At 35.8% G+C, this 72,089-nt stretch overlaps 1 protein-coding gene and 4 pseudogenes across 1 annotated transcript; all 5 read left to right on the top strand.

Moving 5' to 3' along the window:
- The first annotated feature begins 864 nt into the window (after positions 1–864).
- LOC145035513 (kirola pseudogene) lies at positions 865–1,474 on the top strand (annotated as a pseudogene).
- A 43,225-nt stretch (positions 1,475–44,699) lies between these two features.
- On the top strand, positions 44,700–45,330 carry LOC145035512 (kirola pseudogene; annotated as a pseudogene).
- A 5,069-nt stretch (positions 45,331–50,399) lies between these two features.
- On the top strand, positions 50,400–52,825 carry LOC145035511 (uncharacterized). Its single transcript, XM_078984044.1, has 5 exons — positions 50,400–50,825; positions 50,933–51,492; positions 51,589–52,006; positions 52,085–52,558; positions 52,607–52,825. Exons 1-5 carry the CDS (start codon positions 50,400–50,402, stop codon positions 52,823–52,825), a joined length of 2,097 nt encoding a protein of 698 aa, XP_078840170.1.
- Positions 52,826–61,094: 8,269 nt separating this feature from the next.
- Positions 61,095–61,702, top strand: LOC145035510 (kirola pseudogene; annotated as a pseudogene).
- Positions 61,703–69,739: 8,037 nt separating this feature from the next.
- On the top strand, positions 69,740–70,347 carry LOC145035509 (kirola pseudogene; annotated as a pseudogene).
- The last annotated feature ends 1,742 nt before the right edge of the window (positions 70,348–72,089 follow it).

Genomic DNA, 72,089 nt, shown 5'->3' with positions numbered 1-72,089 from the left:
GATAATTACTTACTTAATGGATTTAAATCAAGGCCGATCCGCTCCAAATATGCTCCATTGCCTGGTCTATAAATAGGACAAAACCTAGGTAGATTATAAAAATGGACAAAATAGTGCAGAGCATAATGAGCGAAGAAAAAACACTACACAAAAACTAATGCTAAGGGACAATCCCCAAAGCAACAATCTAGACAACTAGGAAGAGAAAAGAAATAAGAAATTCCTACAACTAAAGCCTAGCTAAAAAATTGCAATAGCATCAACCCTCGCCAGGGGCAAATTTGTCTTTTCTGTGGAGGATTACGAATGAGTCGAGTTCATTAAAGAACCTAGCAGAACATGTTGCCCCAAAATATCCTCCATTTTCCTGTCATCCTCTACTCTCTTCCGTTTCTCTTTGTTTGCTGTTCCTGTAGGTAGAAGCACAAGGTTCCTGACATACACTTTTGGACTAATAGACGATATAAATTCATTCATTTACATACATGTTTGAAGTGTTTAATAGAAACTAAAGATGCGAAAGCCATACCAATTAACATAGTTTTCTTTGTGATTATCTTAATAATAAAAGAATATGACGATTAACATGTGCATGTTCAATTAGTCGTTAATTACATAATTAAACCTTGTAATTTTCTTAACAAAAATGTGAGTGTTAACATGTTCATGTTCAGATAGACATGAATCACATGATTACACTGGAGTTTTGAAATCTTTCGAGTATATAATATTTTATAAACACAATCTAGATGGTGATTAAATTACTGGTGGTGGGGAAGGGGAGGACATCTATAAATTGGTAAATGTACGACCAAAGTAATTATCATCTTTGAATTGTTCAAGTTTCACACACACACACACAGAATGGAACAAGGAGGGAAGTCACTTAGTGGTAAAAGGATTGCTAAGGTGAAGATCAAGTCTGATGGTGATGTTTTTCATGAGTTATGGAAGTCACTCCAACTCCAAATTCCCAGCTTGACCCCGACAACCTTCAAAAATTGTCAAACTTTGGGAGGTCAAGTTGGAATCGTTGGCTGTGTTCTCGTATGGAGCTATTTCCTTGGTAATGAAAACATATATTTACTAATATATCTCTACCTTTTATTATGAGCTGTTAACAAGAAAACATGAAGAAAAATATTTGGATATATACCAATCTCTACTTGAAATCAATGTTTTGGATGATTTCGTTGCTGTAGATGGAAAAGACTGTTTAGCGAAGACGCAAATCGTTGACATTGACTCAGAAAAGAAGTCTATCACCTATAAGTTACTTGATGGGGATCTGGCGAACCTATATGAGACGTTGATTGTGAATATTCGTGTAGAGGCTGATGGCTTAGAAAACCTTGTAACATGGACAGCCGAGTATGAGAAGCTAAGCCCTGATGTTCCAGACCCGGATACACTTATGGACTTCTACAGAAAGGCTACCAAAGAAATAGAGACACGCCTGCTTCAAACTAAGTAAATCTGTTTCAAAGTCATGATATACCGTAAGAATACTTCGGAACTAAATAATTGATTGAATATGCATGTTTTGCTACCATATTGTAAAAAAACTTTTTTTTTTTTTTTTTTTTTTTTTTGCTGCCGCTGCTGCATGTTATATGTAAAATAGAAGGCAATATAATTGACATTTTTAACGTAACAGACTAATTGGCGCTTAATGTTGGTGATTTAATCACCAAATATATTTTAGTGTAATGGATTTAACAAGTGTTTCAAGAACAATGTTTTAGTTATAATACAAGTTAGGAGGTGTGAGAGTGCACACTTATATTTACTAAATATTGTTAGTACTGAATCTTGATCTACTGTGTCAAGTCGGGGTTCGGGGACTAATTTGCTATTCTTTAAAGATGCAAATACAAGGACTAATTTGTTATTATTTAAAGATGCAAATACAAGGTATAATTTGTATTTTCTGAAAGTTGAAAACTGTTCTCGTTTTATCCGTTGTGTGGATAAGTCCGGGAAATACAACGACTTCTTTGAAACACAGAAAAACGGATATCGATTTCTTCTTCATTCTCTCTCAAAATTGATTCTGGTTTTGTGCCTAAAATCAGAATTGTTCTTCAGGAATTATCTTAGTTTGGATTTCGAGATACCCAAGGCAATTAGGATCGAAATATCAAACAAGGAAAGTGTATAACACGATTCCTGTTTGTGATCCAGATTTTCTATAACCCAAATTTTCAAAATTCCCTAACACTTAAGACCTTTTCGAGAACATAATAATTAATGTAATTGTGTTTAATTTGGGGTAAAACATAGTTGCATCGTTGTACAAACAACTTGGTTGCATATTTAAAAAGTTATATCTAGGAGTGTTTAATATTACAAGTAGTTGGTGTGCAAAAAAAAACTGAAAAACCGAGCCTAACTGGCCGATCGAAAACTGAAAAAACCGAAACCGAAACTGAAAAGACCAAATCAATGGGTCTGTTTTGGTTTGGATATTTAGGTATCTGCGGATAACCAAACCAAACCAAACCAAACCATTTTATCTGTTAGGCCAGTATCACAAACAAAAATCAAGATAGGCATTTCCAGTTTGGTAGTTCTACATGTCGTCAGGTTTTCTTGTATTTTTATTATACAAATTATAACGTATGTTATTTGAACTTCATTTTTTTTTTTTTTTGGAGTTACTAATTTTCAAAATGAAATCCTTGAAATGGACTTTGTAGTAGTGATTGGATTTGATTTTTTTTTATATTCAATAGTACCCGTAAACGGAACCATCACAACAAAAAATGCAGCCTTTTGCGATGAAAAAAGTCGTCGCAATTGATTACACTTGTCGTCGCTAATATCTTTAGCGACGACATATGGTCGCTAAAGGGTCGTCGCAATTACCTCATAGCTCATACTCATTTGTCGTCGCAAATATTGTCGTCTCTAATATGCGTCGTCTCTAATACTCCAATGTCATCGCTATGGACGTCGTCTCAATTGATATTCCGACCACCAGGAGTTTTTCCGGCAAAGCTTCCCGGAGTTATGTGACGTCGCAATTAGTCCACGTCGTCCCTAAAGGTGTCGCTGCCAATATATATATATATATATATATATATATATATATATATATATATATATATATATATATATATATATATTGAGAAAAAACATATTTTTTATGATATTAGTTTATATATGTTATAAAATGCAGATTTGATAAAAATACATAAATAACTAAATACCACATTACATAAAACATCAAATTTACCATATTACATATCTAATAAATCCCAAAGAAACATCTAATATATAATCCATAAATTATCTAATAAATCCAAAATAACATTATCCATAACATAATACAGGAAATACTATGTGTGTTCGTCTTCCTCATCATAGTTTTCCTCGTTGTTGATTTGGTTCTTAAAGGAGCAGATAATGTCTCCAATAGCCATCACTGTAATGACAAAATTTTTCAACCAAAATTTTCATTTTTAATTCCATAAAACATCTGTCTCAACATTAATCCTCAAAATCAAACAACAAGTTTTCAAAACAATTATTCGAATCCACAGGATCCACAAACATAGCTCCATATAAAAAATGTGTGTGTACAATCACGCCAGTGCCTTCCCGTGATCCTTTGGGGTACTTGAAACACATAACACATAACACGGTAAGCACGAATGCTTAGTGAGTTCCCTAAAATACCACATACAACAATTCGTCACTCGAGGCTATACTCTGTACGACCCTCTGGTCAATGTGTCTCAGCAGGACCCTCCAGTCCCGTAGCTCGTTGGACCCTCTGGTCCGGTCTAGCTCGTTGGACCCTCCGATTCGGTCTGGTTGTGGACCCTCTAGCCTCGTAAATCGTTGGACCCTACGGTCCGGTTAGAATAGAACATAGCATACATAATCACAAAAAACATAATCTCAAGCAAACACGTATGACCTTCTGGTCCACACATAGATACCACCCTAGGTAATATATAGTGAGAAGACTCACCTCAGGTAAACTCGAATGATCTCGAACTCAAAACACTAATCTAGCCTCCGACTAATCACATACATAAATTATGTCTAATTAATAATGGCTCTCAAAGGCTAGACTAATCCCTTCCTATGCTCTCTCAGAAGGGTAAAAGACCATTCTACCCCTCCAATGGTCCAAAAGTCCACTTGTTAACTAAACCCTAAAAGTCAACCCTAAGGAGTACGCGGCGCGTAACAACTTTGTACGCTGGACGTACTCGGATGCTGTACAGAATCAGGGACACTCGACCCCTACGCTGCGCGTACTGGGATTACGCATATCGTACGCCCAGTTTTCACAATCTTCATGATTTTGTTCTTAATCGATTAAGACACAAGCTCATATCCCAGATCTGGTCACTCTAATGCCTCTTAATCCATAAAGTCAGCGACTTTACGCCTTTGCATGGCTGTAAAGGTCATCATCATCCAAATCACACCACTTCCTTCACTAAGGACCTCATATCTCATGCATGGCTCACTCCTAATGTCCAAGATTGGATTTTTATGGATCTAAATCACATTATACACTGAATATGGGCAGATCAATGTCTATGGAGCTCCTTTACTCATAAAGTCTCCACTTTCGGGACAAAAACCTTAGAAATGGTCCATAATGCACAAATAAAAAAGGTTGAGAAAGCTCTGAGCTTTTTACCTCCAATTGATGCTCCAACCTCAGAAAGCTCATATCCAAAGCTTTCCCTCCAACTCTAGCTCCTTCAAAAGCACCTCCTTATCTTCAAAAGCACGCAAGAACACTTTCAAGTTTAACCACACTCACACAAGCTCTAGAATGAGGGTTAGGGAACGTTCCTTATATAGGGCTCACCCCTACAGTTAGGGTTTCAATCTGAACCTAGTACGCCCAACAAACACTATGATACGCCCTGCGTACTAGGTAGCCTCCGCGTCAAGAACACACTAATGAGTACGCGCAACGTACTCTCCCTTACGCCCAACGTATTCAAAAACCATACATTCTTTTCAAGGACTTATTTTGACAACTTGAGGAAAGAAAAGGATCAAAGAGATATACATGGGCTTCGGGATGTTACAATTCTCCCGCCACTAGAACTAGACTTCGCCCCCGAAGTCATGCTCCAAAAATAACTCTGGATACTACTCCCGCATCTCTGACTCTGATTCCCAGGTCATCTCGGACCCTCTACGATGTTGCCACTGGACTTGAACCAAGGGTATTTATTTGTTCCTCAAAGTCTTCTCCTTGCAATCCACAATCGTGGTCGGTCTCTCAATATAATTCAGGCCCGTATCCACCTGAATGTCCTCTAGTGGAACCACCCCCGTTTCATTAGCCACACACTTCCTTAATTGTGACACATGAAAGTTGTCATGAATCTGACTCAACTCTTTAGGTAGCTCTAAACGATAACCTACCTTACCCACTCTAGTGGTCACTTTGAAAGGACCAATGTATTAGGGTCCTAGCTTTCACCTCTTGCTGAACCGGATCACCTCCTTCCACGGGGATCCTTTCAGGAGAACGAAATCCCCAACCTGGAACTCAAGCTCGGATCGGCGTCTATCCGCGTAACTCTTCTGATGACTCTGGGCTATTTGCAACCTCTGCCTGACCTGATGAATCTGCTCGGTCGTCTTCAGCACTATCTCAGTTCCGTCCATAAATCTCTGCCCCACCTCTCCCCAACAGATGGGAGTACGACACCTCCTCCCATAAAGGAGCTCAAAGGGAGGCATACCGATGCTCAAGTGATGGCTGTTGTTATAGGAAGACTCGGCCAAGGGTAGGTATGAGTCCTAATTCCCACTGAAATCCATAACGCATGCTCGAAGCATGTCCTCAAGCGTCTAAATTGTCCACTCACTCTGTCCGTCTGTCTGCGGATGGTACGCGATGCTGAAATGCAAACGCGTGCCCAACTTCTCATGAAATTTCCTCAAAAACTAGGAAGTAGAACACACGTCTCGATCTGACACAATCGAGATCGGCACTCCATGCCGTGAAACCACCTTTCTTACATAAATCTCAGCCAGCTTCTCTGCAGAAGAGCCCTCACTAATAGCAAGGAAGTGAGCACTCTTCGTCAACCGATCCACAATTACCCAGATTGCATCAACTCCACGCGCGGTTCTCAGTAATTTGGTGATAAAGTGCATCGAGATCTGCTCCCACTTCCACTGGGGAATCTCCAAGGGTTGCATTGGACCATGTGGACGTTGGTGCTCTGCCTTGACCCGACGGCATGTCAAGCACCTCTCTACTACCCACATGACATACCTCTTCATATAGGGCCACCAATAGTCTTTCTTCAGATCTAAATACATCTTAGTGGCCTCGGGATGGATCGAAAGTCTCGAACTATATGCTTCCTCCATCAGTTTGCTACGAGCTCCGCCCATATAAGGCACCTAAATTCGACCTCGAAAGGTCATAAGTCCCCGACTATTTGTCACAAACTCGGATACCTATCCGTCACCCGTTCCTTCTTGTGGTTCTCCGGTCTCACGGCCTCTGCATGGGCCTCTCGAATGGTATCTAATACCAGAGTCATCACTGTCATCCTCATGCATACATCCCAAATCGTGGTACTCTCCGCCTTGCGGCTCAGGGCATTGGCTACCAAGTTAGCCTTGCCCGAGTGATACAGAATCTCACAGACTCAGTTCCCTGCTTGAGGGACAAGAACTCATGGGCCAACCGTTCCCTCTCCACTAGGGGAACATACTCTCTCGGAAAATATCGGTGAACCTCTTCCAAGTTATTGCGGACTCTGCAGTAGTAAAGTCAGCCGTCACAAACTTCCACCAGTCCTTCACCCCAAGCGAAGTTGGTTCAGCGCGAACCGTACCCTCATATGCTTCGGAAAAGGACATGTGTAGAAGCATCCCTCAATGTTAGAGATCCATCTCATTGCGGCTATCGGATCCCGAGTCCCATCAAACTCTGGTGGCTTCGTGTTGCTGAACTCCCAGTACAACAACGAGTCACCCCCTGTAGCCTAGCAGTGGCGACGACTGTGGTGGTCGCAACAACAACAGCATCGGTAAGAGCATCTTATCGCTCGTTAAAGGTCTCAATTAGTGTAGTCTCGATAGACCCAAACATCTCTGGTATCTCAGCTCGAATGGCTGTAGCCACCTCATCATGAATCATCTTGCGAATATCATAATCGCTAACACCGCTGCTCTCTGGGTTGTGGCGCTTACTCACCATGATGTCTCTGAAACACAACATCTCTGGTATTTCAGCTCGAATGGCTGTAGCCACCTCATCATGAATCATCTTGCGAATATCATAATCGCTAACACCGCTGCTCTCTGGGTTGTGGCGCTTACCCACCATGATGTCTCTGAAACACAACACAAAATAAATCAGAGCGTCGCTCGAGTGTTCCCGCACTCGATCACTCAACCCTAATTGTTCCTTAGTACCCTAAGGATTCTTACATGGACTGCTCAGTGACCCGATGTTTCCAGTAGTATGGGCCTTATACTACCTTCCACACTACATCAGTATTCACCCCAAGTCCTCCTCCTAGGATCCCAGATCAAAAGTACTCTATATCTTGCTAAATGTAGGCTACCCTCCAGTAGAACTCTCATAAGCTCCTCTCCGCTACCTTCTCACACTCAAAGTAATTCACAGTGGCAGTAACTCCTAGGCTAATGCATCACAAATCAGGCCACTCTAGTCCTAAATATGAATACCTAGCCTACTCTAGCATGCATAACACATCTCATAATATCTCATAACACATAACATAAGGGTATATTGGGAAATCACCATTCGGGTGCTGGCTGATTGTACACACTGCTCTTTTTTGCTCTTTTGGAATCTTTTACTCTTTTTAGAAAAATTGTTTCTTTTTGAAAACTTTTCTCAAATCCACAGATTGAGTTTAGATATGCCTGAAGGTGTATCTAAATCACTCAAACCAAGGCTCTGATACCAACTTGTAATGACAAAATTTTTCAACCAAAATTTTCATTTTTAATTCCATAAAACATATGTCTCAACATTAATCCTCAAAATCAAACAACAAGTTTTCAAAACAATTATTCAAATCTAGGATCCACAAACATAGCTCCACATCAAAAGTTTGTGTGTACAATCACGCCGGTGCCTTCCCGCGATCCTCTGGAGTACATGAAACACATAACACATAACACAGCAAGCACGAATGCTTAGTGAGTTCCCCAAAATTCCACATACAACAATTCGCCACTCAAGGCTATACTCTGTACGACTCTCTGGTCAATGTGTCTCACCAGGACCCTCCAATCGCGTAGCTCGTTGGACCCTCTGGTCCGATCTAGCCTGTAGGACCCTCCGGTCCGGTCTAGTTGAGGACCCTCTGGCCTTGTAAATCGTTGGACCCTCCGGTCCGGTCAGAATAGCACATAGCATACATAATCACAAAACACATAATCTCAAGCAAACACGTATGACCTTCTGGTCCACACATAGATACCACCCTAGGTAATGTATAGTGAGAAGACTCACCTCGGGTAAACTCGAATGATCTTGATCTCGAAACACTAATCTAGCCTCCGCCTAGTCACATACATAAATTATATTTAATTTATAATGGCTCTCAAAGGCTAGACTAATCCATTCCTATGCTCTCTCAGAAGGGTAAAATACCATTCTACCCTTCCAATGGTCCTAAAGTCCACTTGTTGACTAAACCCTAAAAGTCAACGAAAGTCAACCCTAAGGAGTACGCGGCGCGTAACAACTCTGTACGCTGGACGTACTCAGATGCTGTACAGAATCGAGGACACTCGACCCCTACACTACGCGTACTGGGATTACGCCCAACGTACGCCCAGTTTTCACAATCTTCATGATTTTGTTCTTAATCAATCAAGACACAAGCTCATATCCCAGATCTGGTCACTCTAATGCCTCTTAATCCATAAAGTCAGTGACTTTATGCCTTTGCATGGCTGTAAAGGTCATTATCATCCAAATCACACCACTTCCTTCACTAAGAAGCTCATATCTCATGCATGGCTCACTCCTAACGTCCAAGATTGGATTTTTATGGATCTATATCACATTATACACTGAATATGGGCAGATCAAGGTCTATGGAGCTCCTTTACTCATAAAGTCTCCACCTTGGGGACAAAAACCCTAGAAATGGTCCATTATGCACAAATCAAAAAGGTTGAGAAAGCTCTGAGCTTTTTGTTGGATTAGTGTCTAAGTCCATAACTGTTTTGGTATGTACTTGACCCGATTATGAGCATGGTCCTTTTGGGTTGCCTTCACCATAGCAATATGTAGGATGATTTAAGGAGAGAAAGGTTTAAATATGATTTATTAATATATTATGAGAATAATATATTAAAGGAGAAATCATATTGTTTAATTAATATTGGTTAAGAATTAATTAAGAATTAATTTTGTGGTTAAAAGAGATTAATTAAACTTAGGGGACTGAAGTTGTAATTATAGGATAATTATAATTGGGCTATGGATCACCTAATAATATATAGGTTGAACGAATTCTATGGGAAGCCCATTAGAAATCGTCCAAGGGATATGTTTAAGGAGTCCATGGGCTGCTTAGGGCCTAAGCAGTCAAATTAGGGTTTCCTAGTTGTAAACCCTAATAGCCTACATGTATAAAAGGGACCCTTAAGCCCCAAAAACGTGGACAACACTCCTATTAGGGTTTCCAGCCGTTTTTGGTGCCTCCTTTTCTTCTCCTCTTCATCCAAGTTGCATATGGTGTTTGTGACTCCATTAGAGGTACTACACTTGTGGTACTTGCTTTCAAGAGCTAAGGAAATTCAAGGAACTAGTTGTTATTGCTATATAACAACAAAAGGTATGTATTATAGTTTTATATATGAATTTCAAAAATTATAGTAGCATGCCAGGTTTCTTTTGGTGTTCATAAAGCTGTATAACTAATAGTGAAAACATAGATCCAATACTAGGGTTGCATGCACACATATGATTGTTTGTATTAAACCCATCAGTGGTATCAGAGCCATTGGTTTTTGTTTTCAATTAGCTTTTATTCAAATTTGTGAACTTGACATATTAGGTTTTATGGCTAATAAACCCTAAAGGCTAGGTAATTTTCGCAATTTGGGTTGCAAAACCCTTGATGGCGATTTTTGCTAGGGTTTCCCAAATCCTTTCCTTAGCCTCCAAGATTTTGAAATCTAGGGTTATCCAACCCTTGGATTTCGAAATTACCTCCTTCCCCAAGGTTAGATCCTAAATTTTAGGGATTTGGATAATCCCATATCTTGTAATTATCTTTTAATTGTTAAATATGGTAATTAAAGATCTTGAATTATCTCATCCCTTATTTTCGAGATTTAGAGAGGGATTCAAGGGATTAGGATATCTTAGATGTATAATTGGTAATTATCCTCATGATCTAGATAATCCCTTGTGATTTAATAATTTAAATTAATTGTTTAATTTATGGTAATTATTAAATCAAGAGTTTTAATATTTAAAATTTTAATTTAAATGTCTTAAATTCGAAAATTTTAAGTGAAATTAAAACCTAATTGTTTTGAAGAGTTTCAAAACTTTCCCTCAAGTTTTGGAATTTAAATTGTTGATTAAAAGTTAATTTTGAAAGTCTAAATTCCAAAACCCTGATTTTGAAAAGTTCAAATTAAACCCTTATGGTTTTATTAAATTAATTAAGTGTATAATTAAAAGAGATTTAATAAATCCATAATGATTTTGGTTAATTAAAAGTATAATTTAAACCACCCAGTATTTTAAAAGTGTAAAATACACCCTTATACTATATATAACATTAAAAGTTTAATATTATATATGTATAACTAAAAATTCAGTCTTACCGTTAGTAGGCCTCATTCACGAAGCTAGTCTATAAGGGGTGTTTAAGGAAATTGCCTATAAAATGGCGATTGAATGGGTATCCACTCTTACCCACCGCACTCTTGACTAGTGGAGGGTCGTTAGCCGAACGGGTAGGATAGGACATAAACCTTCATTATAAGTATAATGAAGTACAAAGTAACTAAATGCTTTTTCAAATTCCCAAACCATAGTTACTTTAGGCAAAATGTGAAATTGTATGCTAACCCATGGAATTACACTTCGCACCCTTGTCAAACGTTAGTGGAGCGTGTGTGGTTAACCGGCACACTAATTTGGGGATGACATTGGTGGCAAAGGGTGGCTCGATGCTTCTCATAGATCAATGGAGCGTGTGTGGCTAACCGGCACATTGATTAGGTGATAGTAGCATTGGGTGCATCACGTGATTCGTATGGTTATTCACACCTTGTTTGTGATCCTCGGCATCCCAGTCACGAATAGTAGGGCATAATCGAGATTAAACATGCCATTGAAGAGTTCAATGAGTCTCAAAAGATCTAGGAGTTTCAATTCATTTAAAACTTAAACTTCTTTTTCGTTTTTCATGGTGGAAATTGGTAAATCGTCATTTACCTACCTTCAAATATTCTGCAACTAGATTACGGCATCCCTCTTCTAGGTTGTAGAGTATTGTGTTGGATCCTAGCTTGATGTTTCATTTGGGTGTTACATCAAGAATTCTAATCAACTTAACTTGAATTTTCTCCCGTTTTGTAGATGTCTGAATCTTACAATGGTCTTCCCAAATCCTTTGGAACAAGCTTTCCAAATGAAGATGACGTTCCGAGATACGATCAAGGAAATGAGAGTCATGCTTCACTTCCTCTACCTCCTCCAATTATTCTCCCTGACCCACAAGTTCAAAGGCTTGAAAAGTTCAAGCTCACTCAAGCCCTTTTGGCAAGTAAACACGAAGATGGGAAACCTGTGTGTGCGCACGTCTTAGAGATGAAGTCATACATTGATAGGTTAAACATGTTGGGTGTCGAGATTTCAAGTGAGTTGGCTGTTGACTGGGTTCTTCAGTCACTTCCTGAATCATATAGTGAGTTCGTTAGAGAGTACTATATGATGGACCACGACGTGACCCTAATTGATCTCACCTATTTGCTTATAGCTGCTGAATCAGCAATGATTTGGTGTGCTGGTCAAGCAAATTTGTCTAGTGAATCAAACTCCCAAACTTCAATGGACACTGGCAACATTGGAAGTCCAGAAAGAACTAAGTCTGTGATTGTCCGATGTGTTGTGCCAAAGGAGTCTATTTGCTTTTATTGCCAAGAGAAGGGGCATTGGAGACGAAGCTGCCCTAATTACCTGAGAGATCTAAGAGATGGGAGAGTCAAGACATATGGCTCTGCTTCAGGTAAAATCCATTAACTAACTCTTTTAAGTTCCTATTCTAGATTCTTAATACATGATGTGATAAGATTACATTTTGATGTTTTGTAGGATCGAAGAAAAGAAAGGAAGCTTGAGAAAAGAAGTGAGCTGAATCTGATCATGAAGAAATGGATTTCGATCGCATTACTTGAAGAATGGATTCTTGAGCTGCAACTTGGAGTTAGAATAGATTGTTAACATAGTTTTTTAGTTGAATTGCATTGTAAGGACAAGTTTTTTTCCGCAATAAAATAAATTTTGATTTTGTCTTATTTATTTATCCTTACAATGAAATATATGAAAAATTGATGTTCATGTACTTCTATTATTAGCAAAATGGATTTGATTCTTAGTTATGGAAATGTCAAAAGTGTACCAAATAGGGAGACTTTCTCATCGCCCAAGTTTCAATTGGACAGAAACTTGGAATCATGCAATGTGTATTGTATGATGAATGGAAAACTTTCACATTTGGGAAACTTAGACTAATTCTTTGGCAAAGTGTCAGTTGAAAGACTAGGAGATCAAGTACACTAGGTTGTGCGTTGATCAAGTCCACCACAAGAGTGACAAAGATATTCGTCATGATTTACTAAAGTTTAGTAAATGTGATTATACTTATAAGATGAAGTGTAATTCTAAGATTGATTGAAAGAGTTTCAATGAATAGTAGAACGAATAAAGAAGAATCAAGTAGGCAGAAAGATAAAAGTTTCACTCTTCTAGAAAGAAGGGAGAGTACCTTTTATTGTGTTTTATGATAAGTCTTAAAGATTAAGAACCATGTCTCAATAGATCCTCTAAGTGAGTCTTCGTGCAATTGCATGTCTAAGAAGAGGAATCAAGTATTGTAGAAATGGTTAAATCAAGAAGTCAATCATACTTCGTTCCAATATCAAGTCTTAAAGTCAAGATTGTGACATTGAGTGAAAAGTCTTAAGTAGGTTTATAACACTCATCAAATGTGGAATTTGGAAAAGTTTTCTTATTCTTGCACATTTGAAATTGGTAAGTTGTGCTGTCTTGGATAAGACAAAGACCAACTAGGACCAATTGTGTGAAGTGTTTTGTCTTGATAAATGCTTCACTAACTCTTGAATATTTGTTTGTCAAGAAATGTTTCTTGACAAGAGAATCTTATATGTCAAGAAGTCAGTGGGAGTCTTAATGGTCTTGAAAAGTTTCAAGAACTAATCAAGAATAAACCTTATCGATCATCACTAGCACACGACTTGAGGTTTACAATCTATCGTGCTGACATTATTTTGTTTCTGTGCCATTCCAATTGAGTTAATTGTGTATATGAGTTCTATGAGTTCTCATTTGAATACATACTAAAGCCTTAGTCGATGGAAAGTACATTGATATGTAAGGACAAGTTACTTGGAAGACATGGTGGGCACTCGTGTTACCATAGGGCATGAAATCAAGATTAAGAAAGTTCAATCCATATGAGTTTGGATTTGTCGCGAACCTTGTTTTTGGCAAATTAACATGGATAGGAACTCATACACCATAAAATCTAAGTGTTATAAGATTCCCTCCTTCATGAAAATGACTGTGAGGAAATGCTTTCACTAAGAGAGATTTTAAGAAGATAGCGATTGTGAAAATTGTATTCTCAAATTCGATTATGGTTACGGCATCCCTTTCCATAGTTCGAATTGTGAGATTTGGCAATTAGTTTCAACATTTGGAACTTAGTAACATAAGTTATGAATTGTTTAAACACACATATGAGCTATCTAAGGCAAAGGTGTATAAGGTTAAGAAGCTTAGATAAAGGCTTATCGAAGCATCTGGTATTAGAAATATGAATTTCAGAAATTCAATAGGCATTGTTTTCTGGAAGTTCATTTGTTTTCTGAATACATGTCAAAGCTAGTGGGAGCATAAATGTTATGCTTATATGATAATCATCATGATAGTGGGAGCATAAGTGTTATGCTTGTATGATTGTTATGGCGAGCATTGCAAGTTAGCAATATTAATTATAGAAAAACAAAGATTCCATTTGCAAAGTTGCATGGGTTGAAAAGTTGTTTTGCTATAATTAAGGGAGAGAATATTATACTCCGTTTCAAAATCTAAAGCTTAGATTAAGAAATTTTAATATTTTCAGTCAAAGGATACATTGTGTGTTCTTAAAATTCGATTATGATTACGGCATCCCTCTTCATAGTTCGAATTGTGAGAACATGACACATAAAATATTATGGCAAAAGATTGGTAAAGTATCATATCTTTATGTAAGTTCATTATGCATCGTGTCCCATACGCTTCGGGTATAGGATCGATTGTAAATGCTATAGTATTTTACCATTCTAAAATTTTCCAAATGTCTAGCGCATTAAGAGGGAAAAAGGAATAGAATTGGTTTTGACTGAAAGAATTTAACAACTATCAAAGGACGATCCAAAGTTCGCTGAGGATTGATCGCTTGTAAGTAGTTGGAAGTATGGTATTGGATGGACCATATCGACATTATTATGAATAGATAAGATTCTATTAAGAATGAGTTGTCATATGGCAAATGTGGAAATGTTTCCATATTAGGAGTTGGATATTGAGAGTCTATGCCTAGATTAGAAACTTTTATGCAAGAAGGATGTTCAAAGGAATGTACTTTGAATGTGAGACTTCACATCTATGGAATTGTCTTGTAACAATTTCTAAGAAAGTACTTTGTAATTTCATTAGCTACGTCTTGGTGACTTTTGTGCTATGATTTTGCAAAGGGATCGTTGCATAAAATGTTAAAATCTAGCATATTCTAGTAGTGGCAAGAACCTTGTGTTCTTACACTAATAATTAGGATTAAGGAATTATGAAATGAGCATCATTGGAAAAGTTTTCAGGTGATCTATTTCACAAAGCATGGACCATAGGAAACAAAGTGTGCATGTTTAGAGCATGGGACAATTGTTGGTATAATTCAAGTAATGAGTTGATTATCCGAAACACTAAATGATAAATAATGAGTAATCAATATGGTGGATAAATAGAAGGGTTTTATTTACTCTCACAAGTTTGGGGCCATATAGGATTAAGTATTGTTGTTATGTTTCAATTTGCATGTTTTGACTTCCAGAATAACTAGGTTATTCAAACATCCACAGTTGGTCATACGTTGGGAGTAGGTATGAATAAAGACTGTCATGAATCTGTCTGTAGATTGTCTGAAGTGTTTAGACATGGCACAAGTTTGCTGCAGAGTTCGTGAGTGCTTTGATAAGATTAAAGTATTGGATTAAACCCACGATCACTTGGATCACTTCACGGTTTTATCACGAATGATTAGTGAGACGATAATATTGTATATTCTTGAAACTGAGACGTGTGAGTTGTTATTTGTTGGTCAGTTACACATTGATAATAAGTAAACGCACCAGTAACTTGGTGTTATAAAACTTATTGTTGTGTGTGATTCGATCAGTAAATGCAAGCGAGCATTTGAGTCGAAGTTTATCCATTCCTTTTACCCAAAGTGGGATAAAAGCGATATATGTGGGCCTCTCGATGATTTAGTGATGACACCTAAGCGCTTGGCCAAGCCGGGACTAAGTTGATGTGTTCAATTGTAGTCTGTTATCAGTCGTCATGAATCGGAAGTCGGGAAACAGTATAGAGAGAATGATTGAAATTCATGTCTTTTGTCTATACGATATCTTGAGAATGGAGGAATATATAATCCCTTATCTAGAGGACACGCTATCTGATAAGATCAGAGTTGACAACGGCTTTTGAAAGCTACGATTGCTGATCAGGTTCTGAAGTCATACGGAAAATAGTTATTAGACTTATCCAAGTGGGAGACTGTTGGATTAGTGTCTAAGTCCATAACTGTTTTGGTATGTACTTGACCCGATTATGAGCATGGTCCTTTTGGGTTGCCTTCACCATAGCAATATGTAGGATGATTTAAGGAGAGAAAGGTTTAAATATGATTTATTAATATATTATGAGAATAATATATTAAAGGAGAAATCATATTGTTTAATTAATATTGGTCAAGAATTAATTAAGAATTAATTTTGTGGTTAAAAGAGATTAATTAAACTTAGGGGACTGAAGTTGTAATTATAAGATAATTATAATTGGGCTATGGATCACCTAATAATATATAGGTTGAACGAATTCTATGGGAAGCCCATTAGAAATCGTCCAAGGGATATGTTTAAGGAGTCCATGGGCTGCTTAGGGCCTAAGCAGTCAAATTAGGGTTTCCTAGTTGTAAACCCTAATAGCCTACATGTATAAAAGGGACCCTTAAGCCCCAAAAACGTGGACAACACTTCTATTAGGGTTTCCAGCCGTTTTTGTTGCCTCCTTTTCTTCTCCTCTTCATCCAAGTTGCATATGGTGTTTGTGACTCCATTAGAGGTACTACACTTGTGGTACTTGCTTTCAAGAGCTAAGGAAATTCAAGGAACTAGTTGTTATTGCTATATAACAACAAAAGGTATGTATTATAGTTTTATATATGAATTTCGAAAATTATAGTAGCATGCCAGGTTTCTTTTGGTGTTCATAAAGCTGTATAACTAATAGTGAAAACATAGATCCAATACTAGGGTTGCATGCACACATAGGATTGTTTGTATTAAACCCATCACTTTTTACCTCCAGTTGATGCTCCAACCTCAGAAAGCTCAGATCCAAAGCTTGACCTCCAATTCTAGCTCCTTCAAAAGCACCTCCTTATCTTCAAGAGCACCTCCTTATCTTCAAAAGCACATAAGAACACTTTCAAGCTCAACCATACTCACACAAGCTCTAGAACGAGGGTTAGGGCACACTTAGGGTTTTGCTCTCTGGAAATGGTGGCTAGAAGTGAGGCCATAACGTTCCTTATATAGGGCTCACCCCCACAATTAGGGTTTCAGTCTGAACCTAGTACGCCCAACATACACTATGGTACCCGCCACATACTGGGTAGCCTCCGCATCAAGAACACGCTAATGAGTACGCACAACATACTCTCCCTTACGCCCATCGTACTAAAACCATACATTCTTTTCACGGACTGAGTTTGACAACTTAAGGAAAGAAAAGGATCAAAGAGATGTACGTGGGTTCTGGGATGTTACAATCACAAATGTCGGGTTATGAAAAAAAAACAATCACATCGACTTCCTACAATTAAGTCACAAGCACATTAAGTCATTAACAATTCAGTAAACAATCAAAGTATCAAAGCATCAAATGATTAAGTCGTTAACAATTTAACAAACTATTAAACGAAAAATTCTTTAAGAATTTAACAAGTACCTGTGTTGGTTGCGGTGCTTGTGACTGTGACTGCCATTGGGATGGAGCACTTGTACCCGCAGCTGAAGAAGCTTTATGCCAAATGCTTGTCACGTGCCCCCTTTGTGTACCCAACACCTTCTCAAATATTGCGATCCAATCAATTGTATTTGGATCACCACCAAAGTCGGCTATGTGATGAGTCTGTAGAGCAACCTCAGCAACTAAACATTCTGTATTTCACAAAGATTGCTAATGTACGTTAAACTAACACAAAAAAACAATAATCTACTTCATTTTTAAGTAATAATAACTTACATATTGCTCTTCAACCAAAGTATTAACAAATTCCCATTTTTTTTCACATGCGCACGATAAAATACTTCAAGTCTATTCAAATTCTATTTAACATTACAAAATATGTTATATTTGAATAAACTTTTAAAACTATGTTATAACTGAATAAGCATTATTGTAACTTACTTTCTTGAAACAAGCACTACCGTAGTTGCACGTCCCTCCACGATTCTTCACTACTTGCTTCTTCCGGCATTCTTTGATTCCAGCAGATCATTTTTGATGTTTTTCTATTAAGAAATGGTCAATAGCAGCATTCCAACGCTGCTGATCCATACTCATAGGGGCTTGAGCCTTTGCTGCCTCCACATTCAATACAAAATTAGTTAAATGGTCTTTTGCAATATTTTGCGGCTCCTATACCGTGCACATATCCGATTGTTTAGCGATGCCCAGTAAGTTGGAGCCATGGGATGATTTTTAATCACTCCAAAATCAAACCATCACTACAAAAAATAGAGAAATTAAAAATAAATCAATATTAAAAAATATTAAATATATAACTTTATAAATAATTTACCGAAAGATACTGCAACATTCGAACCCTTTCAGCTTCAGAAACATTTGTCCATGTGTCTTTATCAAAACCGATGTCCCGCCACATATAGCTCCCAACCTCTGAATGAAACATTCATATACCTCCCCAATCAGCATGCTAGTATTTATGTCGAATACTATCTTAAGAGGCCGGTTGCCGTTAGTTGCAAATAGTTTGTGCATTTTTATTTGCTGCCATGCCTCTTCGTTTCGGAGGCACCACTGCATAAAAAAATATTAGTCAAAATAATTTTTTATATAGATACAATATGAAATACAACGAATTAGAATAAATCTTAATTACCATCGTTCTGGTGATCACCGAAACCTCCACCGAATGGATGTGGTGGCTCATCACCACCGTCACCTCCATGGCCTATCACAGCAAAACCGATGTCCCGCCACATATAGCTCCCAACCTCTGAATGAAACATTCGTATACCTCCCCAATCGGCATGCTAGTATTTACGTCAAATACTATCTTAAGAGGCCGGTTGCCATTAGTTGCAAATAGTTTGTGCATTTTTTATTTACTGCCATGCCTCTTCGTTTCGGAGGTACCACTACATAAAAAAATATTAGTCAAAATAATTTTTTATATAGATACAATATGAAATACAACGAATTAGAATAAATCTTAATTACCATCGTTCTAGTGATCACCGAAACCTCCACCGAACGGATGTGGTGGCTCGTCTCCACCGTCACCTCCATGGCCTATCACAGCAACAACAAGATGGAGCAATGCAATAAAAAAAGGAAATCCTAAAAAATATAACACATTAATATATATATATATATATACACACACACACACATAACATGATATGATTACAACAAAGGCAAACCTTATTTTACTAGTCAAATGTAAATATTTTTTTAATCATTCTTGACCCCCGACACTTCAGTGTCTGCTGACACATCACTATCATGATCAAAATCTTTCTCATCATAACTAGTCTCGCAATCATACACATTATTGATGATACTCATTGGTGGGTCAACTTCAGTATCATCTTCAACCGATTGAGAATTTTGGAAGTACTGGCTAAAGTTGATTGAAAGAGTGAAATTAGAAAGAACATTACTAAGAATGACATCGGTTGAATCATTGTCGACATTTTCAATGGGATCATGGTCGACATTGATCATCGGTAGATCCTAAATTCTTCTATGATTAAAATTTTCAACAACCCACCATTGGTTGTCATTTTCATCACTTCGAGAAGGTTCTTGGATGTAAAATACTTGCTTCGCCAGTGTAGCAAATATGATTTGATCTTCGCTGCTCACTTCGCGTTGTGGGTTGTTACTAGTGAAATTATTATTAGATTTAAAACCTGAAGTATCGAACCACTTGTAACAAAAAAGTACCATGGAATATTTATGAGGATAATGCAACTCGATAATATTTTCTAGCTGACCATAGTATTTATGCTTATTATCTCCCTCAGTTAGAACCCTTGAGTTTTGTGTTGATCATTAGGCATCACACATAAGTACCATAAACCTAACACCATTGACTATGCAAGCGGTGTAAGAAAAGGCATTCGCATGCACACCGATTAAAAGAGTCGATAACTCCTTGTTAAACTCTAGAGATTTTTGTTTTTGCATATCATAGACTTTATGAAGGAACCATTAAGGGAATTCAGTTTTTTCATTACTTTCAGGATGTAATGATTTGAATTCACTACATTGATGAAAAAAATATTTAGTAAAACTATCAAGCACAAACCAATGTAGACGTTTTCTCTCCTCTAGAGTGAGATTTTTCATTTTCTTTGTGCTAGTCGGTCGATACTTAGACTGAAACACCCATAACTTTGTTTCTTCTATGACAACATCCTCGTTTCTTTCGTGGTGATTGAATCGAGTCTCGACATTTTCAAGGTACATCGAACAAAATGATAATGCCTCTTCAGCGACATAACCCTCAGTTATAGAATCTTCCGGCCTCGCCTTGTTTCTAACATAGTTTTTTAGTTTTTTCATATACCTTTCGAAGGGATACATCCATCTCATACATATCAGGCCTCTGCAAATAGCTTCATTAGGTAAATGAAAAACTAAACGAACCATAATGTCAAAAAACGCAGGAGGATAGATCACTTCTAATTTGCACAATATTTTAATAATGGCTGGTTTCGCTTCTTTCATATCTTTCACCGATAGTGTTCTTGAGCAAAGTTGCTTAAAAAAATATACAAAGTTCTACTATTTGTGTATAAACACATTTGCTCAAAATACCTTTAACTCAAATAGGTATCAAACGTTGCATAAGAATGTGATAATCATGCGATTTTAGCCAAATAATGTTAGTATTGGTTTCATTCACTTTCTTACCGATGTTAGATCCAAACCCATCCGACAGTTTCATATCTCTTATAAACTTACAAAAATGAATGCGGTCAGGTTTCGTGAATGAGTAAGGTGGATGGGGTTTAAGGAACTTGTTGCCACTCTTTTTCAACGATTTACTTTTCCGAACGTTCAGTTTTCTTAAGTCCGCCCGAGCATTTGATGTGTCTTTAGACTTATCATTCATCGGAGAAGTACCTAAAAGACTCACCCACATTTTTTCAATATGCATAAGAACGAAGTTGTGCTTTAGCTCCAGAGAAGACCAATACTCAAGTTCAAAAAATATTCTCTTTTTAGACCAATTCAACTCGAAATCCTCACAATCTCTCTTAATATCAGCTCATTGAGTAGCTACTTTACCCGGTGGACGAAACAATAGACGAGTGTGTTGCGCTTGTATTTCTTCATCACTAAATTGTCTTGGATGGCCTTTTATCTCATGTTCACCATTATAGTACAAATTTTTTTTCCATGGATGGTCAGCATCTAAGAACCGGTGATGACCAACATATACGATTTTAATTGGTACTCGGTATCACGGAGTGTCTTCGTTTCAAGTCGGAAAAGCTTTGTAACCTTGTCCGCTCCAACCAGATAAACTACTACGAGCTGGAAAGTCATTTATTGTCCATAAAAATCATTGCTTTCATATTGAAGAATGTATTTGTTTTTGCGTCTTTAGTACGTACTCCAAAACTGATTTAACTTATCCACCAACGGCCTAAGGAACACATCCAAGTCCTTCCCGGGTGCTTTGGGGCCGGGAATCAACAGGGTCAACATGAAAGATGACTCTTTCATGCATAGCCATGGTGGATGATTGTAAGTGGTGAGTATGAAGGGCCACGCGCTATGTGGATTACACATGTTACCAAACAGATTAAAACCATCAATAACAAGCCCTAAGCGTACGTTTCGAGGTTCCGTCGAGAAGTCAGGATACTTCATATCAAATTTTTTCCATGAAGTACCATCAATAGGATGAAGCATCGTACCATCTTTGGATCGTCCAATACTATGCAAAATCATTTTTTTTGTTATGTGTCTAGAACAGTACAAACGTTGTAGTCTGGGGGTCACGAGAAAGTATCATAAAACCTTATGAGCCACCTTCTTACCCTTTGTGTGACATCCCCAAAATCACGGCCAGAAAAGACCGATTTTGTTTATGCTGTATAAAAATCAGAGTACTTCATTTTATAAAAAGGTTGCGGAATTTGTTCCCAGAAAAACATGGTAAATACGTTATTAGAACATTTTCGAAGAAACGTATTTATTTCATTTTAAAACGTTTGGGATGTCATCGTTAATACATGAACATAAGCATAAACAGAACTTACAATTATTCACACTAGTGGTCTACATCTCTTTAAATCTCTCAGTGTAATGTCACTTCATATCAACACCTGTGATATAAATAAACTGAGTGGGTCAGGTTGGGAAACCTGGTGAGCACATAGGGATTTCAATCCCACAATGTTATACCATATATATATAGTTTAAAATTCACAAAATATACAATTTCACCATACATATATATAAACAACTCTTATCCCACCCCGTCGATCCTCGCAACGAGGCTATACATACTCTCGGACCTAAGATTAGTCGTTTTACCTACTCCATACTCTCGGATCAGAAATGAACGAATTTACCAAATCCATACTCTCGGACTAGGGATGAATGACTAATCCATACTCTCGGATTAAAGATGAATGATTATGCCTAATCCATACTCTCGGACTAGGGACAATAGCTAATCCATACTCTCGGATTAACGACGAATGATTATGCCTAATCCATATTCTCGGACTAGGGACAATGACTATGTCTAATCCATACTCCCGGATAAGTGACATATACTAACTTCTATTCTCTGAGTTTAACTCACTTGTACTCGTAAGAATATACTACCCAATATTCCTCATATTTAATTTAGGTCTACTCTTTATCCTAAATTATCAAATATAATCAGGTATGTTCTTTAACACGAATTTCAAGCAACATCAATTAACTCGCACATAAACATATAATTAATACTTCAATCAATACTTGTATTAAAATCATGTTCATGAAAGGGACTATGCACTCACCTGAGAAGGTGGTGACTCGGTACTCGGACAGCGCTTCGTTTACTTTAAAATAATTTCCTTCGACGAAACCTAGTATTATCACCAATAGATTTTAGTCTATTATTCGCCGAGACTAATTAATAGTCTAGCTATTATTACTATTATATAAGCGTTAAAAAAATACTTATATAACCCATAATAATAGCCCAAGTATTTATTATATGTTCTTAATAACATTCATATAATTAAATAAAAACTATATTAAAAATAGCGTAGACGTAGCTCACTTACAGCGGGTTTTATAGAAAACCAGACTTTGCTTGGAGCAGCGTTTCCGAGCCGAAAAGCTCTTCTTCTCGGAGCCATCGAGCACTCCGGGGCTTCCGCCTCGTGCTAGGGAGGTTCCCTAGGCTTTTCGGGGGATTTCGGGGCTAGAGAGAGGTTCTAGAGAGAGAGAGTAAAGAGAAGAAAGAATGGGAAAGGTGTGAAGAAAATGAGGGTGGGAGAGGTGGTATTTATAGGGTGAAAATGGCTGAACTTGGTGCCACATGTCACCATCTAGTGGCAAGACTTGGGGAGAAAGCAATGGCCAAGATTGTGCCACATCACCCATTTTCGCACAACACACTTCCGACTTCTAAAATCCGTAACTTTCACATACGACCTCCGTTTTTGACGTTCTTTATATCCACGCGTAGGTAAAAATAATATCTACAACTTTCATTTTGACTCCGTTGGCTAATTCTCGACCGATCTTAAATTTAACAGTACGAGGCGTTTAGACTGTTAAATGACCGCGAAGAATTCGTAACTCCTTCATACGGACTCCGTTTTCGTCTATCTTTTTACCGTTGAGTTCCTATTAATGAGATCTTCAACTCTCATTTATTTCACGTAAGCCAAAAACCGCTCGAACTAAAATTCGAGTTTCGGGCTGTACACTGCTAAGCCGAATCTTAGAAAAATCATAACTTCCTCATACGAAGTCAGATTTGGGCGTTCTTTTTATCGACGCTCTTAGTTTAACATATTCTACGACTTTTGTTTAGATTCCTAAGGATAAAAAGTCTTCTATCGTAAATTCACTATTTACGTCTTCCGGTGCCGTGCCGGTTTTGCCGTAAAACTTCGGCGGGCCATAACTTCTTCGTTATAACTCGGATTTCGGCGTTCTTTATATGTACGGAAACCTTGTGACATATTCTAAAACTTGGTTAAGACTATTCATTCTAAATAATCTTTTGTCGAAAAGTCATTTTTGACCCCTATTGCCTCTAAATTGACTAGCCCGGATCTGCGGGCGTTACACTTTGTATTTTCATCAACCCACCAACTCTCATTAGAAACTAGACACTTTTGCAACAAGTTGTGTTCTTTCCAGAAAAGAAAGAAGTTGCTTTTACATACGTGTATCGACTCATAACCCAAGCCAATCTTTTTAAGTGTCTTTTTTTGCTTCGTAATGTCACGGTGGGGGGGGGGGATCCTGTTTCCTTGAGGAAATGCAGTTTGTAACAACTCAAGAAGCTGATAGAGTGAACCATCGGTCCATTTGTTGATCACCTTGATATGCATTAGCTTCGCTAAAAAGTTAAGGGACGAAAATGAACATCCATGATATAATTTTAATTGGACTTCCTCTAACAACTTTTGAAATCCATCATTCCCTTCATCATGGTTGGTATCATTTTCAATCACACCCCCATAACATTAGCAATAACATCGGCCATCTTGTACCTATGCAGTATGTCTTCGACAACCGAGTGAGTTGTATTTTTGCCGTGATACTTCCATATAATATAATGTGGACTAAAACCATGTTGAAGTATATGGAATTTAAATATGGCTAGTAGTATAAATTTATTGACATCACATTTGTTACACGTGCATCTGATTTAACCTTTGTTATCGATGTGTGGCTTAGACCTCTCCAGAAAAGATTCGAGTCCTTGTCGGAACAAGGTAGAGTTACGGTTTTCAATAGTAGTCAATGTTTTATCAATAGGCATGTTGCAACTGAAACATATGTTAGGTTTTAGTGTTTACTCTACAAGAACTAAAATTAAGATTAATTATTTATAAGAATAGAGTAACCACTCAATCAGATGGAATAGAAAACCGGACAATAGAAGAATATTCACAAATGTAGGCTTCTAAACCTACTTTTTGAATACCTTACCTTATATGCAAATGCGTATTACATGATTGACCGTTTAAGAAAAATTCGACAACATTTCCCCTTACCTCCTAAGTATATATAAAATTATATACCCAAGGAGCAAAGAGAAAATGACAACCAAATATTTCTTAATCAATCATGTAATACACATTCACATCCTAAATCAGGTAAAGTATTCAAAAAGCAGTCCCAAAACGGATACAACCTGAAATTAATTTCTAAATCAATTTCAGACAGGTATTTCTAGGCTCTTGATGATTTAAAAAGAAAATAAAGAAAGATACTTAAACTAAAAAACGAAAATTTTATTATAGCATAGGATTTTAAATAATTCAGTAATTCGATTACAACTTAATACATTTACCGTCTTATGTTTTTTGTTTTTGTTTTGTATTATAACATTTTATTTTAACATATAAAAAAGAACTTGTTTGATGTTGTATTATAAACCGGATATTGTATTTTTTGTTATTTTACTTTTTTTATTTTTGTAAATATAGATATTCAAATAATAGCGTTAAATTCATTTAATCTAATTTTTTATTTAAGTTTTTTTTGTTTTCACATATACATTCATTTCCTATTATTTTGTTAAAACATTTCGTTGTCAAAACCTCGACGACTTATCATATTACAACTTATTAGACTTACCGTCTTATATTTTTCCTTTTTGCTTTGTATTATAACATTTTACTTTAAACAATAGTAGTGTGCGTGTGTGTGTGTGTATATATATATATATATATATATATATATATTATTTAGATCATTTTTTAGATAAAACTTCAAAAATGGTCCCTGTGGTTTCTGAAAATCTAAAGTTTGGTCCATAATTTACAAAAACCTCATCGATGGTCCCTGTGGTTTCAAAACTTTTAATATTTAGTCCTTCTGCCTAACTCCGTCATTTTTCTACTATTAAATGAGGGGTTTTTTCATCATTTTAATACCCACAGACCATTTATGAGATTTTTTGTTATTATCTTAATTTTTTATTAAAACAAAACAAAAAATGAAAGAAATTTAATCTCTCTCTCTCCCTTTCTCTCTCTCTCTCTCTCTCTCAGAAGCACCACCCCAATTACCCCTGAACAATTTTCTGCCCTCATTCATTTCTTCTCTAATCGACAGATTCCAAATCCCATTTCTTCACAATCTACATCAGGTCGGGAGCTTCAATTCCAAATCTCATTTCAATTCTTCTTCAGAATCTACATTCCATAGCATTATATCTATTCTTTCTCACTCACACATCATCAGATTTCCATTTTTTTTACGGTGAGTGAGTGAAAGAGAGATAAAATAGCAGGAGGAGGATGCCCATTTACCGCTTTGCTTTTGGTCATATCATTGATTCTCTTGATCGCATTCACCGATTTTGCTCAGGTAACTTCCACTATGTATAAACCAGGTCAAATTAGCTTTGTTTTCCGGCGATCTAGCATACCCAACATTTTTTAAATGCATTAACAAAGATGAATTTTGTCTGCATAACTATGAATCGAACTGATTCATTGATTGGATTTGTTGTACATATTGTATGTCCAAATGTACATATCTATGCTCTGCAACATGACACAAGAAGCCATGGAGGGGACATGGAGAGGTTGGTAGAAAAACGGAGAAGAAAGGGAGGGAAAGAGCATATCGAAAACAACACAACAGGTGGGGGTTCGTGGGTTTGCCCAGCAACCGAGGGGAGGTGGTGAGGCTGAGACCGATTTTTCCTGTGGACTCTCTTCGTCGACTGTTAGCCTATCTCATTGGAGTTGTGGCTTCGAAGGAAAGAAGGGGTCGAGAAAAACAACAATAGAGGGTGTCTGGGGTGATGCTTCTTAACACACACACACACACACACACATATATATATATATATATATATATATATATATAGATAGATAGAGAGAGACCACTTACATATTAAATTTCATTTTTTATTTTTATTTAAAATAAGAGAAAACCTCATAAATGGTCCATGGGTATTGAAATGACAAAAATGCCCCTCATTTAACGTTAGAAAGTTGATGGAGTTAGGCAGAAGGATTAAACATTAAAAGTTTTGAAACCACAAGGACTATCCGTGAGGTTTTTGTAAATTAGGGACCAAACTTCAGATTTTTGAAAACCACAAGGACCATTTTTGAAGTTTTGTCTTTTTTTTTTAAATTTTTTTTTAATTTTTTTTTTATATTTGTCATCATTGATTTTTTTAACATATAAAATAGTTGTTTGATGTGTTTATTGTTTTTTTATTTAGATCATTTTTTCATTTGTCATCACTCATTTTTTTAACATATAATAAAGTTGTTTGATGGGTTTATTGTTTAACTATAAACTGGATATTGTTTTTTTTTTTTGGTTTTGTTTTGTTTTTGTTGTTTTTTTTTTTGTTTTGTTTTTTTGTGTTTTTTTTGTGTTTTTTATTTTTTTTTTATTTTTTATGATGGATTAACTTTGGATTGTGGTATGTTGTAACGTTGACTATTCATCGTCAAATTATAATAATCACAAAAATTATAACGATAAAATAATAATATATTTGATTAAAATAAAATTTTGATTATAACCACGATCGATGAAGTATGTGGTGAGTACCACCGAAGACGTCCTATGACGAATACACATGTTACCATATTCATTGAAATCATCACCGGTAAGCCCCAATCATATGTTTTTGGGTTTCCTCAAGAAGTTAGCATACTTCATATCAAATTCTTTATGTGAATACCCCCCAATAAGATGAAACGTCATGCCCTCTTCTGATTGTCTGAAATTTTTCCAAATCATATTTTTTAATGTGGGACTTTGATAATACAAACTTCATATTCTGGGGGTCACTTGAAAGTATCGTAAAACCTTATAGGCTACCTCTTACCATAAGTGTTTTGATCATCCAATGAAAACTCATTACAAATTGGAAAGTTCATCAATGACTTATGTTCTATCTAGAAGAAAAATCAGTAATTTCGCATATGTATATCAACTCATAACCCAAACCAATCCTTTTTAGTTTCTTTTTTTCTAGATAATATGATAAGGGACCATGTTTCCTTTCAGAAATGCAGATTGCAACAACTCAAGAGGATGATCGAATGAGTATTATTCCATCAATTTCTTATTCACCTTGATATGCATCAACTCGCTATAAATTCAAGGGAAGAAAACCAAGTAGAACCATGACTTATTCTAATGGGAATTCCTCTACCAACTTATGGAATCCAATATCGTAACTTCTACCTACTTTATCCAAGTCCCCTTCATAATGTTGGCTGCTGACTGAGACTATCCCGGCCTCCTCCCTAGCCCGAGTCTCTAGCTCGATCTCCCTTTCCGGGCATTTTTCTGGAGCTCGGAAAATGTCTGGTATGTTAAGTTCGCCACACACTCACAAATTTCTCTCCTTAGAATGCTCAGATGTCGACTCATGTGTTCCTGCTCAGTAGACACATGCTCAGGGAAAAACAATGCCCTCTCATGAAACATCCGTGTAATCATAGTCACGGACTCCGTCCCCTGCTTGAGGGACAAGAACTCCTGCGCCAACCGTTCCCTCTCCACCGGGGGAACATACTCATCTCGGAACATGGTGGTGAACCTCTCCCAGGTCACCGCTATCATCTCTGCAGAAGTGAAATCAGTCGTCACAAATTTCCAACAGTCCATTGCTCCCAAGCGAAGCTGGCTCAAAGTGAACCATACCCTCAGATGCTCCAGACAAGAATAGGTGTAGAAGCATCCCTAAATGTCTGAGATCCACCTCATCGCAACTACCAGATCTTGAGTCTCATCAAACTCTGGTGGCTTTGTATTGTTGAACTCTCGGTACAACAATGAGTCACCCCCTGTGGCCTCGCGGCAGCGACAGCTGCGGTGTCCGCCTTGGTAAAAACAACACATCTCTCGTCAAACATCTCTATCAGCGTGATCTTGATAGACCCAAACATCTCCAGAATGGCCTCCCGGATCTCCGCGACCACCTCATCATGAATCATCCGATGAATCTCCTCATCGCTAATGCCACTGCCCCCTGGTGTGTAGTGTGTCCCAACCATGATGTCTCTGAAACACAACATAAAATAAATCAGACACTTACTCGAGTGTACTTGCACTCGATACTCAACCCTATTTGTTCCTTAGTACCCTAAGGATTCTTACTTGGACTGCTCACCGATCCGGTGCTTCCAGTAGTATGGGCCCTATACTACCTTCCACAATGCATCAGTATTCACCCCAAGTCCTCCTCCTAGGATCCCATATCACAAGTACTCTATATCTCGCTAAACACAGGCTACCCACCAGAGTGGTCTACCCACCAGTAGACCACCCATAAGCTCCTTGCTGCTACCTACTCACTCTCGAAGTATCTTATAGTAGCAATAATCTCCTAGGCTGAGGCATCACAAATTAGGCCACTCTAGTCCTAGATATGAATACCTAGCCTACTCTAGCATGCATAGCATATCACATAATATCTCATAACACATAATCTAAGGGTATGTTGGGAAATCACCGTTCGGTTGCTGCCTGATCGTACACACTGCCCCGTTCTGCTTTTCTCAAAAATCTCTTATTCTTTTAAAAGATTTGTTTCTTTTATGAAAAGTTTTCTCAATTCCTCAGTTTGAGTTCAAATATGCCCAAAGGTGCATCCGAATCCATCAAACCAAAGCTCTGATATCAACTTGTAACAACGTAATTTTTCAAAACAACTTTTCATTTTTCAACACAATAAAACTCAAATAATATTCTCAAAACTCATGTTATCGAATGTTATCACAAATAAACATATCCCAAAATCTCAAAAAAACATAATCTTCTGCCAGTGTGTACAAATCATGCCGACGCCTTCCTGCGATCCTCGCTAGTACCCGAAACACTTAACACATAACACGGTAAGCATAAATGCTTAGTGAGTTCCCCAAAATACCACATACAACACATAAGCCACTCAAGGCTATAACTCGGTATGACCCTCCGGTCAATGTGTCTCAGTGGGACCCTTCAGTCCAGTAGCTCGTTGGACCCTCCGGTCCGGTCTGTATCGTTGGACCTTCTGGACCGGTATATATCGTTGGACCCTCTGGTCGTCCGGTCTATATCGTTGGACCCTCCAGTCCGGTCTATATTGTTGGACCTTTCGGTCTAGTCTATATAATACATAGGATATATATATATATATATATATATATATATATATATATATATATATATATATATATATATAATGTAATGCACATAAATCTCAAACATACATATACACATAAGACCATCTGGTCTGCACATATATACCACTCTAGGTAATGTATAGTGAGAAGACTCACCTCGGGTAATCTCGAAAAGTCTCGAACTCAGAATACTGATCTAGCCTCCGCCTAATCACATAAAATAATTCACCTCTAATTAACAACGATTCTCAAAGGATAGTCTAATCCCTTCCCATAGTCTGTCAAAAGGGGAAAAGACCATTTTACCCCTCCAATTGTCCGAATGTCCAATTGTTGACCAAACCCTAAAAGTCAACAGAAGTCAACTCCAGTCAATGGTCTCGCCTTGACCAGACTTGTCGAGTGCACTCGAGTGAGTCGGCGAGTCCATGCGTGTTCTTTGAATCCTCCTAAGGCCTCACTTGACTCATTGAGTTAACCTTTACTCAATGGAGTACCATTGATCATGAATTGCGTAGCAATACGATCCGACTCTTCAAGTCCTCTCATGGACTCGAAGAGTTTCCTCCATGAAAATGCTCAAATGACCTTCTGAGGTCAGATCGGTTTCTCTAGCTTATAGATCTTACCTTCTAGCACCCAAAAGTCACGTAAAGGTCCCATCATTATGTTCGTGCATCGCATATATGGCTCTATTTGATGAAATAACTCATAAAATGGTAACCTAGACTTAAAACTCTCATGGGACTGCATAAAGCTAGATGGTTGGGACTCTCTGGACCTCTCAAGGTCCAGATCCAAAGTTTATTCCTCACTGGGACTCCATATGCTCAAAATCCCAACTAAAGAAGTGGTAAAGAAAACCTAGATTCATGGGATCTACTATATACACGAAAATAGGCATGGATTCATACATCAAACAACAACCTTTGATGGAGTGATAACAATCTGAGCTCCTTAAACAACCTAGATTTGAATCCCTTCCTTCTTCCTTGCAAGAATGCTCTAAGGTAAGGAAATTAGATCCTATTCTCTCTCTCTCTCTCTCTCTCTCTCTCTCTCTATGCTCTCTGGTTCGAATGGTGTCTCTAAAGGGTATGTGTGGCTGCAAATGAAGGCCATAAAGACCCTTAAATAGGGCACAAGCCCAAAGATTTAGGGTTTGTGTCCACAGCGCGGACTCGTCGAGTCAATTCATTAATCCAAGTCATCAGTCGCGATCATACTCGACGAGTTTAGGCGTCAACTCGTCGAGTCCCTCTTCTCATCTCAAAAACAATTACTTAAATTATGATACATGGAAATCCGAACGTTACATTATAAGCATGTATATTGCACATAAATCACATAATACTCAAATAATTCTTCTTCAATACTTCAAAATAGGTTACAATTGTTGACCCTAACTATTACATCATTAAAATAATGCTTAGTGTAGAAATGCATGTGTTACAATTCTCTCCTCCTTAGGATGATTTCATATTGGTATCATGTATCAACTAACAAATGTGGATGGCGACTCATCATGCTATTCTCTGTTTCCATGTTGAGGTTCGTCCCATTTGTATGTTTCCATTGCACAAGCACCAAGTAAACAATCTTGCATCATAATTTCTTTGTTTTCTGGTAAACAATTGTTTCAGGCTCTTCGGTTAATCTCTCATTTTCATCTGTCATTAACTCCAAAAGGGGAATTATATCGGGAACTTCTCCTGTGAACTTCCTAACCTAACACACATAGACAATGTTATGAATGTTATCTAGTTCTTCTGGTAATTCTAGCTTCTAAGCCTTGTTCCCAATCCTATGAAGAACCTTGAATGGTCCAATAAACCTCAGACTCAACTTTCCTCTCTTTCCAAACCTTATAAGTCCCTCGCATGGTGAGACTTTAAGTAATACCGAATCTCTAACTTCAATTGTCACTGGTCGTCGTTTTTTGTCAGCATAGCTCTTTTGGTTATCCTGAGCTACCAACATCCTTTAACTAATCATTTTTAGCTTTTAGGCAGTCTGAAGGACTATTTTGGGACCCATAAGTTGCTTTCCTTTGGCCTCATGCCAACAAGATGGCGTACGATACTTCATTTTGTACAAAGCATGATAGGGTGCCATCTTAATGCTCGAGTGGTAACTATTGTTGTAGGAAAACTCTACCAGTGGTAAATGCTAATCCAAGTTACCTTGAAATTCTAGTTTAGATGCTCTTAACATATCTTCCAGTGTTTGAATTGTTCTTTCGCTCTGACCATCAGTCTGCAGATGGTAGGATGTGTTGGATTAATGTCTAAGTCCATAACTATATTTGGTATGTACTTGACCCGACCCGACATGGTCCATTTGGGTTGCATGGCATCATGCACTTGGATAGACTAAATGAGAGAAATAAGACACTTATGGTTATTAATATATTATAAGTTCTAATATATTAATAATAAGAATAATAATATTTAATTAGTATTGATCAAGAATTAATTTAGAATTAATTATGTTATCAAAAGAAAACTAATTAAATATATGGGTTGATTGTGTAAATCATCCATAACTTATATAGTGGGCCAAAGCTCCATGGATAATCAAGTTGGGTTAGACCCATAGGATGCTCCATGGAGGTTACATAACCCATGGGTCATGGAAATGAAAGGTCATGACAATTAGGGTTTATATGGTGTAACCCTAATTGTAACATACTATATAAGCATCATATTATTCACCAAAATCGGCCACTAGTGTGTGTAAAAGAAAGGCTAGCCGATTTCATGAAGTGTAGATTTCTCTCTAAGTTATTCCAAGAGCATTTGATGTTGTGTGAGCCATTTGAGGTGTCACATTTGAGGCACTAGGCACTCAAGCCCCATGGAGTCAAGCTACACTACAAGAGGTATGTATTCTATCTATATTACTACCCGAATATTAGTATTTGCATGTATGCTAGATAGGGTAATACCTTATAATATTAGTATTTGCATGTATATTAGAGAAAACATAGATCCAAGGTATAGGGTTGCATGTACACCATAAGAGTGTTAGAATGCTGAAAACCCAACAGTGGTATCAGAGTCATGGGTTGTTTTCTGTTATATTGATGCAAATGCTTTATTTTCAAAGTTTGAAAAAAACATGATATTTGTCAAATTTTAAAGATAATTACTTGTTTTTGTGAAAAACTAATTATTTGTAAAATTTGAATCATTTGTTATATGAGTTAAATTAGGTCAAATTTAATAAAAGATAAAATGATATGATTATTTTATGAGTTTAAAAGTTTGATCTAAAGAGTTTTTTGAAACCTTCATAAGTTATGGATATGAAAACGTTAAAAAATATTGATTCAAAGTTTTTTTTTATGGAGTTACAAAAATTGGTGTTAATGTTTTAAGGAATTCCATAACTTGTTCTTAAGTTATGGAACATGAAAAGTTTCATCATTAAACAAACATTGATCTTATGAGTTGATTTAGATTAATAGAAAATTATGTGATAATATGTTTTCAATCCATCTTAATCTAAGAGTTGATTCTAAAATGTGTTTTTGTAACTTGTCCTCAAGTTACATGAAAAGTCACATTTAGGTTTCTTAAAACTCATAAAAGTTGTCATAGGTTACAAAATGAAGAGTCTTGTCCTCATTAAATGGTTTTATGACTCCATAACTTGTCCTCAAGTTATGGAGGTTGAAGAGTCTCTTCATTAAATAAAAAAAATGTGTAACCTTAATTAAATCCATAAGTTATGAATAAGGAAGAGTCACATTCTTTGATGGTTTAAAGTCTTCCATAACTTGTCCTCAAGTTATGGAACTTGAAGAGTTTTTAGTTAAAACTACTTTAAACACATAAGTTATGGAATTAAATAGTTTTGAATAGTTTCAAAACTTGCCCTCAAGTTTTGGAATTTGTAAAGTTTTCCCCATGAATACTTTAATTCCAAGTTAAGCCCTTCGAAGTTTAAAAGTTAAAATTCAACCCTTATACTTTATAATATTATAAGTTAATAATATGTATATATATGTATAAGAGTAAAGTCAGTCTTACCGTTAGTAGGTCTCATTCACGAAGCCAGTCTATAAGGGGGGTAGAAGGTTACTGCCTATAAAATGGCAGTTTAATGGCTGTCCACTCTCACCCACCGCTTCCTTGACCGATGGAGGGTCGTTAGCTGAATGGGTAGGACAAGGACTAGAATTCTCCCTTCATTAAAAGTATCAATGATAAATACTAAGTAACTAAACTCTTATAATTACCCAATCTTAGTTACTTAGGAAAATGTGAATAAGGTGCTAATCCATGAAATTACACTTTGCACTTTGTTTAAGTCGGTTAGTGGAGTGTGTGTGGTTAACCGAAACACTAACTCGTATTTAACAAGGTAGGCAAAGGGTAACTTAATGTTTATCATAGTATCGATGGAGCGGGTGTGGTTAACCGACACATCGATTGAGGGGTAAACACTTAAGGGTACCAAGTAATTTGCATGGTTACTTCACACCTTGTTTTGTGATCCTCAGCATCCCAGTCACAAAACCTAAAGGGCACACTCGGGATTGAATCATGTCATTGAAAAGTTTAATGAATCTCAAAAGATCTAGGAGTTTCAAATCCAATTAAAACCTAATAATACATTTCGTTTATCTTGGTGGAAATTGGTGAATCGTCATTCACCTACCTTCAAATATTTTATAGCTTGGATTACGACATCCCTCTTCTAAGTTATAAAATAGTTTGTTGGGTCCTAACCTTTTTATTTCCTATTGGGTGTAATATTAAGAACTTTAGATCAACTGTCTTGAATATCTCCCAAAAGATGTCTAAGTTCGGACATCTATGATCTTCCCAAATCTCTTGGAACCTTACTTCTTTCACCTCCTCCAACGATTCTCCCTAACCCACAAGTTCTTGAAAAGTTTAAGGTCACTCAATCCCTATTGGCAAGCAAGGTCTATGTGTGATCACATCTTGGAGATAAAGTCACGTATTGACAAGCCAAGAGAGTTGGGTGTCAAAGTCTAGAGGAAGTGGATGTTCAATCACTTTATAAGTCACATAGTGAATTCCTTTGGCACTCCTATGAAATAGACTATGACAAGAACCTTAAAGATCTTATCTATTTGCTTGGTGCTGCTAAATCAGAAATGATTTAGTGTACTAGTAAAGCAAATTTGATTAGGAGATCAACTTCCCAAAACTTTATGGACAGGGACAATAGTGACACGGGAAATCCGAAAAAGCATTCTCTTCCCAATGGAAAGGGATTGGTTATAGTCAACTTGGTTGACCAAATGGTAAAGAGAAAGGCTAAGTCTGAGATAGTCCCATGTACTATTACCTAAGGTTCCATATGTTTCTATTGCCAAAGGAAAGGGCTTTGGTTACGAAGCTGCCAAACTTACCTAAGGATGGTAAAGTCAATAAGTTTGAATTTATTTCAGGTAAAGTCCATTGTCTAACTCTATTAAGTTCCTACTTGGAGATTCTTATTACATGATGTGACTGGGTCACATGTTGAAGTTTTAAGAATCAAAGAAAAGTAAAGACACTTAAAGGAAGTATATGTTGATTCTGATTGCGAAGATGGATTTCGATCGCATGGTTCGGTGATCAGAATTTTTGAACTGTTGCTTAAGATTTATGAAATATTGCTTAGGTATAGATAACAACAATGTTTTCATATGGATTGTAAGGATAAGGTTTTTGCGCAAAGTTTTGATTTCATTTTTTTAAAGTATCCTTACAATGGCATTTGTGGAAAAATTATTGCTTATAAGATTCCATTGATAGCAATATTGAAAATGGATTTGATTCTTTCATCTGTGGTAGTGTCTAATTTTATCAAATACGAAAAGATTCTCATTACCCAAGTTTAAATTGGACCGAAACTTGGAATCTTGCAAGTTGTATAGTATGATGAGTGAGAATTTTCATCTTTGGAAAATTAAGACTAATTCCTTGTTCACATGTTTAAGTGAGTCAAGTGAAGGACTAAGGGATCGAGTACACATTCTTGTGCACTGATCAAGTCCACCACAAAATATCAATAAGAATATTCGTCATGTTTTACTAAAGTTTAGTAAATGTGGTTACACTTACAAGTTTAAGTGTAATTCTGATACATTGGAAAATTTTCGATGTATGGAAGAACGGATGAGAATAATAAACTTAGCTAGAAAGGATAAAAGTTTCTCAATTCTGAAAAAATAGGAGAGTACTTTAGCATCATGTTATGTGATCATCTTAATGATTTAGAAATCATGTCACAATTAGTCCTCTAAAGTCATCTTAGTGTATTCTTATGACTAATAAGAGGAATCATGAATTGTTGAAATGATGAAATCAAGAAGATGAGTAGTCATGCTTTGTTCCAAAAACAATTCTTATAGTCATACTCCAAGATTGTAACATGAGTGACATATCTTAAAGGAAGGTTTATTAACACTATTCAAATGTAAGAGTAAAGTGTGTTGTACTCTTGTACATTTGAAATTGGTAAGTTGTGATGTTTTGGATAAAACAAAGACCAACTAAGACCAATTGTGTGAAGTGTTTGTCTTGATAAAGAATCCAAACTATCTCTTGAATATTTGGCAAGATAGTCTTATATGTCAAGAGGACAATGGGAGTCTTAAAGATGCTGAAAAGAATTTCATGATCTAATCAAGGATAAAAACCTGTAGTTTAACACTAGCACACGACGTGAGGTTTATAACCTATCATGTTGACATATTTCTAAATCTGTGCCCATTCCAGTTAAGGTTGGCTTTGCATATGAGTTCTTAGAGTTCTCAATTGGTTGCATAACAACTTGGAAGCAATGGCAGGCCCTTGAGCTGCCAGGTGGCAAGAAATTAAGATTCAATTCAGTCCATATGAGTTTGGCTTTGTCATTAACTGTGTCTTGTGATTATGGTTTTCAAAAATTCACATGGATAAGAACACATACACCATAAAATCTAAGGTTCATAAGGTTTCTCTCCAATTCATGAAAATGATGGTGAGGAAACACTTCCACCAAGTAGATTTGAAGTAGATAGCAAAGATCTAAACAACTGAGACTATGCTTACGACATCCCTTTTCATAGTTCTAAAATTGTTTAGACACATCTGTGAGCTATCTAAGATAAGGTGTATGATTTTGATAAAGTCTTATAAAGGTTGCAAGTTAGCAATGTTAATTATAGAAAACAAATGTTTCAATTTGTGGAGTTGTAGGGGTTGAAAAGTTGTTTTGCTATCATTAAGGGAGAGGAAATTATACTTCATTTCAATTCTAAAAGCTTAGATTGAGATTTTAATCATATTTAGTCAAGAATATATATATATATATATATATATATATATATATATATATATATATATATATATATGAATTTTATGTTGGTTTGGTTCAACTTAAGAAAATTCTATATATTGTGTTCTTAAAATTCGATTATGATTACGACATCCCTCTTCATAGTTAAATTTTGAGAACATGGCAAATAAAAAAATATTACAGTAAAAGACTGGTCTTGATTCATTTCTTTATGTAATACATCATGAATCATGTCCCATTTGCTTTGGGTACAGGATCGATTGCATGTGCTATAATATTCATCCTTTCTAAAATTTTCCAAATGCCCGAAGCATTAAGAAGGGAAAAGGTCTAGAATTGGATATGACTAAAATGATTAAGCAATTGTCGAGGACAATCTAAGGTTTACCAAAGATTGGTTACTCAGGGACAGTTGGAAGTATATTGCTAATTTTTGGAAGGACCATATTGACATATTCTGAAAAAATGCAACTCTTGTTCAGAAGTGATAGTCAAAATAGGAATATGGAAATGATTCCATAGGTGGAAGTTGTTCGTTTTGTGTAAGATTAGGAAAACTTTATGCAAGAAGGATGTTTCCATGGAGTTGATCTCCATTGGAAATCACTGTAATGTCTGTTGACAAGTCTTTGTGACTTTGTGCATAATCATTACAAGAGGATCAATGCATATAAGTTTAAAATCTAACAGATTTCGATAAATGATAGGAATTTGGAATTCTTACATTTTCGATAAAGATTTGGGAGTGTGAAATTTGAATCATTGAAATTATGTTCAATTGGTTTATTTGACAAAGTAAGGATCATAGACAAACATATAGTGCATACTTAGTGTATAGCAAAGCTATTGTTTAGAAAACATAGTGTACATGCTTGGAGCATGGGACAACTAGTGTTTTTTAAATTCAAGTATAAAGTTGATAAAACCGAAACAATGAATAATGAGTAATCAGTATGGTGATAAATGAAAAGTGTTTTATTTATATTCATAGTTTTGATACCATATTAGATTCATTTATTCTTGTGTTTTATTTTGCATGTTTTGACTTCCAGAATAAAGTAGTTTATGCTTCCTGAATGACTATGTTATTTAAACCATCCACAGTCGATCATATGTTGGAAGTAGATATGAATCAAGACTGTCCTGGGTTGGCTTGTAGAGGTCCAAGTTGGTGGATAAAGTGGTGCTACAACACTCATGAGTGCTCATAAGTTCTGAGCATGGTTGCAGAAATCGGGATTAATTGGCGATTAATCGTGGATTAATCGCTTGACATTCTGCAACCGTCGAGGATTAGGGCATTAATCGAAATTTAGGATTAATCAGGTTTGGCGGCATTAATCGGTCTTGGCGGGATTAATCGGTCAACAAAAGTCAAAAAAGTAAAAAAAAAGTCAAAAAAATTTTAAAAATTTTAGAAATCCAACTTTCTTTTTTTACTCCAAAATTTTCAAATTTTCAAAATTTCAAATATTATACCAAAATATTCATATTTTCGTATTTCCAAATTTCCAAATTACAATTTTTGTTATTTTCTAATTTTGAAGTAATTGTTTTTTCTTAAGATATATTAATATTTAATTAATTTTAATATTTTATTAATAATCTATGGTCTCCGATTAATCCTAGATTAATCACCGCCTAGACCGATTAATCCCTTAACACTAGTCGACCGTCGAGCTACCGTCAAGCGATTTTTACAACCTTGGTTCTGAGTATTGGATTCAACCCGCGCTCATTTGAATCACTTCATGGATTTTATCACGAGTGATCATGAGACGATAATATCTTATATTCTTCAAACCTAGAGATATGAGTTGTTACTATGAGTTGATAGTACATTGATTGCACGAAAACGCATTAGTAACTCGATGTTATAAAACGTGCCTTTGTGTATGACTCAACAAGTAGTAGAACAAGCCATATGAGTCGAAGTTTATCCATTCCTTTTACCTTCGGGATAAAAGCGATATCTATGGGCCTCTCGATGATTTAGTGATGACACATGTGAGTGCTTGGCCAAGCCAGGACTGATGTTATTTGTTCAATCAGTCAGTCGTCATAAATCGGAAATCGAGAAACAAAAAATGGACAGAGAGAATGCTTTATAATCCATGTCTCAGTCCATATGATATCTAGAATGGAGGAATATATGATTCTTTATCTAATGGACAAGTCATTGACAAGGTCAGAGTTCAGTTACAAGGTCAGAGTTCGACAATGGCTTTTGAGAGCAACGATTGCTAGTTGGGTTTCTAAGTCATATGCAATAATAGTTTTAGACTTATCCAAGTGGGAGACTGTTGGATTAATGTCTAAGTCCATAACTATATTCGGTATGTACTTAACCCGGCCCGACATGGTCCATTTGGGTTACATGACATCATGCACTTAGATAGACTAAATGAGAGAAATAAGACACTTATGGTTATTAATATATTGTAAGTTCTAATATATTAATAATAAGAATAATAATATTTAATTAGTATTGATCAAGAATTAATTTAGAATTAATTATGTGATCAAAAGAAGATTAATTAAATATATGGGTTGATTGTGTAAATCATCCATAACTTATATAGTGGGCCAAAGCTCCATGGATAATCAAGTTGGGTTAGACCCATAGGATGCTCCATGGAGGTTACATAACCCATGGGTTATGGAAATGAAAGGTCATGACAATTAGGGTTTACATGGTGTAACCCTAATTGTAACATACTATATAAGCATCATATTATTCACCAAAATCGGCCACTAGTGTGTGTAAAAGAAAGGCTAGCCGATTTCATGAAGTGTAGATTTCTCTCTAAGTTATTCCAAGAGCATTAGATGTTTTGTGAGCTATTTGAGGTGTCACATTTGAGGTACTAGGAACTCAAGCCCCATGGAGTCAAGCTACACTACAAGAGGTATGTATTCTATCTATATTATTACCCAAGTATCTATGATTATATGCTAGATAGGGTAATACCTTGGAATATTAGTATTTGCATGTATATTAGAGAAAACATAGATCTAAGGTATTTAGGGTTGCATGTACACCATAGGAGTGTTAGAATGCTCAAAACCCAACAGGATGTACTTAGACACAACTTTGTATCCATTTCCTCTTGTATAATCTTCAAAAATCTTGTTGTGAAATGACTGTCACGATCTGTTACAATCGTTAAGGTACACCATGAATTCTTACTATCTACTTCACATAAGTATTTGCAAGCTTATCCATAGAGCATTTCTCATTGTCCACTATGAAGTGTGCACTCTTTGTGAACCGATCCATGACTACCCAAATCATGTCGTGACCGTTCTTCGTCCTAGGTAGTTTAGTCACAAAATCCATCGTGACGTCTTCCCATTTACTCATGGATACATGTAAAGGTTTTAAGCTCCCATATTACACATGTTACACACTCTGCCACATAGTTTGCAACATCAAGCTTCATCGTTGGCCAACAGTCATAAGTTTTTAGATCGTTATACATCTTAGTGCTGGTAGGATGAATCGAGTACATGGTCTTGTGAGCTTCTTCCATCCATAGATCTCTTATTTCTCCCATCTTAAGTCCCCAAATCCTTTCTTGGAATACCTTCAACCCTTTACTATTTGTACCGAATGCCAATGTTTTGCCTAAACATTCTTCCTTTCGGTCATTTTTCTCCAAAGCTTTCTTCCTAAGCTTTATTAATGCTTTCCATAATCGTCGAGACAACTTTTATTCTTCACGCTTTTGGCCTTTTTCTTTCCATGTTTACTTTTTGACTTAGAGCACCAGCTACCACATTTGCTTTACCAATGTCGTAAAGTATCTTATAGTCGTAATTCATTAGCAGCTCTAGCCATCATCATTGCCTCATATTCAATTCCTTTTGATCAAATAGATACTAGAGACTTTTAAGATCATTTAAGACTTTGCACTTTGTTCCATAAAGATAATTCCTCCATATCTTTAATGCAAATACTACCGCCGCCAACTCCAGACCATGAGTGGGGTAGTTCTTCTCGTTCTCTTTCAATTGTCGAGATGCATATGCTATCACTTTATCGCTTTCGGTCAGAACACAATCTAACCCAACTCTAGATGCATCGCTATAGACTGCGTAATCTTCCACTCCATCAGGTAATGAAAAAAATCGGTGCTTCACACAAATTCTTCTTTAATTTCTCGAATCCTTCTTCATGTTTCTCACTCCATGTATATGTAGCTGTTTTATGGGTCAAAGCTGTCAATGGAGAAGCTATCGAAGAAACGCCTTGGATAAACCTTCGGTAATATCCATCTAATCCCAGAAAGCTTCAAAACTCAGTGGCACTTTTTGGTCATTCCCATTTCATCATAACTTCAATCTTTGTTGGGTCAACCATTATTCCCTCTTGGTTAACCACATAACCTAAGCATTGGACTTCTCAAATCCAAAAATCACATTTGGAGAACTTTGCGTACATCTTCACATTCTTCAAAAACTACAAATACTTCTCATTAGTGCTTAGCATGCTCCTATTGGCTCTTTGAGTAAATCAGAATGTCATCTATGAACACTATTAATAATTTATCGAGGGATGGTTTACAAACCATGTTCATCAAATCCGTAAATGTTGTTGGAGTATTATTTAGTCCAAATGATATAACCAAGAGCTCATAGTTCTGTATCTTGTTCTGAATGTGGTATTCACAATATCTTGCTCTCTCACCTTTAGCTGATGATATCCTAACCTAAGGTTGATCTTGTTCTGATACCAATTGCAACATCCCCATTTTCTTGGACAGAGAAGACTGATTTGTTTATGCTTTATTTGAAAACTAGAATACATTTTTAAAGAAATATGCTGCGGAATTTGTTTCCAAAAACATGATAAGAAAATTATCAAAGCATTCCCGAAGGAATGGGTTTTGTTTATATTAAAAATGCTTGGATGTCATTCTCAATACAGTAAATAAGCATGAAAAAATAGTACATGCCTTAAAACATCTATTATTGTAAAAACCTATAATCCATAGATCTCTCATCAGTTCAACACTCCTGTGCTCTTTTTCCACTACCTGTAATACAAGAAACTTAGTGGGTCGGGATTGGGAGCCTGGTGAGCACATAGGGTTTCAATCCATAATAATTAAGTTTATTATTTTCATCAAATCATTTAACCTGATTACATGTTCCTCTTGTCCTCACTTTCTGTCCATAAAGCATCTAAATCAAGGGACCTAGCATAAGGATCATCATCGGGATGACAATACTGCTTAAGGGATTCCTTAACAATATATGTCAGTAAGGCAACCATGAGGGGGATGAAGTACACCGATGACCACATCGTTCAAAAACACCTGCAAGTTGCGAGCCTACCAGCGTTCCACTAGACTATCTAGAATAAACCGTGGTTGTCATCTATACTTTGTTAGATGACTAAGTCAACTTAAACATCGAGGCCTCTCATCATTTCATTTCATCTCTCATCATCTATATCATCTACCCATCTTTACCCATCATAATTATAGGTATAAAATACATATACAATTTAAATCAAATAAAACAGGTATATTTTGTTCGTCCAACATAGATATCAAGAACACAGATTGTATGTAGACATAACACGTAATTTATATTAAATACTTCATATATATATATATATATATATATATATATATATATATATGTGTGTGTGTGTGTGTGTGTGTGTGTGTGTAAGATGAAAGTAACTATGCACTCACTTGTTAAAGTGATGACTCCAAACTCGGGCAGCGCTTCGTTTGCAACTTTTTTATTTTCCTTCTACGAAACATAGTATCATTATCACTAGATTTTAGTATAATATTTCTTGCGACTAATTATTAGTTTAGATTTATCATTAACTCAAGGTCTACGAGTGATATTGTTTTTCTTGTATTATATAAGTTTTAAAAATACTTTTCAAACTATGTACAAACAGAGGCCAAACATGAAACACCGGAGGGTAGGACCATTTTGGCATTTAAGATGTTCTAAAATCCAACAACCCTATGTGGCCCTTCAAACCCGATTCACCGTACCGCGAACAGTTAAAGGGTATTATAATAGCACTTTGTGTAATTTATAATACTTAACACATATATTGTTTATAGGTTCATAATAACGATAAAGAACTTAAACATAAGTTATACTTAAAGTAGGGTAAGCATAACTCACTTACAAGGTTTACTCTTAAGAATTAAAAATTAGATGTAATATTCATATGGTTTGAGGAAATTAAAAATTAGATATAATATTCATGGTTTAAATACAAGAAATAGCAAGTTACATTTATCACTTTTGTCTTTTTATTTATTGTTTTTTAGGGGTAAATGACACAAAAAATACTCTTTTTACACAGAAATTTGATTTTAACACCGTGTTTTTTTTTTTGTGTCAATTTTGACAGTGTGTTTTCCAATTTGTTACAGTTCTGACCACTTGACCGGTTAACCAGGTTACATGCTGACGTGGCATGATGACGTGTCAGTTTTGATGACGCGGCATGTTGATATAAATTTATTCATTTACATACATGTTAAAAATCAGTCTTTACATAGACGATATAAATTTCTAAACAAAAATAAAACTGCCTTAAACCCGTCTTTACATAGACGATATAAATTTATTCATTTACATACATGTTTGAAGTGTTTATTATAAACTAAAGATGTGAAAGCTAAACCAACGTAGTTTTCTTTGTGATTTTCTTAATAAGAATATGAAGATTAACATGTGCATGTTCAATTAGTCCTTAATTACATAATTAAACATTGTAATTTTCTAAACAAAAATAAGACTCCTGAGACCGGTCCTCACATAAAGGAGATCAATTTATTCATTTGCATACATGTTTGAAGTGTTTATTATAAACTAAAGATGTGATAGCTGTACCGACGTTGTTTTCTTGTGATTTTCTTAATAATTAGAATGTGACGATTAACATGTGCATCTTCAATTAGTAGTTAATTACATAATTAAACTTTGTAATTTTTTGAAAAATTTGACTGCTAACATGTCCATATTCAGATAGACATGAATCACATGATTAAATTCGAGTTTTAATATCTTTCGAGTCTATAATACTTTGTAAACACAATATAGATGGCGATGAAACTACTAGGGGTGGGGAAGGGGGAAGACATCTATAAATTGGCAAAGGTACGAGTCAATAGTTCTCATCTTTGTGTAGTTCAAGTTTTACACACACACACACACCCAAACACAGAATGGAAGGAGGGCAGCCACTAATTGGTAAAAGGGTTGCTAAGTTGAAGATCAAGTCTGATGGTGCTGCTTTTCATGAGTTGTGGAAGTCGCTCCAACACCAAATTCCCAGCTTGACCCCGACCACCATCCAAAATTGTGAAATCTTGGGAGGTGAATTTGGAATCGTGGGCTGTGTTCTCTTATGGAGCTACTTCCTCGGTAAAGAACACATATTCTGTATTAATTGTCTTTTTATTTTATTAGGAGCTGTTAACTAGCTATAAACATGATGCAAAATATTGTATAGCATAATATTTTTGAACACTAATCGTTCATCGCCCCCTCAAAGAAAATCAATGTTTTGGATGATATATTGCTGCAGATGGAAAAGACTGTTCCGCTAAGACGGTAATTGTTGACATTGATGAGGAAAAGAAGTCTGTCACCTATAAGCTACTCGAAGGGGATCTGGTGCAACTATATGAGTCCTTGGTTGTGAATGTTCTTGTAGAGGCTGATGGGTTAGAGAACCTTGTAACATGGACAACTGAGTATGAGAAGCTAAGCAGTGATGTTCCAGATCCAGATACACTTATGAACTTATATCGACAGGCTACCAAAGACATAGAGACTCGCCTGCTTCAAAACTAAGTTAATCTCTTTCAAAGTCATGTACCACAAGAATAATTCTGTGAAACTAAATAATTGATTTTGAGTGTGCATGTTAATTATGTTGTGCTCCCTTTTTTATTATATTACGTTTTCTTGTTGCTTGTTACCTACTGAAAGCGTTGACCTAAATTAGTGACGAAATAACTATAGAATACTGACGGATACAAAGGCCATCGGTAAATAATACCGACAGAGCAGCTACGGACCAAAAAATAGATTATTTTATTTAACTTCCGTAGCAAATCGGTCGATATTAAATTAGAACTTGAAAAGTGAAATACCAGGGTTTGAACCCGCGCCATATGTGGTGGGATGAGTGTTTATAAGTCATTCATTTCACTGGATTTCTTAATAAATTATAAACACTAAATAACTATTATTATTAAAGTTGAACCCAAATCACTACTAGAAAACATGGTGTTTTCCTACGGAAAATTTCCGTAGCTAATTAGTTACGGAATTGTTACGGATCAGCTACATAATGGGATGCCCTAGTTTGGTAACGGAATAGCTACGGAAGCAGGTCCGTAGCTATTCTGTAGCTAATTAGCTACGTAATAGCTACAGATGCGAATCCGTAGCTATTCCGTAGCTAATTAGCTACGGAATAGCTACATATGCAAATTCGTAGCTATTCCGTAGCTAATTAGCTACGAAATGACTATGGAATACTTACGTATACTAATTACCTACAGATTAGCTAAGTAGCTACGGATTAGCTACGAATTTTTCTTATTTTCATTTTTTCGGGCACCAAACGTCATTTTTTTCGCTTCGTTTTTTTCACACCTCTACTATACATAATTATCTTTATTTTCACCAACATGTAGCTATTAATATCGTTCACAAAGTTGTGTGCCCTTCGGGATCAAGTACCCGTTTCACAGTTTAACATAGTAATGCATATACTTTTCATCAACTTGTGATGAATTATGTTTTTATATGTATATTTATACACATGAATGAGTTATGGTATATGTGTACGTGTATATGTGTACGTGTATATGTGTATGTATACGTGTTTGTGAGATGTATGTGAACGTATTCATACGCATTATAGTGTTAAACCATTAAACGAACAATGGATCATGTATGTGCACGCGACTTTATCAATGATATTAATAGCTATAAGTAAAAAACGACGTTTGGTGCCCGAAAAATCGAAAAAAAGAAAAATCCGTAGCTAATTAGCTACGGATTAGCTACGGAATTCTAACGAAATGCATACTCCGTAGCTAATCCGTAGGTAATTACCTACGGAATAGCTACGGAATATGCTTTCCGTTAGAATTCCGTAGCTAATTAGCTACGGATTAGCTACAGATTTTTCTTATTTTCGATTTTTCGGGCACCAAACGTCGTTTTTTTCGCTCTGTTTTTTTACACCTCTACTATACATGGCTATCTATATGTTCACCAACTTGTAGCTATTAATATCGTTCATAAAGTCGTGTGCCCCTTCGGGATCATGGGGGGCTTAGAGGGAGGGCAAAGTGGGCAGTTGCACAGGGTCTAATTTTTTTGATTATATATTTTTATTTAAAAATAAGAAATTATAATAAAGATAAGGACCCTTTTTTTCTTGTTCGTCATGAGCTTTTAAGAATATTTCATTTTTCAGGACCGGTCTTGTTCGGGATCAAGTACTCGTTTCATTGTTTAACATTGTAATGTTTATACTTTTCACCAACTTGTGATGGATTATGTTTGTATATGTATATTTATATACATGATTGAGTTGTGGTATATGTCTACATGTATATGTGTATGTATACATGTTTGTGAGATGTATGTGTACGTATTCATAAACATTATAGTGTTAAACCATTAAACAAACAATGGATCATGTATGTGCACGCGACTTTATCAATGATATTAATAGCTATAAGTTGGTGAAAATATAGATAATCGTATATAATAGAGGTGTGAAAAAAACGGAGCGAAAAAAACGACGTTTGGTGCCCGAAAAATCGAAAATAAGAAAAATCCGTAGCTAATTAGCTACGGATTAGCTACGGAATTCTAACGGAAAGCATATTCCGTAGCTATTCCGTAGGTAATTACCTACGGATTAGCTACGGAGTATGCATTTCGTTAGAATTCCGTAGCTAATCTGTAGCTAATTAGCTACGGATTAGCTACAGATTTTTCTTATTTTCGATTTTTCGGGCACCAAACGTCGTTTTTTTCTCTCCGTTTTTTTCACACCTCTATTATATATGATTATTTATATTTTCACCAACTTATAGCTATTAATATCATTCATAAAACCATGTGCACATACGGGATCCATTACTTGTTTTTTGGTTTAACATTATGATACATTGCTCATTGTTTAACGTTGTAATGCATACATATACATATACATACATACATATACATAAGCACACACATACATACTTATACAAATATACATATTTCCCATAATTATCATATTTTTTCATTATTTAATTTATACATTAAACGTATATTATTTTAATTGTTTGTTTGTGTGTTAACCACATTTTTAATTTTTTTTGAATATTATTATTATTGAAAAAAAATAATGAAAAAAGTAATAATAGTGAAAAAAAAGTTTTAAGACTTGAATATTGAAATAATAATAATAATAATAATAATAATAATAATAATAATAATAATAATAAGCACACACATACATACGATATAAAGAAAAAAACTTTTAAGACTTAATTAATAATAATAATAATAATAATAATAATAATAATAATAATAATAATAATAATAATAATAATAATCGAAAAAAGAAAGTGTATAAAATTAATAGGAGACAAACTCAACAAGGATGTGGCAAGCCCGGCCAGATGGTAATTGTGTTGCTTAGTTATGTAGGAGATTCGAGTTCAATTCTTACCCCACCCTTTTTTTTCTTTATTTTTCCAGAAACAAAATAAAAGCAGTTGGAGTCTAAACATTTAAGGAAGTGGCATACCCGGCCAGATGGTAATTGTGTTGCTTGGTTTTGTAGAAGACTTGAGTTTGATTCTTACCCCACCCCTTTTTTTCTTTATTTTTCCAGAAACAAAATAAAAGCAATTGGAGTCTGAATATTTAAGAAAGTGGCATACCCGGCCGGTTGGTAAGACTATTGGTTTAATACTTGTGAGACTGGAGTTCGATTCTTGCTGCAACATAATTTTTTTTTCTTTGCTGGCCGGTGTCCCTAATTTATATTCCCCTTTTCTGTCTTCCCCCTTCTCGCATCGCAACATACAAGAACAAAAAAAAAAACACGCTACAACATCTCTCTCTCTCTCTCTCTCTCTCTCTCTCTCTCTCTCTCTCTCTCTCTCTCTCTCTCTCTCTCTCTCTCTCTCTCTCTCTCTCTCTCTCTCTCTCTCTCTCTCTCTCTCTCTCTCTGGTGGTCGACGCACTCTTCCCCTTGTGGCGACACCCCTTCCTCCTACACTAATCCGTCACCGCCGATGCTTCTTCCTGCTGCGTTTTCCCGTCACCGAGCCAAAGGTAAACACTAATTTTTTTTCTTTTTAAAAATTACTTTGTTTTAGGTGTAATTTTGTTGAATGTGAGCTAGTAAGGTTGATTTTTTTTTGTTGAATATGAGGTTTTAGGTTGATTTTTTTTTGTTGAATGTGATATTTTAGGTTGATTTTGGTGTTTAAGATTTGTTAAAATTACTTCCTCCTGCACTTTGTTGAATGTGTGGTTATAGATTTGTTAAATATGAAATATAGGTTGGATTTGAGGTTTTAGATTTGTTAAATATGATATATATGTTATATAAAAAATGTTAAGTTAATTTGTTAAATTTGTTAAAAATGTTAGTTAAATGATTATATATGGAATTTTAGTTAATTTAAAATGCATATTATGATATTGATCATTTGTTGAAATGTTATGTATCCTTAGTCATACATATTAGATTAAATGGGATGTTACACTATTATATTGAAATGTTATGATTCTAATTAACATTTTTAAATGGAAATGTAGTTTTAGATCAAAATGTTGTCTAATAGAGAATGGATGTACACGAAGAGACTTGATAGTCGTCATTTGTTTAATCCGCAATGGCCACATTATGTCAATTTGTTTTTGGATTTTGCTTACACGAATGCAACAAACATCCAACGTATTATTAGGGAAGGGGTGGAAGTTTTTGAAATTAGATGTCCGTGTGTGAAATGCAAAAATATTTATTACCACCCGAGAGAATCAGTTTTTAACCATCTTATTGCCCGGGGATTCATGAATGGTTATTCACTATGGTATTTACATGGCGAAAAATATCCAACACTAGAGATTGGTCAATGTTCAAACCCTGAAACGGGTCAACACATTGATAACGATTTTGGTGATTAGCGTAGATACGAGGAGATGGTCATCGAAAGCATGCATCAACCCGAGGCTTCTTATTATCAACAAACACCACACAACCCAAATCTTGATGCCCAAAATTTTTATAAAATTTTGAAACAAGCGAGTGAACCTTTATGGGATGGGTGTACAAAAATTTCCACACTCGCCGCGACCACTAGATTATTGGACTGGAAATCACAATCTAATGTTTCAGACACGTCATTTGATAAACTACTTTCGATTGTTAAAGACATTCTACCATCTGGCAAGAAGCTTCCTAACAGCTTCTACGTGACCAAGAAAATGTTGAAGCCACTAAACTTGCCTTCAGAACAGATTCATGTGTGTATAAACCATTGCATGCTATTTAGGGGCCAATTTGCTGATCTGGATCAGTGTGTAGTGTGTGGTGAAAATAGGTACAAAGACAGAGGGAGGAAAATTCCTCATTTGGTCTTGACACAACATATCCTGATTTTGCAAATGAGACGCGCAACATTCGTCTCGGGTTGTGTACTGATGGGTTTAGTCCTAATAATTCAAATACAACTCCCTATTCATGTTGGCCGGTGTTTATCACTGTTTACAACCTACCCCCTTGGTTGGCTTTTAAACATCAGTACATACAACTTCCATTGATCATTCCTGGGAAGAAGAGTCCTGGACAAAATTTGGATGTTTTTTTACAACCTCTGGTGGAAGAGTTGAAGATGTTGTTCACAGATGGCATTGAAACTTATGATGCTCATCGAATGACCAATTTTCAAATGAAGGTTGTACTTCTATGGACAGTTAGTGACTTCCCTGCTTATGCAATGTTGTCCGGATGGAGCACTCACGGTAATTTAGCGTGCCCATATTGCATGCACCAAACAGAATCATTCCGGCTTGTCAACGGACAAAAACCGTGTTGGTTTGACGGTCATAGAAAACATCTACCCGAAAGACACGTATTTCGAAATGATACGGTTAATTTTTTAAAAGGCAAGAAAGTGAAAGGTCATGAAGTGCCTGTTCCGTACCCAACCGGAGAATATATTTGGGAGAAAATCCAACATTTTCCCACTGTATACAACAGTACACCCTATGGTCCAAATTATGCAAAACCACATGGTTTTGGTATTACACATAACTGGGTAAAGAAGAGCATCTTTTGGGAGCTTTCATATTGGCGTCACCTGTTGATCCGACACAACCTTGATTTGATGCATATTCAGAGGAATTTTTTGAAAATATGTTTCAGACTTCGATGGGCACCTCAAAGACCAAAGACAATATAAAGGCAAGAGAAGATATTGAGATGCTATGTGATCGACCTATACTAAACCCTATCAGGGACAACAACAAGAAGGCTAGGAAGAATCGTGGAGATTACACATTGAAAAAGGACCAATTTCAAAAAGTATGTGAGTGGTTGAAAAAGCACAAATTTCCTGACGGGTATGCATCAAATATAGGAAACTGCGTAAACATCAAAGATTACAGTTTCTATGGTTTCAAAAGCCACGACTGCCACGTGTTTATGCAACGGTTGCTTCCCTTAGCTTTAAGAGGGTTTGTTCCAACAAAGATATACGAGGCCGTATCAGAGATATCTATGTACTTTCGAGTATTATGCTCGAAAACGTTGCATTTTCAGGACATGTTCGATATGAAACGCAGTATTATTCAGACTATGTGCAAGTTGGAGCAAATATACCCTCCGAGCTTCTTTGATTCAATGGAACACCTAGTTATACATTTAGCTGATGAAGCTATTGTTGGTGGTCCGGTACATTATAGATGGATGTTTCAATACGAGAGGTAATCATATGTTTTATTATATATCTAACATTTTTAAAGTATTATGCTCGAAAACGTTGCATTTCCTAACACATCGCCTATACTTTGTAAATATAGGAAACTGGGCATAATTAAAAGAAGAATAAGGAACAAAGCAAGGGTTGAGGGTTCAATAGTCAACGAACATCTAGTGAATGAACTCGCTACCTATTGTTCGTTATATTTTGACCCGACGATTGAGACACGCGATAATCGAGAAGCACGGAATTTTGCACCGCAAAGTCATAATTTTTCTAGTGGAGAAGCTCCACTTAGCATCTTTGTTGTCCCTTCAAGAAGATTATATGAAAAAAGTGGAAAACGACAAGCTTTGACTGATAAAGATTTCCACAAGGTGTACACCTACATATTACTTAACTGTAAAGAAGTTAACCCTTACGTTACGGAGTTTGATGAAATGGTCATGAAAACAAATCCAAACGAATCAGTTTCAGATTTAAGAGATAAATACTTTGCTGAATGGTTTGAGGACAAAGTAAGTAGAAATAGTTAAATCATACTGATTGTTACCAATGCATCATTAACCAACATAATGTGTATATTTTCACTGTAGGTAATGTATAAGACACCTGATGGAAGTGCTAGACACTTAGAAGTTATAGCTAATAAACCATCGAGACATGCTCATTACTATAATGGGTATTTTGTAAATGGTTATAAGTTTCACACTCAACAATACGGTGAGGGTGGTGTGACGAATAACTTTGGAGTATGTGTGAGAGGGGAGACGTATAATGCCGAACAAGAGTCAGACTACTATGGCATAGTGCAAGAGATCATAGAGATTAAGTATTATAGCAGCAGACCCTCGACTGTTGTATTGTTTAATTGTATTTGGTTTGTTAACAAAGATGGTGTAATAGTCAACAAAAACAAGTTGATTGATGTCAAATACAACTCTCGACTTCAAACTGACGACCCTTTTTGTTTGTCATCACAAGCAGAACAAGTGTTTTATACACCATACCCTTCAATGACAAGGGAGACTAAAGATAAGTGGGCAATGATCAAGACAAAACCAAGAGGGGTATTTGAAGTTACCGAAGCTGAAATGGAAGCAGATGAAATCTTTTAGGATGAAGAACGATTTGAGTCACCCCTTACTGTAACTCGTGCAGAACGATTGTGCCTAGCCTCAACTACTAATACGTATGAGCAAATATCCGACGACGAGAATGAGAGAATTAGGGAGGAAGACGAAGAAGTGGAAGATTTTGAAGTCGAAGATGATGAAAACGAGTTGTATTATTCAGAAGAAGAATTTGAAGACGAAGATGATGAGGACGGATGTTAGGAGAATTGTCTTTTTTTGATGATAAGAGCATTGTATTTGTTGATGTTAAGAGCATTGTCTTCTTTTTTAAAACCTTAAAATTAAATGTTGTTTTTTTAATGATTTTGGTTTGGACATATTGTTATTTTAAACATTTCTTTTGTTATAACTTATTAATCATATATTATATAACTGACCATTCTTGTTCTATTAAATGCAGCATGTCGGGTAATAGACTCAAGGATAAAGGCCATAGTAACAACTCTTTTTTTGGTAGTGCGAGGCATAGGGTGGGGAGGGCATCCCCTAATTCTACCGAAGAGCCACGTTATAGGACGACACTCATACCGATCGATATGCCGATAGTGATAGGAGTTGCAGGCTCCAACAGTCAGGGTGCTATTAGTCAGCAAACCCTTATGGCTGATCCTTTAGCAGACTTGGTCGGGATTCTTCGCCGTCGGGCTCGAGAGACGGGTCAGATGCCCCTGGTCCAACATACGGATTATAGGCCTCAGCTCCCACCACAGACGGATTATAGACCTCAGTCCCCATAAATGTTTTTGAGGACAGGTGGTAATGATGGGTTTGAGGACTATTGTTTTGAGGGTGCAGATGCAGAGGCAACCTTTCGGTCACCACATACCCTACACACACCGATGACACCGAACACGCCATTGACGCCGCATGGCTCCGCCTCTAGAGGCATTTCAGGAGGTCATGACTCGAATGCGAGTGATTTTCACGCCTCATCATTGCCCCTCATCAGACGAGATGGGGAAAAGTTAGTGTTTTCATCATTTAAAACTTAATTTCTTGATGTTATAATTATACTTATATAGTTTTTTCAATAATGTAGGTTTGGGGATCAAAAAATCCACAGCGCGTGTATTCATCTCTTTTGGGAGAATTTAGATCATCCGTGGGCCCGGTTCAGTGATATTCCAAATGAGGCTCTTCTACAGATGTTTTCGCGTTTCGGGGTAATATATTAAATATTTGTTATTGTATCTTATACTCATTTGTTTTTAGTTTGTATTTTTAAATTTACTTGTTATCTTTTACAGACAATGTACAGGTGGCATTCACAAGAGAATGAGAACATATTTGATGCATTCAAGTGTGTCCTCAAGGATAGATACAGAGATAGGATGAAAGGTATTAGGAAACAATCTGCCGACATGGCACGAAATGATGGGAAACCCCTCCCCCCAAAGTTTTGTAGCTACTATGATGGGATGCATAACTACCGCCCCGAACGCGTACCGGAGACTGTGTGGCAACGTTTGTGTGATGTAACGGATATGATACAATATTATTTTTTTGTTATGTTTTTTATTTCTTATTATATTATTGTACTTATATATATATATATATATATATATATATATATATATATATATATATATATATATATATTTCTTTTCACAGCATTGGTCCACAGAGAAGTGGCAAAAGAATTCAAAAATCGCTCAGCAGAACCGCAACACCGCAGATTCTAGTGGGTCAACAGCAAGACACACAGCGGGTAGTATAAGATTTGACCAGCACCGTAGGAAATTAGTAAGTATCACAATAATAAATTTTATTATTCTTATTTTTTTATAACACTAACTACATTAATTGTACGTTGAGTTTTATGTAGGAAAAATTGATGGGTAAACCACCCACACAATATGATGTTTTTGTGCAGACGCATGGCACCGCCGAGTCAAAGAAAAAATATTTTGAGGGAAATCATGAAAATATTGAATATTGCTCGCAGACGGCCAAAGAATCACTAGTAACTTATCTTTATCATTTATGTATATTGATTGTTTCATTTTTGTATATGACAATCATGTTTTTTGTAATTTGTAGGAGGGGTATCTGCATGGGTTAGTCAACAAATTTGGTGAAGATCCTTCAAATCGTAAGGATGATGTAGATGTATGGGAGGAAAGCCAACTTAGAAGAAAAGGAAAGAAGAAGGGTGCTATCTATGGGATAGGAGCATCGAATATACATTTTTTGGTTTTAGGGACTCCATCTTCCCAGTCCACCCAGTCGGATAGCACACAACAAGAGGTATGTTGATAATACTAATTAAATTGATAATAAACAAAAATACGTTGATATTATGGTTAAAATCTAGGTAGTTTGGTGAGAATATTGATTAAATTGATAATAAACAAAAGTATGTTGCTATTATGGTTAAAGGTTATGTAGTTTGTTGATAATATTGATCAAATTGATAAAAATAAATATATGTTGCTATTATGTTTTAAAAGTTAAGTGTATTGCTATAATTATAAACTAAAATGCATTGTTACAATAAACTAAAATAAATTGCTATTATTGATTAAGTATTGAATTGTGTCACCATTTTTAAGGTTGATAGGTTGCGTGCACAAGTTTCTGTCATGGAACAACAACAACAACAAATGAAAGAACAAATGGAGATGGTTATGAGGATAATAAATATGTCTGGAAATCAACCCCGTGGTCCCCCCGATAATCCACCCGAGGACAATTGATAAGTATTTTGGAACAATTGATAAGTATTTTGGAACAATTGAATTTGTAAACACTTGTATTGTTTGCTTGTTTTGTTATGCCTAATTTGTATGGTACTTGAGACATTTGTATGGTATTTAATACAATGGAATTGAATGTGTCAAAGTTGGTATTAGGGACATTTTTTTGGTGTATTTTGGACAAATTGAATTGATATGGTATTTGACAAAAAATATAAATTTTTAAATTTTTAAAATTTTTTTTTTTTTTGATAAAATTAAATTAGCTACGGACTAGCTAAGGAAATCCGTCGTTAAATAGGTCCGTAGGTATTCCGTAGGAAGAAAGTCAATTTTAGTTAAACTTGAGTTTTGTCGTTAATCCGTAGGAAATCCGTAGCTAAACAGTTCCGTAGCTATTCTGTAGGAAAACACTTGCGTGGGTAATCCGTAGGAAATCCGTAGCCATGCTATTCCGTAGGAACATACACCCGTTGGCAATCCGTAGGTATTCCGTAGCAATTACTGGCCGTAGCCATTCTGTAGGTATTATACCTACGGAAATATCCGTAGGTATTCAGTAGCTAGTTCGTAGCAATTCCGTAGGTAAAAATTTCCCACGGGCATTTATGCTACAGGGCATTTTCCGTAGCAAATCCGTAGGTATCGCCTTATATCTACCGAATAGCTACGGATTGTGCCGTAGCTATTGCCCTAGTTTTCTAGTAGTGAATGTTCCTGATCCCGATACGCTGATGGAATTCTACGAGAAGGTTACCAGAGACATAGAGGCTTGCCAACTCCCCAATTAAATAAATCAAGATCTAATGCCATATCAATACAGGCGACAATAACTGATTTCTTTGTATCAGATGTTGCACTATGTTGTTATCTTATGTTTTATGCTCCTGCTATATGTAATAAATGGTATTGTCATAATAAACGTAGTTTGATATACTAAATTTTAATTCTGTGACAAACTACTATAGTCTATAGGTGAAAAAATTAGAAAAAAAATTCTTAATTCTAAAAAATAAATTGCTTTTTAAATATTTAGGTCACTGTGTTTTGATAATGTTCTGAATGTTAAAAGAGGTCAGCAAAAATTGTAAATGCAAATTACTCCTATAAAGTACGTTAAGAACATCATATTTTTACGGATGGCAAGTAAATGGTTGAAGCCCATTGCACTAGAAGCAACATTATTGATCACCTTAACGATAGATCCAACACTGCATGCACCAACGATGTTGAATGGAATAATCACTCGATCTCTTTTCATCGACTTGGATAATGAACTTCACTCCATGGTACTTGGAGAATGATCATTATTTTAATAAATATTCTAAAAAAAATATTGTGAAAGATTGTTTCCGGATGAACTCTAGTCACATACCTAATCAATGGGCTCTCTAGAATATTCCATAACATAATCACATTCATTCGACACCATACACCTCTCTCGACTTTGTTACAAGCCGATCTTTGCTACTATTGGAGGAAGAAAGAATGTCATGCCTTCTAGTGATCACTCGTTCTCAAAATCTCCGTTCTGATAACTCTAGACGTGGTGGAACAACAACCGGTCCTCAAGAAATTGTAGTGGGAGTTACTTTGGTAATCTTTGATCTTTCGTATCCAGCGATAATCATGCACCCTTCGCAAATTGTTGGATCCTCTCCCCGGGTTCTAATGGATGCCTATGTTTGGATAATAGTGCCATATGTATTTTATCTGCCCATCCTTGCTATCGGGCAACAATAGCGACACATCAATTGTAGTTGTGTTACCACAAGAGTTCAATTGAGCATCCTTGATGTATCGCCTGGTCATTCGACACTTCAGCAGTAACCACCACAAGTACAAGAATGGCTATTATCTTGCTAAAGGCCAAAATCAAGCTAAAGAAGAGGTTCTAGGTGAAGAAAAAACATTATCTTGCTAAAGGATGAATCTTTATCACTATAAGGACTAAGATGAGCCTAGATCTGAAGTTATAACTTCAGATCATGCCTAATACCCGAAATGAGTCACTAACATGCTAAAATCACCCTAATCTCAAGCATTGAGAGATCTAGCTAGAAAGAGGTTTTAGTAACGACTTTTTACCTTCAAAATGATGCCAAGATGAAGTAGATACTAGATCCACACGCTTCTCTTCGTCCCGATCCACTGGCTCCTCAAATCTCTTCAAAGAATGCACCAACAAAGCACTTTTAGCCTCACAACACTCAAGAACAAGATCCAGACATGTTATGGTTTCTCTCAGCCATCAAAGGGGTGGTGCAGGACTGGAGGAAGGGACATAAGGTCCTTTAAATAGGATGCAAACCCTAAAAATTAGGGTTTCATCCTCCAGCTCCAACTCGTCGAGTTGTGTCCTCTAACTCATCGAGTTGGTCACTTAAGACACGCGGCCAAGTTCGTTCCTACTCAACGAGTCAGGGCATCCAACTTGTTGAGTAGACCTTTCAAAATGAAAATAAGGCTGTAAAGTTTATACCTGAGAGTGGGGGTGTTACATTTAAACTTTTAGTTATCTTAAAAAAATATGAAATTGTATTTAATAATGTGCTATTTGTATTAACATACTAATAAATAATACATCTTATATTTAAGGAAGAGAAGTTACAAAAAATAGCTCTTAGGCACAAGTTGTAGAGATGAAGAAGATGCAAAAATAAACTCAAAGTTATGAAAAAAGAAAGTTTGCTCAACAATTCATCATTCCATTATAGTATAACAAGTCTCAATTGGAGGTAAATATTAAATTTCAGTTGAAATCTTTCGAATTCCTTTTCCATCATTCACGAAATTCACCTTTCCTTTCATGTTTTGAAGGAATTCAATTCCATTCCTATTTCTTTACCTTTTCTAACATGTGAGTGAGTATGTATCCTATCTCTTAGTTTAGGACAAATACTTACAATGTTAGTTGAAAAAGGAATTACATTTCAAATCACTTCAAATGTTGTTGATAAGTTGATTATTTGGTCCATGTCCCATTCCAAAAAATATGGCACAGATAATTAAACCTTTTCTTTAAATTTATAGATTTCATTAGTAAATAAAAAATATATGATTTGAAAGATTAAAAACTTTAATATATATTTTGCGGGCTTTGTCTTGTGGTGCTAAATCCCATAGCGAATTCTCTATGTGTTGACCATGGTTTGACTGCTCTTCAATAATGTAACTATATCTTTAAATTATTTTATCTTTTTTAATGATTATTTTAATCATACGGGAAGGGATCAGGGGAATAATGTAAGGAAGAAGCCCAAGTAAAACTGTATTTGGATGTACTTAATTCATTTTCTCTTAAGTAGTGTTTGGAATGATGAAATCATAAAAGGCGTTGATGTAATGATTCATTCCATTACTTTGTGCATTCCATTCCATCCAAGCAAAGGCCCGTGGAAAGACCTACAGACCATGAAGGTTAGTTTTTAACTTCCTTCCTAATTAAAAATATTGCATATTGTTTTTAAAAAATGCTATATCTAATGTTAATTTTGGTGTGGATGATGGTCCTTGAGTGACAACAATTTCTAACAAGCAATTTGTAAACACGGTATTTTCTTTCACCAACATGTATTATCATTTACTTTTTGGTTAGAATCGGAATTTAATTCCATTCCGGTCCCACATTTGGTTTCAAATGAGTAGAAACTAAGCTTTTTTTCATCAACAGAAAAACATTGCTTACAACAAAGACGTTAAATCTAGCAAAAAGCAAGAAGACATCATGCAACCCAGTCTCTTTCCATTGCTAGAAAAACTAAATGGAAACTGGTTCTCTTAATTCCATGGGATTGAACGGGAATCAGAATCCATTTCCATTCTGTCATTCTTTTGGACGCTAATCAAAGCAATAGAGAACATGTGTGCGAAAATGCAAAATATGAGAGGAAGTTTAGAATTTAAAATTATGGTACATTATACTTTTAAATCAAATATCAATCAATGTTGAACTTTGATATTTGATGTTTATGGATGTTTTGGTAAAGTTTGATGGTTAGATTCTTTAGGTATTTTAATGTTGACGTTTTGTTTGGGAATGTATAATTATTGAATGTTTTTGGTATTTTAATGTTAATATTTGTTTTTGATTATTTAATTATTTGATTTTTTGGTATTATTTTGTTTTAGATTCATAACAAACGAAAATCTCACATTATGTATTTGCAAGGGAATAGCTATGGACAAAATTCCACATCTAAAATTTGTGATAGATCTGCGACGAGAAGAAAAAAAATCACGTCTAAATTAGCGAGGGAATAGCGATGCTTTGAAAAAAACTGATATAGAGGTTTGCGAGGGATTAGTGACAAAATATTGTTGTTAGGTTTTGTCGCCAATGTCCTAAATTGTAGTATTAAGTGCCATTATGCGATAGATATTCTGTCGCTAAGGTCGTCGCAAGAGAAAAGTAATCCGACGCTAAATCGTTCGCTAAGTCATTAGCCACCATTTAATTGTCTATGGAGTAAGTCTGTGGTTGATCCGTCACAAATGATCTTTAACGACGGATTTGCGACAGATTCATCCGTCTCTAAAACTAATGTTTCAAGTAGTGTTTTTTCTCGACGGAAATTTGTAACACTTCCCATGGGTTACATGAATTTCACTTTTTTCTTGTGATCGGTCAAGTTATTTTCAAATGTTTAATATTTATTTAGGGTTTCCCATTGATATTGAGAGCCTATAAAAATATGAGTCCTTAAATATAACTTTTTATTTATACAAAAGCAAATTTCGTGATACTACAAATAAGTCGATAAATACTATAAAAACAATCAAAACAAAATAACCATAATACAATATATTATCTTCTATAATTACATAAACCACAAGGTTCTCCTGACTGAAATGTGGAATCCACGTCCAACAAGCTTGCATGACACTTGACCACTTGAGCATTTCTGTTTCTGAAGTAAACTTGAAATTTAAAAACGAAACGTTGAAACTCGTAGAAAAAATAGGAATCGGGTTAGAAAAAAGAAAGAAGTTCGTAACTTGCTAACCAAGGGAGAAAATGTAATTTTGTGTTGGTGGTGGTTGTTGTCCTTGTTGTTTTTTTTTTCCTAGCTAAAGGAAAAAAGACGTAATTTTATAAATCCACTTAATGGACTCAAGAATTGCGTTAGAAAAAAAAAAAGTGATGTCTCATGAATTAGGTGTAATGAAATTTAACAAAGAGTTATGAAGTTAAACTCATTAGTAAAAAAATAGAGCAGATGATGGGGAAGCAAGAATCGATACCCGGTAAACAATACGAAGGAACACAAGGTACACAAGGTGGGTCTATCACCCAACTCATATACTAAATACGACAACAATGGTGGACATAAAATTATAATACAGTATATAGTTTTTTTGCGTCTTGCACACCTTGCACACCTTGCACACTTTTAGCCCCCTTGCATATTTTTAATATATAAAAATAACAGATGTTTTTAATACCGTAAAGGAGTAAATAATAATCCATCAATTAATAAGCGATTCCGAGTAATTTGGATGATAAAATAAATACGCAAAATAGCAGGTACTTTTTTCTTGGTTAACTTTAATAAAATCATGACTACTATAAGATATGCACATCTAATTAAACATGAACACATGATCAAATAGTTCTTTTTAAATCTTATGAGTACATACTATTTTTTAGCATTATGAATAGTAAGGTGATTAAATTATTAGGTGGTGGGGAATGGAGGATATTATTGATCGATCTATAAATTGTGATGACAGGAGCAAGTAATTCTCATTCAAGCACTAACCTAGAGAGAGATATGGCACTTAGTACTAAAACAAATCAGGTTAAGATTAAGTCAGATTGTGATGCTTTTCACCAGTTATGGAAGGCAAACCCCAACCAAGTTCCCACCTTGACACCGACTTACATCCAAAACTGCCAAGTCCATGAAGGTGAAGTTGGAAACCTGGGCTGTTGTCTCGTCTGGAACTATTTTCATGGTAAGCCACACATGTGTACCCTATTATATTTTTATAATGGTCTGTTTAATTACTAGAAATTCGATGTAGTATAGAGTGGAACCATATAAATGTATTTCTTTGTCCACGTAAATGCACTTCGACTCAATGTTTTTGATGATATGACGGCATTGTAGATGGAAAAGACCGTGTTGGAAAAACAATAACCACGGATTTCAACGAGGGAAAAAAGTTGGTCACATTTAAGGTTGTTGAAGGTGATCTCATGGATTTATATAAGACCTTTGTTATACATATTCAAGTAGACAAAGATGGTTCAGACAACATTGTCACATGGACTGTTGAGTATGAGAAGTTGAACCCAAATGTTCCTGATCCCGATACGCTGATGGAATTCTACGAGAAGGTTACCAGAGACATAGAGGCTTGCCAACTCCCGAATTAAATAAATCAAAATCTAATGCCATATCAATACAGGCGACAATAAAGGATTTTCTTTGTATCGGATGTTGCACTACGTTGTTATCTTATGTTTTATGCGCCTGATATATGTAATAAATGGTATTGTCATAATAAACGTAGTTTGATATACTAAATTTTAATTCTGTGACAAACTACTATATAGGTGAAAAAATTAGAAAAAATTTCTTAATTCTAAAAAATAAATTGCTTTTTAAATATTTAGGTCACTGTGTTTTGATAATGTTCTGAATGTTAAAAGAGATCAGCAAAAAATGTAAATGCAAATTACTCCAATAAAGTACGTTAAGAACATCATCTTTGATGGCAAGTAAATGGTTGAAGCCCATTGCACTAGAAGCAACATTATTGATCACCTTAACGATAGATCCAACACTGCCTGCACCAACGATGTTGAATGGAATAATCACTCGATCTCTTTTCATCGACTTGGATAATGAACTTCACTCCATGGTTCTTGGAGAATGATCATTATTTTAATAAATATACTAACAAAAATATTGTGAAAGATTGTTTCCGGATGAACTCTAGTCACATACCTAATCAATGGGCTCTCTAGAATATTCCATAACATAATCACATTCATTTGACACCATACACCTCTCTCGACTTTGTTACAAGCCGATCTTTGCTACTATTGGAGGAACAAAGAATGTCATGCCTTCTAGTGATCATTCGTTCTCAAAACCTCCGTTCTGATAACTCTAGACGTGGAGGAACAACAACCGGTCCTCAAGAAATTGTAGTGGGAGTTACTTTGGTAATCTTCGATCTTTCATATCCAACAATAATCATGCACCCTTCGCAAATTGTTGGATCATCTCCCCAGGTTCTAATGGTTGCCTATGTTTGGATAACTGTGCCATATGTATTTTATCTGCCCATCCTTGCTATCGGGCAACAATAGCGACACATCAATTGTAGTCGTGTCACTACAAGAGTTCAATTGAGCATCCTCGATGTATCGCTTGGTCGTCCAATACTTCAGCAGTAACCACGACTAGTACAAAAATGGATTTTATCTTGCTAAAGGCCAAAATCAAGCTAAAGAAGAGGTTCTAGGTGAAGAAAAAGCATTATCTTGCTAAAGGCTAAATCTTTATCACTATAAGGACCAAGATCAGCCTAGATCTGAAGTTATAACTTCAGATCATGCCTAATACCCGAAATGAATCACCAACATGCTAAAATCACCCTAATCTCAATCATGGAGAGATCTAGCTAGAAATAAGTTAAGGTAACGAATTTTTACCTTCAAAATGAAGCCAAGATGAAGTAGATACTAGATCCACATGCTTCTCTTCATCTCGATCCACTGGCTCCTCAAATCTCTTCAAAGAATGCACCAACAAAGCACTGTTACCCTCACTACACTCAAGAACAAGATCCAGACTTGTTATGGTTTCTCTCAGCCATCAAGGAGGCGGTGAAGGACTGGAGGAAGGGACATAAGGTCCTTTAAATAGGATGAAAACCCTAAAAATTAGGGTTTCATCCTCCTGCTCCAACTCGTCGAGTTGTGTCCTCCAACTCGTCGAGTTGGTCACTTAAGACACGCAACCAAGTTCGTTCCTACTCAACGAGTCAGGGCATCCAATTCGTCAAGTAGACCTTTCAAAATGAAAATAAGGCTGTTAAGTTTTATCTGAGAGTCGGGGTGTTACATTTAGACTTTTATTTATCTTAAAAAATATGAAATTGTATTTAATAATGTGCTATGTGTATTAACATACTGATAAATAATACATCTTATATTTAAGGAAGAGAAGTTACAAAAAATAGCTCTCAAGGCACAAGTTGTAGAGATGAAGACGATGCAAAAAGAAATTCAAAGTTATGAAAAAGGAAAGTTTGCTCAACAATTCATCTTTCCATTATGATATAACAAGGCTCAATTGGAGGTAAAGATTGAAGTTCAGTTGAAATCTTTCGAATTCCATTTCCATCATTCATGGAATTCACCTTTCCTTTCATGTTTTGAAGGAATTCAATTCCATTCCTATTTCTTTATCTTTTCTAACATGTGAGTGAGTAAGTACTTTAGCTCTTAGTTTAGGATAAATACTTACAATGTTAGCTGAAAAAGGAATTACATTTCAAATCCCTTCAAAAGTTGTTGAAAACTCGATTATTTGGTCCATGTCCCATTCCAGAAAATATCGCACAGATAATTAAACTTTTTCTTTAAATTTATAGATTTCGTCAGTAAATAAAAAAGATATGATTTGAAAGATTAAAAACTTTAATATATATTTTGCGGGCTTTGTCTTGTGGTGCTAAAATTCCATAGCGAATTCTCTATGTGTTGACCATGGTTTGACTGCTCTTCAATAATGTAACTATATCTTTAAATTATTTTATCTTTTTTAATGATTATTTTAATCATACAGGAAGGGATCAGGGGAATAATGTAAGTAAGAAGTCCCAAGTAAAACTGTATTTGGATTTACTTAATTCATTTTCTCTTAAGTAGTGTTTGGAATGATGGAATTATAAAAGGGGTTGATGTAATGATTCATTCCATTACATTGTTCATTCCATTACTTTGTGCATTCCATTCCATCCAAGCAAAGGCCCGTGGAAAGACCTACAGACCATGAATGTGACAACCTGTAAATTTATTCCGTCACAAAAACCGTTCCTGTTAAATAAAACCGTTCGTACTCATATTGTCCCGTTAACCTTCGAGTTAAATTAATTTAATTGCAACTTTTATTTCGGTTTCGTAAGTTTGGGGATGCGTTATAAACATTAAAATATTTTCCATAATTGTTTGGAAAATTATTATTTTCATCTAAGTCGTGATTATGTCAAATTATCGGGTATGACCAAAAGCACCGTCTAACGGCAGTATCGGTAGAATTCCATCGGGCCACAAACTCAACCCCTATATAAGGGATTGAGTGACATCATTTTGAAGATTTTTCTCTCTCTCTAAACAATTTCTCTCACTACTCTCTCTCTCTCTAAAATCCGAAACTTAGCCAAAATCATCCAAAACAAGCTTCAAATCATCAAGGTAACTATCCTAGCTCCTAGTTTAACACCTTTGGCCTTCAAATTCGTGATTTATATGAGGAATGGGACCATAAACAAGTGTTTATGGTCTTGGAACCTCCTTAGGCCATGAACACATGTAATGAGGGTTTTGAAGCCTCAAAACCCCTCCAAAACACTTCTACGGCTTAGATTCGACTTAGAAACTTGCATGCATGGACTAAGGACCCCAAAATCATGACATTTGATGTATGAAAATGAGTTTACGGCCCAAGAACCTTCTTGGACCATAAACCCCCATGCATGAACCATAAACACCTCTTAAGGTGTTAAAAATGCCCTTAAACACCACCAAAAGCTTTCAAACGTGTCTAGGACCTTCTACTCCATCATTTGAAGCACCAAATCATACAAGAAGGGACCAAACATGAGTTTACGGTCCAAGAACATGATTGGACCGTAAACCCTCATTCTTAGACCTTAAACACCTTTTAGGGTGTTAGTTTTCCCCTAAACACCTCCAATGACCTTCCATGAGTGCATAGAACCTTATAACCCCTCAAGTAATGCACCAAAATATTCATAAATGGGACAAACTAGAGTTTACGGTCCAAGAACATTCTTAGACCATAAACTCATCTCCTTAGACCATAAACTCTTCAAATGGGTGTTAAAATGTCCTTAATACCTTGAATGGCTTGTATGTTGGACTAGAATCACATGTGATTAACCTACAAACACCAACACCCATGAATTATGAACAAACATGAGTCTATGGTTGGAAACTCATGTGTTTAAGGTAGTAAACTCCTCAAGAACACCTTCATAGACCGTAAACTCCAATCCCAAGGCCATTTCAAGTCCCGATCACTTTCTAAGCCATGTAATCAACCCTAGAACTTTCCCGTGTGCATTGTAAGACATTTTGGCATCCAAGAACACACCACCCATGAGTTTACGGCCATAAACTCGTGGGGATATGGTCAATGGATCGTAAACTCCTCAAAGAATTTACTTTTGAAGAGTAAACTCCATATCTAGGTCCTACACATCCATAGATGTCACCCAGGTCACTCCGAACACTCGTATTGAAGTGTTTTCACGTCTCAAGGTGTATATTCATATCTAATTAGTGGTTAAAAGTCTAATTAGATACAATTGTATATCATTTCATATTACATAGGAACCTCGCGCGTTATCAAGCCCCGAACCGACACATAGCATCCAAACCGACACGTTTTCTAGTCCGGTGAGTTCATACACCTACCCTTTTTCAATGTTTTTCAATGTTTTCAGGGGGGGGGGGGGGGGAATACAAGCAAAAGTACAAGAATATCTTGTACTTAAATTAATTATTTCGTTTGAATGGTTTCATAATCGGTTGACTTTTAAGAATTGAAAACATATTAACAAACTGTTTGACTTGCAGAGTTATTTTTTCAAACCGATTACGATTCTTATTATATAGTGTTATACTTTATACTTTACAATTGATTGTTCACACATTTACTATTTGAAATCATAAAATTTTTGTATTGTCCTTAATAAAACACCCCTAGGTACGAGAGTGAAGGACAGGTATCATTGGAACTTAGTCAGGTCCTAGTTAATACTCCCCCTAGATGCGAGAGTAAAGAACCAATAAAAAAGGATTTCCGTATTAATAATTTTAGTTTTAAATTCATGATTCTTAAGATTAGAGACATGTCCTTTGCAACACTTCCCCTAGATACGAGAGCGGAGGACTATCTCTGTAACCAGAATCTCCGGAAAGGGAGAGCGTGACTTGAGTGTATAGATCTATACGTGACTGACTATCCCGCAGCTGGCTGCTAGCTACAGCCGAACCGAAAGGTTCAAGGGTGACAAAAGTCATAAAAGATATAGGCCCCGTTCCGAGTCATATCTAGTCTGTAGTATGGTTATGGAACTCGCAATCAAGATTATGAAAACTTTATACTTACTTATTAGTTTTATATACGTGTTAAAACTAATGTACATGTAAAGGTAACCAAACTTATCGGAAACTTCACACACACAATTTAAGTATGGTAGATACTTGTACGTTACTTTCAGATTCGATAACACTTCATAAACATTTTAGGAAAATAAGGGTTTTTCCTAGGATAACTGAACTTGTTCTTAAATCATAGTGTGTAAAAATCAAATAACAAACTGTTCTTAATCAAACTGGGTAACAAATGGGTAACTAAACTTTACTTATAAGAAAATATGGGATTTTCTTGGGTTTGTAACTTTTTCAGAAACCGAAAGGAAACTCATACATTTTCAGAAAACAAAACAGCTTATGAACTCACCAGCTTTATCCTAATTTTTAAAATGCTTGTATTCTCAGGTCCGCATTAAACAGGTACCCGACGACCCTTTTGATGAAGACGGAGTGCGTTGAAGATACGTCTTACTTTTGTTCATATATATATATATATATATATATATATATATATATATACACACACACACACACATATGTATCATACTTGTACAACTTTACTTTTGAACAAATGTAAATTCTAATATGTAATGTAATGGTTGTTTACTTTGCTTACTATGTGAATTGGATTTGATACTCAACGTAGAGTCCGCCCCGGAAATGTTTTCGCCTTCCGTTTTCGGGGTGTGACAATGAAGGTTAGTCTTTAACTTCCTTCCTAATTCAAAATATTGCATATTGTTTTTAAAAAAATGCTATATCTAATGTTAATTTTGGTGTGGATGATGGTCCTCGAGAGATAACAATTTCTAACAAGCAATTTGCAAACACGGTATTTTCTGTATTATCATTTACTTTTTGGTTGGAATCGGAATTCAATTCCATTATGGTCCCACATTTGGTTTCAAATGAGTAGAAACTAATCTTTTTTTTTCATCAACAAAAAAGCATTGCTTCCAACAAAGACATTAAATCTAGCAAAAAGCATGAAGACATCATGCAACCCATTGTCTTTCCATTACTGGAAAAACTAAATGGAAACTGGTTCTCTTAATTCCATGGGATTGAACGAGAATCGGAATCCAATTTCATTCTGACCATTCTTTTGGACGTTAATCAAAGCAACAGAGAACATGTGTGCGAAAATGCAAAATATGAGAGGAAATTTAGAATTTAAAATTATGGTACATCATACTTTTAAATCAAATATCAATCGATGCTGAACTTTGATACCTGATGTTTATGGATGTTTTGGTAAAGTTTGATGGTTAGATTCTTTAGGTATTTTAATGTTGAAGTTTGGTTTGGGAATGTATATTTATTGGATGTTTTTGGTATTTTAATGTTAATATTTGTTTTTGATTACATAATTATTTGATTTTTTGGTATTATTTTGTTTTAGATTCATAACAAACAAAAATATGATATTATGTATTTACAAGGGAATAGCTATGGAAAAAATTCCACATCTTAAATTTGCGATAGATCTGCGACGGGAAGAAAAAAAAATCACGTCTAAATTTGCAAGGGATTAGCGATGCATTGAAAAAAACTGATATAGAGGTTTGCGAGGGATTAGTGACAGAATATTGTTGTTAGGTTTTGTTGCCAATGTCCTAAATTGTAGTATTAAGTGCCATTATGCGATGGATATTCTGTCGCTAAGGTCGTCGCAAGAGAAAACTAATCCGACGCTAAATCATTCGCTAAGTCATTAGCCAGCATTTAATTGGCTATGGAGTAAGTCTGCGGTTGATCCGTCACAAATGATCTTTAACGACGGATTTGCGACAGATTCGTCCGTCTCTAAAACTCATGTTTCTAGTAGTGTTTTTTTCTTGATGGAAATTTGTAACCCTTCCCATAGGTTACATGAATTTCACTTTTTTCTTGTGATCGGTCAAGTTATTTTCAAATGTTTAATATTTATTTAGGGTTTCCCATTGATATTGAGGGCCTATAAAAAAAAGAGTCCTTAAATATAACTTTTTATTTATACCAAATCAAATTTCTGTGATACTACAAATAAGTCGATAAATACTATAAAAACAATCAAAACAAAATAACCATAATACAATATATTATCTTCTATAATTACATAAACCACAAGGTTCTCCTAATGTTTTTAGAAGACTGAAATGTGGAATCCACGTCCAACAAGCTTGCATGACACTTGACTACTTGAGCATTTCTGTTTCTGAAGTAAACTTGAAATTTAAAAATGAAACGTTGAAACTCGTAGAAAAAATAGGAATCGGGTTAGAAAAAAGAAAGAAATTCGTAACTTGCTAACCAAGGGAGAAAATGTAATTTTGTGTTGGTGGTGGTTGTTGTCGTTGTTGTTTTTTTTTTTTTCCTAGCTAAAGGAAAAAAGACGTAATTTTATAAATCCACTTAATGGACTCAAGAATTGCGTTAGAAAAAAAAAGTGATGTCTCATGAATTAGGTGTAATGAAATTTAACAAAGAGTTATGAAGTTAAACTCATTTGTAAAAAAATAGAGCAGATGATGGGGAAGCAAGAATCGATACCCGGTAAACAATACGAAGGAACACAAGGTACACAAGGTGGGTCTATCACCCAACTCATATACTAAATACGACAACAATGGTGGACATAAAATTATAATACAGTATATAATTTTGTTGCGTCTTGCACACCTTGCACACTTTCAGCCCCCTTGCATATTTTTAATATATAAAAATAACAGATGTTTTTAATACCGTAAAGGAGTAAATAATAATCCATCAATTAATAAGCGATTCCGAGTAATTTGGATGATAAAATAAATACGCAAAATAGCAGGTACTTTTTTCTTGGTTAACTTTAATAAAATCGTGACTACTATAAGATATGCACATCTAATTAAACATGAATCACATGATCAAATAGTTCTTTTTAAATCTTATGAGTACATACTATTTTTTAGCATTATGAATAGTAAGGTGATTAAATTATTAGGTGGTGGGGAATGGAGGATATTATTGATCGATCTATAAATTGTGATGACAGGAGCAAGTAATTCTCATTCAAGCACTAACCTAGAGAGAGATATGGCACTTAGTACTAAAACAAATCAGGTTAAGATTAAGTCAGATTGTGATGCTTTTCACCAGTTATGGAAGGCAAACCCCAACCAAGTTCCCACCTTGACACCGACTTACATCCAAAACTGCCAAGTCCATGAAGGTGAAGTTGGAAACCTGGGCTGTTGTCTCGTCTGGAACTATTTTCATGGTAAGCCACACATGTGTACCCTATTATATTTTTATAATGGTCTGTTTAATTACTAGAAATTCGATGTAGTATAGAGTGGAACCATATAAATGTATTTCTTTGTCCACGTAAATGCACTTCGACTCAATGTTTTTGATGATATGACGGCATTGTAGATGGAAAAGACCGTGTTGGAAAAACAATAACCACGGATTTCAACGAGGGAAAAAAGTTGGTCACATTTAAGGTTGTTGAAGGTGATCTCATGGATTTATATAAGACCTTTGTTATACATATTCAAGTAGACAAAGATGGTTCAGACAACATTGTCACATGGACTGTTGAGTATGAGAAGTTGAACCCAAATGTTCCTGATCCCGATACGCTGATGGAATTCTACGAGAAGGTTACCAGAGACATAGAGGCTTGCCAACTCCCGAATTAAATAAATCAAAATCTAATGCCATATCAATACAGGCGACAATAAAGGATTTTCTTTGTATCGGATGTTGCACTACGTTGTTATCTTATGTTTTATGCGCCTGATATATGTAATAAATGGTATTGTCATAATAAACGTAGTTTGATATACTAAATTTTAATTCTGTGACAAACTACTATATAGGTGAAAAAATTAGAAAAAATTTCTTAATTCTAAAAAATAAATTGCTTTTTAAATATTTAGGTCACTGTGTTTTGATAATGTTCTGAATGTTAAAAGAGATCAGCAAAAAATGTAAATGCAAATTACTCCAATAAAGTACGTTAAGAACATCATCTTTGATGGCAAGTAAATGGTTGAAGCCCATTGCACTAGAAGCAACATTATTGATCACCTTAACGATAGATCCAACACTGCCTGCACCAACGATGTTGAATGGAATAATCACTCGATCTCTTTTCATCGACTTGGATAATGAACTTCACTCCATGGTTCTTGGAGAATGATCATTATTTTAATAAATATACTAACAAAAATATTGTGAAAGATTGTTTCCGGATGAACTCTAGTCACATACCTAATCAATGGGCTCTCTAGAATATTCCATAACATAATCACATTCATTTGACACCATACACCTCTCTCGACTTTGTTACAAGCCGATCTTTGCTACTATTGGAGGAACAAAGAATGTCATGCCTTCTAGTGATCATTCGTTCTCAAAACCTCCGTTCTGATAACTCTAGACGTGGAGGAACAACAACCGGTCCTCAAGAAATTGTAGTGGGAGTTACTTTGGTAATCTTCGATCTTTCATATCCAACAATAATCATGCACCCTTCGCAAATTGTTGGATCATCTCCCCAGGTTCTAATGGTTGCCTATGTTTGGATAACTGTGCCATATGTATTTTATCTGCCCATCCTTGCTATCGGGCAACAATAGCGACACATCAATTGTAGTCGTGTCACTACAAGAGTTCAATTGAGCATCCTCGATGTATCGCTTGGTCGTCCAATACTTCAGCAGTAACCACGACTAGTACAAAAATGGATTTTATCTTGCTAAAGGCCAAAATCAAGCTAAAGAAGAGGTTCTAGGTGAAGAAAAAGCATTATCTTGCTAAAGGCTAAATCTTTATCACTATAAGGACCAAGATCAGCCTAGATCTGAAGTTATAACTTCAGATCATGCCTAATACCCGAAATGAATCACCAACATGCTAAAATCACCCTAATCTCAATCATGGAGAGATCTAGCTAGAAATAAGTTAAGGTAACGAATTTTTACCTTCAAAATGAAGCCAAGATGAAGTAGATACTAGATCCACATGCTTCTCTTCGTCTCGATCCACTGGCTCCTCAAATCTCTTCAAAGAATGCACCAACAAAGCACTGTTACCCTCACTACACTCAAGAACAAGATCCAGACTTGTTATGGTTTCTCTCAGCCATCAAGGAGGCGGTGAAGGACTGGAGGAAGGGACATAAGGTCCTTTAAATAGGATGAAAACCCTAAAAATTAGGGTTTCATCCTCCTGCTCCAACTCGTCGAGTTGTGTCCTCCAACTCGTCGAGTTGGTCACTTAAGACACGCAACCAAGTTCGTTCCTACTCAACGAGTCAGGGCATCCAATTCGTCAAGTAGACCTTTCAAAATGAAAATAAGGCTGTTAAGTTTTATCTGAGAGTCGGGGTGTTACATTTAGACTTTTATTTATCTTAAAAAATATGAAATTGTATTTA

The sequence above is a fragment of the Lactuca saligna genome, chromosome 3 (assembly GCF_052625555.1).
Source record: "Lactuca saligna cultivar CGN05327 chromosome 3, ASM5262555v1, whole genome shotgun sequence".
Classification (NCBI taxonomy): Eukaryota; Viridiplantae; Streptophyta; class Magnoliopsida; order Asterales; family Asteraceae; genus Lactuca; species Lactuca saligna.
Note: the sequence above shows the minus strand (reverse complement) of the source record. Positions and strands in the feature narration are given on the sequence as shown.

Excerpts from the sequence above, each read along its gene's own strand:
- LOC145035511 (XM_078984044.1), top strand. The coding sequence starts at position 50,400 with ATGTTGTTCACAGATGGCATTGAAACTTATGATGCTCATCGAATGACC. Across the intron at positions 51,493-51,588 it reads TGGATGTTTCAATACGAGAG|GAAACTGGGCATAATTAAAA; the intron begins GTAATCATATGT and ends TTGTAAATATAG. Across the intron at positions 52,007-52,084 it reads CTGAATGGTTTGAGGACAAA|GTAATGTATAAGACACCTGA; the intron begins GTAAGTAGAAAT and ends TTTTCACTGTAG.